Raw genomic sequence first — 72,089 nt, 5'->3', positions numbered from 1 at the left:
CCCCCCACAATTCAGGGTGAGTGGAGGAGCTCCCTCCCACTCCCACTCCACTTGGCCCTTCCTGACAGTCTCCCTTCCCCCCACCCCAAACTGTGACTGTCCCCAGACAATGACTTACCTCCATCAAGACGGCCCCGACAGTAGATCTCCCCACGCCAAATTGGTGTCCCACGGAGCGGTAGCTGTCGGGGGTTGCCAGCTTCCAGAGGGCAATGGCGACCCTCTTTTCCAGGGGGATGGCGGGCCGCAGGTGGGTGTCTTGCCGTTGCAGAGCAGGGGCGAGCCAGGTACACAGCTCCTGGAAAGTGGTCTTTCGCATCCGGAAGTTCCGTAGCCAGTCTTGGTCATCCCAGATCTCCATCACGAGCCGGTCCCACCAGTCAGAGCTGGTGTCAAGCCTCCAAACACGCCTGTCCACGAAAAAGTTCGGAGGCAAGGGCAGTGTGGCTGCCGGACGGGGGAACCCCTCGTCCCTCTGGTCTGGGTCCAGCTCGGGAAGGAGCCTCATGATTGTCTCACGAAGATGCAGCAACAGCTGCAGTATGGTGGTGTGGGGCCATTGCCTGCCCAGGGGCAGCTCTGGCTCCATGCCACAAATAAGGGTCTGCAAGCAGAAAAACCTCACAAGAAAAAAGCTTCTGGGGTGTCCCAGGAAGCTGAGCACTCCAAAGCAGCACTGCAATGCCTTGCAAAATTCCTCAAGGGACAGCAAAGGCAGCTGCAGGAGCAGAGCAACGGGTGTTCAGGAGTGTCCCTCTCACCACGCGTCTCTGCAAAGGGCAGGCAGGCAGCACCCGGAAGGAAATGCTGCCCCCATGCCCTGGCAGAAGCAGTTCCGGGTGGCTTTCAATTTCGAAAGAGCGTCCGGCAGTCTGAACGCTCTTTTTCGAAATAGCGGATCGATCTTTCGATCCGCGCATTGTAGTCTAGACGCGCTCTTTTGAAAGAGCCTCTTTCGAAAGATGCTTTCGAAAGAGGCTCTTTCGAAAGAAGCCTGCAGTCTAGACACAGCCTAGGTGAAACCACTGGATCCCATTGTTCATATTCCCTGAAATGGTCCTTACGCTACTTGATGAACAAACACAAATATTTATCAAGACAATTCAGTCCAAACAACATTCCCCTTAGACATGAACACTCAACCTGCTGGGGCAGGACCACAACCTAGGAGATCAACAGGTTTCAAAGGGTCACACAAGAACTCTTTTTTTGTGGCTACTGGTAGAGTGAATGGTCCCAAAGCTTTTTTCTTCTGTAACAAGGAATCATGAGCTGGAAAAGGTCCCAGGAAACACTCAGTATTGCTAATCCTGTGCATTTTAGAAATCAAGAGTCTTTTGTCCCTGGTCCCAAAATCCAATGGTTCCCATGGAGAGCCAGAGGCAGAAAACAGAGAGACATGGTAGAGCCCTCGCAGTTTCTTATTTGCAGAATCCCTGTGGACTATGAGCTCAAGCAATAAAGAGACAGAAATTTTAGTTGGCTTGAGAGCTGGATCAAGTAAATGATTATTACTCAAGGGTAAAATTAGATTTAAGTTATTTTACTGATTCTCATTTACACTCTAAGGCTGCTTTTACCACACTCTGGAAATGTAAGATGTCCTTATATGTAATTTGCACCCTCTCTAAGGCCCTTTTGTATTGCCAGAGAGAGAGGTATAAAGTGAGAATTGAGTCCCCAGTGTTGTGACAAGATCTTGGTCAAGATTTTCAGAGTCAGTATTGATGTAGGCCCAATTTTTTAAAGGCAGCTAGACACTTAGGCATCTAAATACCTTTTGAAAATAACTGTTAGGCTCCTAAATCAGTTTGCCAGTGCAACACTGTCTCATTATGCAACAATATCTTAGGGTATGTCTACACTACAGCATTATTTTGAACTGATTTATTTCAAATTAGTTAATTCGAAATAAGCTAATTCGAAATAACGCATCTAGACCCAAAAACTAATTCGAAATAGCATTTTGCTAATTCAAGTTAGCACGTCCTCACTGATTGGACGCTGGGTCACATTTAAGGCCAGCTTAAACCAGTTCCAGCAGGGCATCAGGTCAGTAGTTGCTTTGTGTGGCTGCTGTCTGAGGCTCGTGCTTAAAGGGACCCCCCTGGACAGCCGGTTCTCAGCTTTTGTGCTTGCTTGCCTACCTTGCCAAGGGACAGCAAAGTGTTTTCCTCTCTGCTTGCCTGTTTCGGTCATTCTCATTGGGGACACCGCTGCAGTTCGCACCATGGGAGCCCGAGCTGGCTCTGGGCATTCTGGTGCAATTTTTGGACTTGTTGCTGCAAGCCTGGCACCAATGGCTGAAGGCTGCCTGGCACCACCTGGTGCACGTCAGCCCCCTGCCCCTCCCCTTGGCCTCCCTGGGGGCCATAGAGGAGCTGCAGCAGCGCCCAGACGCCAGCGTGCCCCACTGCATCTGGCGTCTGGACACCAGCAGCAACTGGTGGAACTGCTTCGTCCTGGAGTGCTGGGGAGAACAACAATGGACCCAGAACTTCAGGATGAAGAAGGGCACCTTCCTGGAGCTCTGCGAGTGGCTCGCCCCTGCTCTGTGGCAACGGGACACTTGCATGAGGCCCGCCATCCCCCTCCACAAGCAGGTGGCCATCGCCCTGTGGAAGCTCTCCATGCCAGACAGCTACCAATCCATTGGGAACCAGTTTGGCGTGAGGAAATCCATTGTCGGAGCAGTGCTCATGCAGGTACAGCACTCACTGGCCACTGCAAGGGGGGCTGCAAGGAGGGGATGGGCTGCCACAAGGAAAACGGGGAGGGAGGAGGTGAAAGTGCGCTGCACGGGAGGGCTTGGTCTGTCCCTGCTGTACTACACACCGCCCGCGGTGGCCAGGATTGCAGCGGGGGTTGCCTCTGGGAGTGGGGCACGGGGCCAGGGAACGAACACTCCCAGCCACCCGGGCACCTCAGTGATTCTCAGTTTTCTGTGTCTCTCTGTAGGTGGTCAAGGCCATCAACCAGGTGCTGCTCCACAGGGTCGTCCACCTCACCGACCTCGACGTGGCCATCCAGGGGTTTGGCGCCCTGGGCTTCCCCAACTGCGGGGGGCGATCGACGGGACGCACATCCCCATCCATGCAGGCCGTGTCTGACCACTGGGACCAGTTCATGGACATTAAAGTGGGCTGGTCCGGCAAGGCACATGACGCACAGATGTCCCGCAATTCCTCCATGTGCCAGAGGCTGTATGCCGGGACCTTCTTCCCCGACCACCACATCAGGGTCGGGGACGTGGACATGTTTGTCTGCCTGGTGGGGGATGCGACCTACCTCCTACAGCCCTGGCTGATGACGCCATACACGGGGCACCTCAACCCCTCCCGGCAGACCTTCAATGCCAGGCTTACCAGGGCCTGCATTGTGGTGGAGGAGGCCTTCGGACACCTGAAAGCTCACTTCAGATGCCTCCTCACCCGCCTCGACCTCACTGAGCACAATATCCCTCCCGTGGTGGCACCATGTTGTGAGCTGCACAATTTATGCGAGAGAAAGGGGGAGGCTTTCCTGCCTGCCTGGATGGCTGAGGCAGAACACTTAGGTGGCCAGTATGCACAGCCCAACACCAATGCCGTTCTAGCCTTCACAGCCTCCTGCAGCAAGGAGTTCCACAGGTTGATTATTTGCTTTGTGAAGAATAACTTTCTGTTACTTGTTTGAAGCCTGCTACCCATTCCTCTCCTTTAGTGTCCTCTAGTCCTTCTATTATGGGAACTAATGGAGAACTTTTCTTTATGCACCCTCTCCACACCACTCATACTTTTAGAGACCTCTATCATATCCCCCTTCCGTCTCCTCTTCTCTAAGCTGAAAAGTCCCAGTCTCTTTAGCCTCTCTTCATATGGGACCTGTTCCAAACCCCTCATCATTGTAGTTACCCTCCCCTCTCCCAGCCTCTCTCTTCCCCTCTCCCACCTCCTTTTCCCAGTCTCCCCCAGTTTTGTTCAATAAAGAGAGATTCTATTTTTGAACACATGTGTCCTTTATTTTGTACATCAGGAAGGGGGGCTAGGGAAGGGTAAGTGGAAGGAGGTGAGGGAGCAATGGGGTATGCGCCCCTGATGGGGAGGACTGGGCTGGCTCTGCGGGCTTCTGGGGTGGAAGTTCTCCTGCAGCCCCCCGATTGTCCCCTCCCCCCGGATGGCAGCCTGAGGCAAGTGCAGCCGGGCTGATGGCCGAGTGCTGTGATGTTCTGAGTGTGGGCACTCAGGGCACTCCAAGCCAGGACTGCTTTGCAAGCGGGGCACCCCTGAGAACTGTCTGTCCGGGGTGGGGGTCGGGTCCCTTTAAGCACAGCCCTCGGCTAGCCTGAGACAGCAGCTCCACGCTCTAAGTGCTACTCTGATGCCCTGCCGGCACTGCTTCCGGCCATCCTTAACCTCTGTTCAGGGTCCACTCAATGTGGACATGCTAGTTTGAATTAGCAAAACGCTAATTCGAACTAGTTTTTAGGTCTAGATGCGCTAATTCGAATTAGCTTAGTTCGAATTAACTAATTCGAACTAAGTTAGTTCGAATTAGCGCTGTAGTGTAGACGTACCCTTATTCTTTCCTAAAGGTATGTCTACACTACCACCCTAGTTCGAACTAGGATGGTTAATGTAGGCAATGAGGTGTACCGGTAGTTCAGAATAGGAAGCCCAATCCGAACTACCTAGTTTGTGCCGCATGTAGCCGTGGGCACGGAGTCCAAACTAGCGGACATTTAAAAATGGCGGCGCCCGGCAACATGCAAATAAAGTCCGGGAAATTCAAATCCCGGGCTTCATTTGCAACTCCGGTTGCCTACATTAACCACCCTAGTTCGAACTAAGGTGGTAGTGTAGACATACCCTAATAGTCTCATACACCTTATCCTCATTATAGCCAATAGTTTCTTAACAAAACACTGTTAACTACATGATGCTGCTAAGAAACTAGTAAAAAGAGATTCATGTCTGAGCTTGGACACTGACCTCTACTTGTTTGAAGAAAGCTGCATTTTTTTCTCTTTATAGTAGTCTTAAGTGCCTTGGTATATTGAGCCCTATAGGTAACCACAGCAAAAACTGGACGTTGATATTTTGAAGTTAACACTTTTCCTTCCATATTTACATCAACATGTCAGACTAGATGCATTATTTAGTTGTGAAATCTGGGACTCCCTATGAAACATCTGATATGGACAGTCACAGAAGGCAGGAAAACAGATTAGATACAGGAAAATGCTTTGATCACCTTTGACAACTGCTATGAGTAAAGGGTGAATTTTAAGCACCAGAGAAATGATTCACCATCTTTTGAAATGAATCTTTTCAGTGGACAGATTAAGTAGGGTTCTTCTTTGTGTCCCTGTGTATCATACCCTGCTGTGCTTGCCACTCTAAATAAGCACTTGGGAGGCATGGCAGGAATAAATCCATGTCTTGTACTGTACAACAAAAAGCACATAGATTTATTTGGGTGTTGACAAACTTGCTCCATTTTCACCTTGTCTTTTCTATATCCTTTGTTGCTTTCTTCCAGTTTCTTTTCTCTGCCTTCTTTGTAATATTTTTGATTTTGACATGCTGATTGTTTTTTCCTCCTTCCCCTGCCCCCTTCTTGCACTTTAATGAACTGTTACTGTTCACGCTGGGGGACAGCTACTAGCATCACTCCCTGACCAAGAGGACAAGTTTGGGCTTGCAGACTGCTGGCTGAATTTACAGCTTATCTTTCACACATGGCTGCATCACAAACCTTAAAGGAAGCCAAGAGGAAAGTCAAGCAAGTTTCACATAGGTATATGTCAGTTTACCAAAAGGAGCCAAAGCATATTTGCTACAGGAGGCATGATGTGTCTGTGATCAAGCTATTCCTTCTGCCCCCACCGCAAATTCTGCACTGACTTTCCCCCGAACTAGTCTCCTGGACACATTGCTTTAGAATATCCGAGGTTGTAGCTAATCTTGGAGCTATGGGTACGAGTCCCAGCTTGTGTAAACATAATAGGACATGTCTTCACTTGCCACTTAAAGAGGAAAAAGTTCGTTTTTTGCACAAAGACTGCATCTGCACTTGCCAAGGAGTTTTTGCAGTGAAACTCAGAAGTTTCACTGCAAAATGACTTTCACCGCAAACAGAAAACCACCTCCACAAGAGGTGTACAGTACTGCTCTTACCAGTGTACTTTTGCACTGATATGCAAGTGAAGACACATTCTTGCTCTTTTAGAGAGATTTTAGCCTCTGCAGCAGGGGCAGGGAACCTCTTTTGCATCAGGGGCCACTGACCCACAGAAAAATCTGTCAGGGATGGCACACAAGTGAGAAGTAAAATAAATAAATAAATAAAACCCAAACCAAAAACAAACTCTTAGTGACGTGGCCCCGGACTGAGAGGGAGAAAGACACTCCCCCACATTCCCCTCACTGACAAGAGCCATGGGGGGCCCAGGCTAGTAGACTTTGTGTGCTTCAGCTCCGCAGTGGGATAGCGGGGGGCCTGGAGCACCAGCACAGGCTTCACAATAAATGGGGGGAGCCCTGAGCCTCAGGGACTGGAACCAGGCAAGTTAAGATCTGCATCCGGGTTCCCCACCCCTGCTCTGCAGGATAACCCACAGTGCCTACCTAGGTGATCACTCTAGTCAGCACTTCTGCTGCTCTGACAGCAGGTGAACAGACAGCTCCTCCCCCTGTAAAGCCACAGCAACTTTGAAATCTCCCCGTCCTATTTTCTTGGCAGGTGTTCACTTATCATCTGGCTAGGGGAAAATGCCTGCTCAATGGAGCAAATGACACCCTGCTTGGAGCAACCCGAGCTACTGCTGTCATTGGCAATGGAAGTGCTGCAAAAGTGAGTACTCTCAGATGCCTGTGAGTACACCCAGGGCTTTTCTTCTACTGATTCACTATCATTGATAAAACTGACCATGCATATTCACATTAGCTCTCCAAAAACTAGCATGCTAGTGTCTTATGGTAGCAAGGCAGCAGTTAGTGGTGACACAGGCTAGATGTCCAGAACACAAACGCACCCAAACCTCATGGGTACATATTCAGGGCAGCCAGCAAGTCCAGGAAGCCACTTGCTGCTGCCCATGCTCCTGCAGCCACACGTCTAGCTTTAGCACGCTAGCTTGATGAGAGCTAGTGCGAGTAAGTGTGCTTGAACTGGAAATTGCAGTGCCAGTTCCAAGTGTGCATTTCGGGGCTACATCTACAAGGATAGGTGACAATAATAAGGCATTGAATAAAAAAAAAGTAATAATATCTAGCTGTTTTATCATCAGACTTTGCTCATCAGATCTCAGAGCACTTTACAATAGAGTTCAGTGTCATTATCCTTGTATTACACATAAGCACAGCATTGCATAGTGAGATAGTGACAAGGAAATAGAATCCACATCTCCTGAGTCCCAGTCTAGAGCTCTGTCCATTCTATCCCATTGCTTCCCTACAACTCATACATGAAATAATTTGTTTGCAAACTTTACCGTATAATGGCATGCTCCAGTTACTGCCGTTAACTAGATAATACATAACAAAAGATTAAGTGAACACAATGGCCTCTTCCTCCCTCTGTAAATAATCACATTACATTCTTATGACTTTGAGTTTACTTGGAGTTCTTTTGTTGTTGGGATAATTAAAATCAAAGTGCATTGGCTCTTTACAAAAAGGCTACAGCAAAGACTTCAAAAGCATCAGCAAGATGTGAATTTCACTGCAGCTACCATTAATAAGTGCTGTTTGGACATACCTGTCTAAAATGATTATATGTGTTTGTTTTTAAATGGCTATCCAGGGTATATGGAGAACTTACTCTATTAGCATTCTGATAGATTAGAATTTTTAGAGGCAATAAAACTTCTAACACTATATAGAGATATTTTTGGCTTGAAAGTTCAGGCATAAAATGTGTTTGTTGGTTCAATAAGTGGAGTAATATTATTTACCTTGTCTACATTTATGTTCATATGGAGTTGCTTAAAGTGTTGCATTAATTTACAACAAATTTGGGAAGCAGCTAACAATTAATAGGAAAACACAAAAGTGTATATCAGACACACACACACAATTTCTTTTTAATGAAATTAGCAATTGCCTACATTAGCCTTCCAACTACAATATTGAGTGTGAATGAGACTGATGACTAAATCTTTCACGGATTGAAAGGCCAGCTAGAAGGGACCATTATGATCATCTGATCTGACTTCCCCACATAAAACAGGCCATATATTTTCACCAAGTAATTATCAAACCCATAACTGATACAAGAGACACATTCTCTTGTCAAAGTGAAAGGCACTGCCAAATCTCCATATGATGATTGTTGAAATACGGTGAACTCATTTGAGAGCTTTAAAAAAAAGTCTCTACACAATACTGACCACTCTGTCACAAAAGTCTGCTAGCCCTGTCCCCTTCTAGACTTACCACGCCTCTTCTTCTTGTCCTGACATGCAGAGGAGAGCAGTGGAAAAAGAGCAAGTATATCAGCTTTACATCATCCAGCTACTTCCTTTGGGGAATCCCCTTGTTACTCTGCTGTTTTGTGCTGTCTGTGGAGTTCAAAGGTTGTTAGGTCAGAGGGAAATCTCTCTCTCCATTTAGGAAGTTCAGTCATGAACCCTCTCCTGTAATTGGGCACCTAAATCTTATCAGCCCTAGATAAGGAAATATAAGACACTCCTATTAAAGCAAATGGCCCCCTACTTACATAGCTTGCTTACCTGATGAGGGCCCTAGCTACTGCGCTACAGCCTCCTTCTCTGGCCCAATACATATTGGCTGTGTCTACATTGGCCCCTATTCCGTAATAGGGATGCTAATGTAGCACTTTGGAATAGGCAAATCCACGGGGGATTTAAATATCCCCTGCGGCATTTGCATTAACATGGCTGCCGCTTTTTTCCGGCTTGTAGATAAGCCGGAGAAAAGCGCCAGTCTGGACGCGATCCTCCGGAAAATAAGCTCTTTTCCAGAGGATCTCTTATTCCTACTTTCAAGGAACAGTACTGAACAGTACAAACCTTTCAAGTAGGAATAAGAGATCCTCCGGAAAAGAGCTTATTTTCCGGAGGATCGCGTCCAGGCTGGCGCTTTTCTCTGGCTTATCTACAAGCCGGAAAAAAGCGGCAGCCATGTTAATGCAAATGCCGCAGGGGATATTTAAATCCCCCGCGGATTTGCCTATTCCAAAGTGCTACATTAGCATCCCTATTACGGAATAGGGGCCAATGTAGACACAGCCATTTAGTTTATATGAAGTGGAACAGTTTTAACAAAAGAGATTTAGCAAGACGCCCCCCCCCCAAATACCTTAGGGAATACAACGCTCACCTGGTAAGCGAGAGACCAGCATTCAAGGTTATACTCCAAATCAGGCAGAATGGGAATTCATACCTTAGTCTCTCCCATGCTTGGGGAGACCTCTAACCATTAGGCTATTAGGTTCCTGAGGCCACACATGTGTCTCAGCTGCCTCTTTTTGTTTGTTTGTTTGTTTGTTTGTTTTGCCTGTTGGGTGTTCTCAGAGCATGCCTACTAGATCAGGTCCCATGGGCTAGATAGGCAGGGCGAACACTTAGTTTGTAAACCCTACTGAGGCTTAGATGCGAGCAAGGTATCAGAATTTAAGTGGTTTTGCACATGTCCGCCATCATTGGTGGACACTTAAGTGTTTGAGGGTTTTTACTGACAGAACCTCAGGTACTGAGTGAATTTAGGCACCTATAGGGTTATGCAACAGTTGAACAGTTAGGAAGGCCAAATGTTAGATGGCAGTTAGATGGTTAAGTCCCTTTGTGGATCTTATCCTTACTTCTGCCAAGCTTCCATTCTCTTATTACTTATCCTCTCCTGTCCTAGACTCCATGAATTTTACTGTGGAGGTGATGTTCTTTCTTTGAGGAGTTAGGTTTCAGAAGTCACAGAACGGACTTAAATACCCCAGCTACTTTTGCTGACAGAGAGCCTGCATCCTTACCTTTTGATTTAAATTCAGCACCAGAGTGACAGTTATTCCTTTTAGTTGAAGATGTTAGTGTGTTCTTGTTGAAATTAGAATACAGAAGGTTACTGTTTAACCACCAATCTGGAAGATGGGGAAAAAATCTGTTATTCACTCAGCTCTAGTTACCAATGAAGAGCTCACAAGGGAGATACCTTGGGTGCATGCAGATTCACTTGAGGCTACTCCCTAGTGAAGCTAACAAGACTTCACTGGCACTGGGGAAAGGAGAGAGGCAGGACAGCATTCAGGACCAGTACAAACCTCAAATGAAGGTAAGGAAAGGAGTCAGTTGCACCAAGTGAACTCCTGTAAACTGCAGCTTTCTTCATCTATGTCAGCAGTTCTTAAACTGTGGGTCAGGACCCCAAAGTGGGACACAACCAGCATTCCCTGTAAACTGAGCACTTGGGCAGTCACCCAGGAAGTATTCAAATGCTGCCCACTGATTAGCTGAGCACCCACAGCTAGCAGCGTATGTTTATATGGGTGGTTCACATCCATATATGCCTTGGTGCACATACCAAAATTGATTCTGCACATTGATGGAAACAGTTAGAGGGACTATTGGTCATGATTCCATTTTAATGGGTCATCAGGGCTGGTATTTGACTTGTTGGGGCCCAGAGTTGAAGCTGAAGCCTGAGCCCCACTGCCCAAGCCTGAAGCCTTCAGACTGAAGCCTGGATAGTATGGTAAAGGTTTCAGCTTTTGCTCTGGGTACCAGGACTCAGATTACAGCTACTCCCCAAGTCCCAGGATTGAATCCTTTGGGGGTTCATTGTGGGCTCCCTGACCAGCCCAGGTAGGCTCAGGCTTCAGTCCCCTGTCCCAGTAATTGTTGTCTGAAGGGGGTTGTGGCACAATGAAGTTTGAAAACCCCTAGTCTATGTTACAGATTTACACTGGTACAGCTATGATATCTGTAAAACTGGGTGAGCCTCAGGACAAACAAGACCTGAGTGTTCCTGTTCAATTATAACATTTTTCTCATTGCCATTTGCTTACATCTTTGATGTCCCTATATCAATGGCTCCCCAATTTTTGTGGTTCATCAAACCATCTTTTTTTTAAAAAAGTGTATGTGAAGCTTCACTTGCAAATATCTCCTTGTTGTGCACATTTATTTTGGGCCTGAACAGGCTTAAAGACTGGATTCATTGTAAAAACAAGTTTTGAATTTGGCTGGTGGAGGTCTGCTTGAGGGAAATTAGAAGAGAAAAAAGTTTGGCTGGAAGATTCTGCACAAGAGGATATGGGGCACAAGGTTAAAGATAGTCAGGTTTTGTTTTTTTTTGCATGGAAAAATTTCAACACAAGTACTTAATGGGAACACACTCATTTCAATGAGGCCTTGTGTTACCAGATTTGCCCAATACTCTGGGCTATGCTCATTTATCAGGGTTACTCTTATGGGGTTGGGGGGAGGTTAACAATTCTATCGGTGTGCTGTTTGTGCTTACTCGTGCTCTCATATGGAGCAGAATTCTCCCTGCTGCCAATTCCCCCTCCTACTGGAGCTCTCCTGCAGGAACTAGGTTCCTCTGGATGGGGTTCTTACCGCCTTCGCAACACACACACAGACACTCATACCCACTAACAGAGCACGTCTGAGAGGACTGGGTAATCAGCACTCACAAGCTGACCCCCTCATATGTCCCTGGACTCAGCTGGCTGGGTTTAACAGCAATGCCACACTGCACCCTCATGTTCCTTTGGACTCAATGGGCTGGATTAAATAGCACTTTAAGTTGCCATCATCATATGCCCCCAGGGTCAGCACTTCCCTATCCCCACTTTCACACCACAATCATTCACTGGTAAATCACACAATGAGCAAACCCCACAGGACTTTGGGCACTATGGGGATCTTTAGCTTGGGTACAAAAAGTGTTGTTGCAGAGTGAATGGGGAAGCCAAAACAACACCCCTTGAGGAAGAGTGAGTGAAAGAGAAGGAAAGAGAGAGAAGCAACCCGCTTAACAATGAAAGTTATTTATTATATATATATAGGGAGCCAAACACACAAAACAGTTACAATATTAAATCTAACAATTACAATATTAAATCTAAATTGGAACTGATTACAAATGTTAGGGCTAGCTAACCATATAACAGTTTACATAGGGCAGGGTCAGGAGACTATGCTTAGAGAAGTAGTTGATGAGAGAGAGAGAGAGCGAGAGAGAGAGAGACCTCACCACTCCATGGAGCTTGCACTGATCAGGGTTCCCAGATGATGATGGTAGCTGGGGGTCCAGAGGGCAAGAGACAAGCAGAGCAGAGCCCCCAGCACGATCAGACAAGAGATGAAGAAGTCTCAATGGAACTGATGCAGTTTAAATCCAGGTATCAGAACAGTTTTTCTTGGGCAAAGGTAGGCGTTTTTATAGGGATAGGACAATAGTTCAAAGAGAAAGAGGCGAGACAATAGAGACTGATCACCCCTGGTTACGGCTGATGTTCCTTGAAGGAGCTCACAATGTAACTAGGCAGTTTCAGTATTTTTGATGTCAATAGGATCGTTACTAGAATTGGTCTGATAATGACTAATTTGGGTGTGAGCAGGCCTGGGTTCATTAGTATCTGGAGTAGAGATTTCCCATCAGGCAGTGCTTCTCTGCTTTTGGCCTCCCATAGTTCATTGCAGTTCTTGCCTTGGAAGAGCTGGTCTCCATTCTGTATGCTAATGAGTTTTATCTTCAATGCAGATGAGGCTGGGGTATTTCCTTAATTAGTTTAGATGTGTCTTCCCTGGCCTTTTCATTGCTTTGTCTGATTCTAGCAAAGGCTTAGGCGGGGAAGGGAGGGAGGATGGTTTTCCAGGCATGTCACTCCCTGGCTCCCAAGAGCACAGGGCTGGTAGGTAACACTTAGTCCAAAAAGGTTTCTCGGGTCCAGGATGGATTTACTAGTCAAAGCCAGTATGAATCCTACTTCATAACAGCCTGGTGGGTAGAGCTCACCTGGGCTGTTGGAAAGCCAGGATCAAGTCCCGGCTTGCTTGATGGAGCATAGGAACTTGAAAATGTCTCTTCCACATCCCAAGTCAGTGGCCTGATCACCAGCCTATTCAAAAGGTCTCAGGTTTTGCATTAGGACAAAACAGACCAATTGAGCTCAGGAAAACTTTTACAAGATAGGAAAACCATTTTCCAGTGTAATAAGGTTACATTGTCTCAAAGTGAGGGGTTGATGAGAGGAAAATCTTGTATGGAATAGGGCACCAGGTAGTTTCAGCTCCAACTCAGCTTTGTTCCAAGACTTCGTGTTCACCATTCCCTCTAAATTGGGGGGTTCTAACAGTGCCACTGCAGGCTCTGTCCTTCCTTAAGGTCTCCTCCTACTCCAGTTCTTTGACTCACCTCCTTCCTGGAGAAGAGAGTCTATAGCTTCCTTCACTGGAGCTGTACTATGATTTGTATAGGCTTCCACAGTGCCTTTATCCAGGTACCAGTCCCATTCCACAGGGCTTCCCTTTGTCAGGAGGACTAGTCATTGCTGCCCCTGCCCATTCTAAAGGCAGTTTAGGAGCACAGTTCAGCCACAGCAGGGCCACTTGATTGACAACTCCATCTCACTGTCTGAGGAAGTCAGGCAAGCCTGGTATTAAGCAAGATTTGGTGTCTGGCTATTCAACGCACATCCACAGATAGGATCTCTCTTGTGCCTGCCTTGTTCCCAGCTGTAACTTCTAGGCCTGACCACCCCTGCTCCAAGCGGTAGGCTTCACCATCCATGTTCCAAGTGCTATGACATTTATATTTTGTCTGATTAATTTTTAAGTCAGGTGAAACTTGGGGATACACAAGACGAATCAGACTCCTAAAAGGGTCTGGATAGATACAGAAATAGTTTGTGCTTGCTTGTCTAAATCAGTCAAAGGGCTTCAGCAGGGCTAAAGCTAAAGTAAGCTACTTGAGCTATGTCAATTGCGAAGGTTACGTTGAAATAGGTTATTTCAGCTTTGGGCTCTGTCTACGCAAGAGGAAGTCCGAGAAAGAGCACTCTTCCTCCGACTTCCCTTATTCCTTGTAAAATGAAGGTTACAGAAGTAAGAAGTCCTCTGGGTCAACATTATTTTGACATTATTTTGAAATAACTGCTTGTAGTATAGGCACAGACTATGTTATTTCAGAATAATGTCAGTTATTCGGAAATAACACTGCTGTATAGACGTACTCAAAGTGTTGACTTATTAACAACTGCTTTGTACAGCTACTATGAGAGTGAGAAAAGTTTGCTATAGTACAGATGTCATTTTACAATGATCAGATATGCAATAATTAAAAAATCAGGTGGCTGTTTCATATATTTCATGTTTGGAAGACCAATACATTGGGCCTACACCATACTCTGAGTAGTCCAGGTTGTGCACATTAGGCCTTTGAGCATGTTGAATGAGCAATTCATTTAAAGCTTGCACTGAGAATATGAGGGGCTTTTTAAAGCTGTCTGATTGACCAGCTGGCCTTTGCAGCTTTCTAGTTATTCAAGAAGAAAATGGTGCTACTATCCATTTTAAACACTGTCATTTCAGTGAATTACAGGCTGTGTTAGAGACCTATGCTACAGGCATATTTAGGGGTTTCATGCAATTATCAGAAGCTACGGTGCTTTGATAATCATTTTCACTTTTCACCTGCTCTACCAAAGCTGCTGTAAGAGATTAATTTTATGCCAAGACTGAATTCCCTAAGGTAGCAGAAGCATCTGATAGCACACCCAGCAGTTCATTCACACAATCCAGAAGGCTGTAAGGAAAACAGCACACTGCTGCAGCATAGTTATTTGGTTAACAACTGCAGTGCCAATGTGAGCAAGGGATAAGATTCTGTATCATGATTCCAGAAATGCAAGCCCTTCCTCTTTTTACATTTTACTTTAAAAATAAAAAAAATCTGATAGAGATGATCATAGCAACATAGACAGAGTGACACCTGACAATTCTGATTTGTTGCAAGATTCAGCTAAAGCTGTACTCCCATGATTTATGCTGCACATAACTATATGTCCTTTATGAAAGTTGTAAGTAAATTTAAGTGCCTTTATAAATGGCAGAGTAAGCCACAGTCCTTGGCTTAGATAATGGCATAGATAATTTTCTTTAAAATTCCCCAGGGTGGAGTGGTAGGGTAATGCAATGGTCTCTTACAGCAGGGCTAAACTCGAAATAAGCTACGCAACTTGAGCTACGCTAATTGCATAGCTTAAATCGAAATAGCTTATTTTGACTTTTGGCACTGTCTACACAGCAGTTATTTCGAGAGAGAGAGAGAGAGCACTCTTCCCTTGACTTCCCTTACTCCTTATACAATGAGGGTTACAGGAGTCGGAGTAAACAGTACTCCAGTTTAACGTTATTTTGACATGTCAAAATAACTGCTTGTGTGTAGACGTGGATTATGTTATTTCTGAGTAATGTCAGTTATTCCGAAATAATGCTGCTGTGTAGTCATAGCCTGATAGACCAAGATAAGCAATTTCCATTTGTGTTCCCTTTTCCCCCCATCCCAAATCTAAGAATACTCTGAGATTGGGTGGAATTGCTGGTGGAAAAGTCTTACCTGAAGAAGAGTTCAGTCCAACATATGAATTAAAACCATTAATTTTATCAATAAATTATGTACTGGTAGTGGACCAAAGACCCCACTAGATATGTTCCCCCAGTTTGACAGCATTCAATTGATAACTATTCTAAGCACAGGCTGTCAATTAGCTGTGTGCCCATCTTATTAGTAATTAAATCTAGATGTTTTAGTTTCATTATGAGAATGTCATCGGGGACTGCATCAAAAGACTCACTAAAAATCAAAATACATTTACAGCTTCTTCTCCACCATCCATTAGGCCAGAAGCCCTGTCAAAAAAAGAAAATTAGGCGATTTGGAATGATTTGTTCTTGACAGATCTAAGCTGGTTATTGCTTGCAACCCTATTATCCTCCAGGTGCTTACAAACAGATTGCTTAATATGTTCCAGTATCTTTCCAAGCATTTGAGTTAGGCTGACTGATCTACAGTTCCCCAGCTCCTCTTTGTTCTCCTTTTTAAAAGTCGGGTTTCTTTTCCTTAACAGGAACCTGTAATGGAAGAGAGGGAGTTGTTTTCTCCTATGTCTTTATGATATATGAAGGAGCTCTGAAAGGTTCCCCACACATTTGTTAGGTTGTAAGCTATCCAGGGCAGAGCCTGTCTTCATATTTCTACTATACCTAGTACTATAAGGCTTCAGTCCTGAGTGAGACATTGGGATGTTATAACATATATTGTGTTTATTTACTTGATATTAGATTCTTAAATAATGGAGAGACAAAGACTCATGAAAGACCATAGCTGGATGACGAACTACCTGACACCAAGCAAGTGAATTCTGAATCAGAAGGAGATTTTTATTCAGAGTGCTTAGAAATATTTATTTTGTTAATGCATTTAACATAGATGAATGAAAAACTCTTGAGTATATGACTGTTATTGTTAAAGATTCAAGACCCTGTGAAAGCAGGAAGTTCAAATGGTCTCATAATGAAGTGCAAGACCGATTCTGGATATTAGAGCTCTGTTTCAGTCACAGATTTCCTGCCTATTCTGGCAAATCACTTGATCCAAGTTTCTTCACAAACTTTAACAAAAAAGATAATGCTTCCCTCCCTCAAAAGAATCTTATGAGGTTTAATTGTGTTAAAGTTTATAAAATTATTTTTACTCTTCAAATGGAAGGCTCTACAAAAGTATTACTAAATTAATATAAGATTGTGTATTAAATATTTAATTTATATCAAAATACTTTGTTTACTCTGCCAGAGTATAGCATTTGTATTGTGCTACCTATATACTGTATAGCACCATCATGTTTAACCTTATCCTGCATAAAAAAGAATATATTTTCAGTGTCTGATCAGGAAAACTTAAATTAAATTGCATTATATTGACATATTAGGTTTTATTATTCAGTAATACTGATGACATGGCTATAAAGAGGAAAGGGCAATATAGGTTTCACAGTAAAAATAGAAAAGTTAATATGCTGCAGTTCGTGCTCTTATCAAGAAATGTAAAGTATCTTACAGAATGTTGCTTCTTTGAAGGATATGCAGTACAGTGGAGGAGTCAGAAATGAGTCAGTGTTGTTTTAATTTAGCATATGACTTTTAAAAGTCCATCCTGCGTGGTATGCTGGAATATTTGACATGCCTAGTAGATATTAAAGTGAGAGGTAAGTAATTAAGAGAAGAATTTTTTTATATGCACGCTCACAGATACAACAGTAAATTTGTCCTTGGGAACAGCTAGATTGATTCAGCTGGAATATCTAGAAAAGGAAATGTTGTTTCACTGGCTCCTTGCTCTTCTTAATTAATGTTTTAACCAGTAGTGCAAAACAATACTTCCTGGAGATGGTTTGACCTACTTCAGTACAGTGATAACTATTCCAATTAATTAGTTTCTTACAAAATTATTACAATAGTGCACATTAGTCAATACAAACTTTAGCGAAAGGCTAACAAACTTAGAAGCAAAATTACTATAACCTGAAAGTTATTTGAGGCCTTCTGATCTTGGAAACTGACTTGTTTTGAGATTTTTAATTTCTGTATTCTAGAAGAACAATGACCCATGAAAGCTCATGATGCTATTACCTTTGTTAGACTCTAAAGGTACATCTATACGGCAACATTATTTTGAAATAACTAGTGTAATTTTGAAATAACTTAGTCCGCATCTACACAGCAGGCAGTAAATATACTGTCAACCTGAAGGACTTCTTACTCCAATTCCTGTAACCCTCATTGTACAAGGAGTAAGGGAAGTTGGAGGAAGAGTGCTCTATTTCAAAATAAGTACTGTGTAGACGCTCCCAATTTTGAAATAAGCTACGCAATTGATGCAGATCAATTTGCGTCGCTTATTTTGAGTTAAGCCCTGCTGTGTAGACGTACCCTAAGGTGCCACAGGACTATTCATTGCTTTTAAAGTTACAGACTAACACAGCTACCCCTGTGTATCCTAGAAGAATTACTACACAATACTTCTACCACCAATATTTCCTACTTAGGTTAGGGATTCCATTCAAACTAAATGGACTGCTTTTCTGGGTCTACAATAGCAGCTATTGTTCTTCCACAAGCACTACCATTCCCACCATTTGAAACACATAATTGTCACCTTTATTTCTCTCTCTGCAGCCGACATACACACAACTGCCACGCTCTCCATTGAATGCACCAACTTATCCATTGCCTCTGGAGACTACTTCCATGGAATGCAGGATTGCAACATGTGGCTACTTTGACTGCACCTCTTCCCAAATATTAGGTTTCTGTGACAGAGGATATTTCACTGACTACCCTCAAGGGGTCAAATTTCACTTTCAAAGTAGGTTCCATTCTTTGGGTCAAATTCCACACTTGCTAATGGTTCATAAAATCCAGTCCAGAGAGCCTATGTTTGCGGATATTTGCTCCAGCATCTCACTTTCTGAATCACAGAACTTTCAGTGAAGAGTTTTCCTTATCAGACAGAACACATTTCAGGATGGTCAGACTAAATAAACCTATTTACTTGCAAAAGATGTTGGACAGCGGGTAATAGAATACTCGAGTAACTGCATGAATTTTTATTGGTTACTTGACTATTCTATAGTCCCCAGGGACGGGGCCAACAGCTAGTGTGCTCCGGCCCCACTCCCGGAGAGCCCCCTGCAACCCCACGCTGATATCTCTGTATCTGATACAGAGGCAACAGCGAAGGGTGACAGCAGCCCCTGTCCACGGGGGTCCGAGCTCCCTATGGAGAGAGGCTGCTCCAGCTCCCACAGAGCAGCCTCTGTCCACAGCGAGCCTGAGTCCACTATGGACAGAGACTGATGCCAGGGATCAGCCTCTGTCTGTGGGGAGCTCACACCTCCACAGACAGGAGCTGCTGCCATAAAGCAATCTCAGTTCATGGCAAGCCTGGGCCCACCACTGGCAGAGGCTGCTTCACAGCAGTAGCCCCTGCCTCTCCACCCCACACTACTGCCTCTGATAGAAGCCAGCTCCCTCCAGGACCAGCTCCTCCCCACTTGCTGCCTCTAATACAGACACAGCAAGTGGGCGGGAGCTGAGAGTAGCCAAGAATATTAACTGATAAACCTAGGTTATCGGTTAATCATATACTCTACTATTCGGTTACATCCCTATTACTTGCACTAGATGTTATCTATCAGAAAGCAGTCTTGAGATTTTAAAAGTGCTTTCAGTAAATTGAGAAAGCCATAGAGGAGTTGTCTAGCCTGAATTTGTGCAACACTACAGGTATATTGATATTCCATCCCATCAGCACAAGAGCTTTCATGTAAGGTTCAGTCAACAGCATTGTACATGTCCAGTGTATGAGTTTAGTTGCCAAGGATACTATGAGTGTGTATTTGATGGTGCCAACCATAGTTCCCTCTAAGGTGCACACCTGCGTGTCCATGCACTAATAATTCTAGGCCCGCCCACCTCCTTTACAGAGCTGTGCAGCAGTACTCGCCACTTTCCTGCTGGAAGAGGAAAGGCGTGATGGTGGGTTTGGTAGATGCCACAAGGCCCAGTTGGTGAGGCTATGTGGTGGGCAGTTGCCCCGTGTGTTGGGGCTGGAGCTGGGGTGCAATGAGGCTGTCCCTGCTGGGGCAAAATCACCATGGCCCCAGTTCCAAGTCTGGCAGACACCATGTGGCCCAGCTGATGGTGCTGGGTGGTGGGCGGCTGCTCCAGCATCTGGGGCTGGGGCTGCATGGTAGGCAGCATCTCCAGAAGCTGCGGCAGCATGGTGAGCGGCTGTGCCAGTGGCCGGTGAGGGAAGGGAGAGCAGCTGCTCTGGCAGATGGGTCCAGGAGTGTGTGGTGGAGAGCTGCTCCAGCGGCTGGATGCTTATTCATTTATTTCTTTATTTTCTCTTATTTTGTTTCACTGTTTTTCTAATCATGCCACAAGTTAAAAAAATAGAACGAAATCCTCTGAAAACAGTATTAGTGCGCTAAAATGTGTCATGCTGTTTGTAGTGGTAGAATTTTCTTTAAAAAATGGAGGGAGTGATATTCTGTGCTGAGCCACTGGGAGGCTTGGAGCTGATGCAGACAGTGGATAGTCCCTTCTTCTCACTGAATTTTCTTTCTTGCTATTTCTGTGCTTAGTTTGGTGTCTGGCAAACAATTTTAAAGTGCTAGCATAATTTAGAAAAAAAGTGTGCTTGTGTAGAAAAGCAAACTGCCAGCGCATGTCAACTTCTGCATAGCCATCTCTTTAGGCATCTATCTATTGCCTTATGTTATATCAATAATGTAGCATCTGTGACTCTGAAAAAAAAAATACTGACCCCACTGATGAAGTCAATAGCAAAACTCCCATTAACTTCAATGTGGTCTAGGTTTCATACCTGAGATGAAATGGCCTATAGATGGATGCGGCTTTGGGGATAGAGTGAGGGTTTATTGGAAATGGCTATTTCTACATATTTCATTATTTTTCTTCCTGTATATCTGGTGCTAATGTCAGGATTTTACATCTGTAGGGTGCTGCATCTCTAGATGTTGACTCCCAGCACCACTGCAGAGAGGGGAAAGGAGCACCCTCCCCTGGATGCCACTTGGCAGTGCCAATGGGTGTCCATGCTATTTGTGCAGCATTATGCAGTGTGGCCATGTGAAGGAGAAGGCTGTGCAAGGCACTGCCTGCACAGAGACACCCAGCAGCTCCAGATACAATGGTACAGAGGTGGCCCTGGAGAACCATAGCAATCAAGAGTCACACATCACACCATTGGATACCCTAGAACCATTTTGCATTCCAGTGGTACAAAGTTATCCTAAAGGCAGTGATGTCACTTCCCTATTTGGGTCTTACCCCAGTGTAAATAGGGGACACTCCATCTTGCTTAGAGCCAAGGAAATGTCTGTGTGTGGTCCCCCTACTTCCCCCCCCCCAAAAAAAAAACCTCCTGGGATAGGGGCTTTCTGGAGGAAAACTAGAGCAGTGCAACACTGTGCTTATTTTTGGCCTCCTATGACTTCTCTGGAACTGTGGGCAGTGCTGACTTAGAGCAGCCTTGAGGCAAATCTAACATACAACAGCAACTGGACTTGCTGCTGGCAACATGGAAAATAGAGAAGGCAAACAGGGGGCTTAGATACATCTTTCACTCTTTCAATATTCCTGAATTGATGCAGTGTGGCCATGCCATGGTATCCTAATAAAAGCTGAGAGATGTGTAGTTCAAACGTTTCTGCTGGATCTCATACTCCTGATATTGCTAGCAAACCATCCAACATCCTTTTGGGCTCTGTCTACATTGGCACCCCTTTCCGGAAAAGGGATGCTAATGAGACACTTCGGAATTGCAAATTCTGCACGGGATTTAAATATCCCCCACGGCATTTGCATGAACATGGCTGCCACTTTTTTCCAGCTCGGGGTTTTGCCGGAGAAAAGCGCCAGAGAAAAGCGCCAGTCTAGACGGGATCTTGAGGGAAATAAGCCCTTTTCCGGAAGATCCCTTATTCCTACAGGATCTTCCGGAAAAGGGCTTATTTTCCGCAAGATCCTGTCTAGACTGGCGCTTTTCTCCAGCAAAACCCCGAGCCGGAAAAAAGCAGCAGCCATGTTCATGCAAATGCCACGGGGGATATTTAAATCCCCCGCGGAATTTGCAATTCCAAAGTGTCTCATTAGCATCCCTTTTCCGGAAAGGGGTGCCAATGTAGAGACAGCCTTGGTGTTTTTAATTCTGACAGTAATCATAGGACTGGAAGGGAGCCCAAGAGATCATCTAATCCAGCTGGGGGAGGCTCTGGGAGAGGGCTATATACAGAGGAAGCTGGCTATTTAAAATTTTGCAGTATTAATTTTCTTTTTATTTGACTTCATATTAAATAAATACTTAAAGTTATATATATTTGTTAATAACTTGGGTGCCACAGTGACTCACATCCAAACAAGTGCACACGACCTCAATATTGGTGCACAAGACAAAACTCACTCTGCTCATGGATGGAAAATCTTAGAAGAAACACTGGTACCAACTCTGATTTGAATTAGTCTTCCAAAAATATTTCTAGTAAGCTTTACTATTAATGTTTTATACTCAGAGACATCTTTCACTTACAGAGATGGGAACCTTTTTTGGGTTGGGGGCCACTGACCCACAAAAAAAACCCCCAAACCCCTCACTGACATGGCCCCTGATTGAGAAGGATGAAGACACTCCCCACATTCCCCTCACACACCAGAGCCTATAGGGGCCCAAGCTAGTAGATTTTCTGCACTGCAGCGCCACGGGGAAAAGGCGGGGGTTAGGGGCTGGAGAACCAGTACAGATTCCCTAAAGTTTTGAGAGCTGAATCCAGGCAAGCCAGGGGCCACATCTGGCCCCAGGCCTTAGGTTCCCCATGCCTGACTTAGAGCAAGAAGAGATAATGACTCAAGTATCAAAGGTCCTGGTTCCATTGAAGATATTAGAAAACTGAGTAGCATTTTAAATAGGCTACATTATGTATATCTAATCTGATTCTGAATCCCTGGTCTCATACAAGTCTATAGATGCCTCTGCTTCTGTTTAATCACTTTGATTCATAGATGTTTAAGTCAGAAAGAATCAATATGCTTTTTCTAATGTGACCTTCTGTATAGCACAGGCCATAGACATAATTCACAGACTTTTGCCAAATTAGTAATTAATGTGCAGTTGTTTATGACTGATCGATAAAATCTAGCTTAAAAGCTGAGATAAGATAATCAATCAAGGTGAAAGTTTACTGTATCAGGATAAATGATGGAACTGTTAAATAGCACATAAATTTTTATCAGCCTTACAGGGGAGTGCAGATCACCACAAAGGGTCCTCTGATCTTGAGCTTGTTTTTCTCCAATAGCCTGTCAGAAAGAGTATCTGATTATAATGAAGTGTGGTGCAAGATTCTTGTTTCCCTGATGGTAATTTCTTTCGCTTGGGTATTCTTGATGAATCACTGCATATAGAGCAACAATGGGCAACTAATGAGTAGGCTGCATGCGTGGCCCTCCTTTATCTCAGAGGGCCACAAGGTGGAAATCGAATGTATTTTCTAACCATGACTCCCAAGAATAAGATTAAATACATTGCACTTGATTGTCCTTCTTTAATATGTCTTTTCAACACAAATCAAATTGCTGTCAAAAGTAACATCAAGAAGTGGAAGGAGCGCCCAGCTCTTACAAGTTATGTGTAATCAGCATGCACCTCATACATGTTCTTGCTTTAAATGTCTGTCACTTCTCATTTTGCCAAGGGCTTCTCTTCCTCTGCTCCATGTTCCACCCCGACTCCACCCCTGCCCAACCTCCCTTCCTCAAGCACCTGTCCCTTCCCCTCTTCTACCTCCCAGCATTTCCAGAGCACTGTGAATTGGCTGATTCGTGCCCTATCCCTGCTTCTCCCCTTCCTTCCCAGAGCTGGAACACAGTGAATCAGCTGATTCATGGGATTCAAGCTCTAGGAGGAAGGAGAAAGAAGGGAAGGGGCGTGCAAGATGCACAGGGAGAGAGAGCAGAGGGCAGTGCAAAGGCCAGACATAGAACCACAATGGGCCGCATGCAGGCCATGGTGGATGAATGAGAGCCATAAAACAAACTAAAAGCCACAGAGCCTAGCTTGGCCACTACAGCTTCACTCCTTACCACTCCCATGGGATACAAGAGTGGTGGCACCAAGGTCCCAGACTCATGACCCTCCAAAATGGAACATGACCATAAATTGTAATGTAAGGGGTGGGACTAGGGCATGCACTCAAGGGTGGAGTTTCGAGGCAGCGGGGGGAGCGGGACAGCCGCCGTGCGTACTGGGACTTAGACTCTGTGCATGCCTCTCACTTCTGGCCAGTGAAGGGAGGGGGCAGGGGTGTAAATCAAAGAAGCCAAGTACTTTCCCCTTGCTCCCTTATTCCAGGGGAACGGGAAGAAAAGCAAGCAGCGTCCTGCTGCTGCCTCCTCTCCCGCTCCCCACTCTCTTGAAACTTCACCCTTGCATGCACTGCAGGTAAATTTGGGCTGCTAAGGAGGAGGAGGCTGGAATAGGAACACCTGGACACTTGTGGTGCTAGAGTTATGGATATGCTTGCTTGAAACTAACTTCAATGCACGTCACATTGCATGCACTTCAGACTTCCTGTCTTCCGCTTTCTATCTGTGCAACAAGGACTATAGGAGGAAAGGAAGGGAAAGCCCTCTAGCAGCATGCAGGAGGCTTCTTCATTAATGCTCTAAAGGATCTCAAGTTTAGGAGACGTTTTGATTGAATATTTTAAAGTTTACTGTACCACCCTTACAGCAGACATCAATTACTTTACCATTTTCCCTTTGAATGTACAGTCGGCATTGAGCCTCTACATTCTAGAACAGCAGTTCTCAAACTTCATTGTATGGCGACTCCCTTCTGACAAAAGCACAATATAACCTTAATATTTGGGGGGACAGAAGCCTGAGCCTGCTCAACCCCCTCCATCCTGTGCAGAAGCCCAAGGGGTTTAGTCCCAGGCAGGGGGGCCTGTAACCTGACACCTTCCTCTCAGGGCTGAAACCCTTGGGCTTCAGCTTTAACCCTGGATGGTGGTGCTCGGGATTTGGCTTCAGCCCAGGACCCTAGCAAGTCTAAAGCCAGCCATGGTGACCCTTTTAAAGTGGGGTTGCCACCTACTTTGGTGTCCCGAACCACAGTTTGAGAATCCCTGTTTTAGAAAAATCTGAACAATCCCTCTCATTAGTTGCTGCAGCTCTCCCTAGTTTATCTTGATGCATTTGTGATGCCATCAGACTGATCTTTGAATAATATATTGCCTTTGTCTTCTACTGTCAGAGACCAGTTCTCATCTGTGCTCACTACACATAGCTAGGGCCCTACCAAATTCGCAGCCAGGCAAAGTGTGTCATGGACCATGAAATCTAGTGTCCTCCTGTGAAATGTGGCCTTTTCATGCTTTTACCCTATTCTATACAGATTTCATGGGGGAGACCAGCTTTTCTCAAATTGGAGGTTCTGACCAAAAAAAGGGAGATGCAGGGAGATCATAAGGCTATTTTAAGAGGGTCATGGTGTTGCCACCTATATTTCTACACTGCCTTCAGAGCTGGGCATCTGGAGAGAGGTGGTTATAATGTTGGTCAAATGCCCAGCTGAAGGCAGGACCCTGGAAAGATCAGTGTAGAAGGGTGGCAATACCTTACCCATTGTCGTCCTTACTTCTGTTCTGCTGCCTTCAGACCTGGATAACCAGAGTAGCAGATGCTAAGAGCCCAGCTCTACAGGCAGCAGCACAGAAGTAAGGGTGGCAACACCATACCATGACATCTGTTCTTTTGCACTGCTGCTGCCGCTGGTTGCTCTGCCTTCAGAACTCGATTCCTGGCCAGCAGCAGCCACTTTACAGCAGCTCAGCTCTGAAGGCAATGCTGCTACCTTCAGCTGTGCAGAAGTAAGTGTAGCAATACACAGTCCCCATACAATAAATTGGTGAGCCCTGCAAAATTCCTCTTTGGGTCAAGACCCCTACAATTACAAAGACATGAAATTTCAGATATAAATATCTGAAATAATGAAATTTACCATTTAAAAATTCTATGACTGTGAAATTGACCAGAATGGACCATGAATTTGGTAGAGCCTTATACATAGCCATTGATTAAAATGAGCTGTTATCCATTTCTTTCAATGGGCATAGTAGACTCTGAGGCATTCATGGCAGCATACAAACTGTTTGAAGTTGATCTCTGGGGACAGTCACATGCAAAATGCAACATCTCATTAGGATGAATTTTCCCAGGGCAAATAATTCTTCCGGACTTTTTTGAGAGGACAATTGGACATTTACTTCTGTGTCTCTTGAATGAAGGTGGCGGAAACCACTCCAGAGAGAATGACCCAGCACTCTATGAAGGATTTGTGTCCCACCTTTTGCCTCCTTAGGCAAGCATATGCTTATTTTAGCATTTAACCTTTCAAACAGCCTGGGTGAGATTGTGAGGAATTACCTCATATTTAAAGTTCTAAGTACTGTATTGTAAATTCCCCTCTTCACTAGCATGTATCTTCTGACTGAACTGCATAGTGGTTAGACTGGATGACCCTTGCAGTCCCTCCTAACCCTATGGTTCTATGACTATGTCAACCAGCTAACCTTGTCCTGTTCATAAACACACAGTTATCTGGACTGTTTTTAGAGACTGGAGGTTGCTACACAGTCTGGATCCTGACCTACAGCCTCTCCAAGTTTGAGAGTGTTTGAGTTCAGGCAGTTTGGGGTCCCCCACCCTGACCCGAGACCACACTTAGGATCCTAGGATTAGAAGAGACCACAAGGGTCATCTCATCTATGCCCTCCCCCCCACCCCACCACCAAGATGCAGGATTTGGGATGACTAAACCATCCAAATCAGATGGGCAACCCTTTTGAAAACCTCTAGTGAAGGAGCTAGTGGAGAGCAACCTGTGGTCCATGGGCCCTCAGAGTTCTATGTGAGGCCTGTGAGACATTTTGTTTACCATTGCCCACATGTAGGGTTGCCAGATTCCACTGGTTTCTGTCCATGTACTGGTACTACTAAAATGACACACACATAAAGCAAAGCCACCTGAAGTGAGGTATGTGGATTGCACACAACATTGACTGTGAGAACTGTCAAAGTGACGACATGGTTCAATTGGCACACCCCACAAATTCTAAGCACCCAAGTGCAATTAGCAAAACTACCCTATCCTAGGACACCACGTTGGTTACAACAATGATGCAGCCCACTGAGATAAAGGAGGACTACTGACAGGGGGCAGGGCAAATGGGGCAGATGGCCCTGGGCCCAGTGATTCAAAGCAACCCGGAGCCTCGAGCCCTTTACTGCACGTTCCAGGCAGCTCTTTTCTCTGCCTGGGAAAGCAGGGGTACTTCACAGTGTGCTCTAGTCAGCACTGGGGAGGGGAGGGTGCCCCAGTCTGGGCAGCACTGTGCGCTGGTTGCCCTCAGCCCCACTCCTTCCAGGAGTGCAGAGCCAGTCCCTCCACCTTGCCCAGGGGTCCAGTGTGGCTATTGGTTCCCTTGAGGGCCACTAATGTGGCCTACTCACTGATACATTGTCCATCACTGTTCTATGACTTTCTTAGACAATCTGTTCCATAGTTCTACTGTTCTTATAAGCAGCAAGTTTTTTCCTCAGATTTACGCTAAGGGTACGTCTACACTACAACGTTAATTCGAACTAACTTAGTTCGAATTAGTTAATTCAAACTAAGCTAATTCAAACTAACGGATACAGACTAAAAAACTAGTTCGAAATAGCGTTTTGCTAATTCGAACTAGCACGTCCACATTAAGTGGACCCTGAACCAGGCTTAAGGATGGCCGGAAGCAGTACCGGCAGGGCATCAGAGGAGGACTTAGAGCGTGGAGATGCTGTCTCAGGCTAGCCGAGGGCTGTGCTTAAAGGGTCCCAACCCCCACCCTGGACAGACAGTTCTCAGGGGTGCCCCGCTTGCAAAGCAGTCCTGGCTTGGATTGCCCGGAGTACCCACACTGGGCACATCACAGCACTCGGCCATCAGACCGGCTGCACTTGCCGTAGGCTGCCATCTGGGGAGAGGAGGCAATTGGGGGGCTGCAGGAGAGCTTCCACCCCAGAAGCCCGCAGAGCCAGCCCAGTCCTCCCCATCAGGGGCGCATACCCCATTCCTCCCTCACCTCCTTCCACTTACCCTTCCCTAGCCCCTCTTCTTGATGTACAAAATAAAGGACAATTGTGTTCAAAAATTGAATTTGTCTTTATTGAACAAAACTGGGGGAGACTGGGAAAAGGAGGTGGGAGAGGGGAAGAGAGAGGCTGGGAGAGGGGAGGGCAACTACAATGATCAGGGGTTGGGAACAGGTCCCATATGAAGAGAAGCTAAAGAGACTGGGACTTTTCAGCTTAGAAAAGAGGAGACGGAGGGGGGACAGGATAGAGGTCTCTAAAAGCAGGAGTTGGGTGGAGAGGGTGCATACAGAAAAGTTCTTCATTAGTTCCCATAAAGAAGGACTAGAGGACACCAAAGGAAAGGAATTGGTAGCAGGCTTCAAACTAGTAACAGAAAGTTGTTCTTCACAAAGCAAAGAGTCAACCTGTGGAACTCCTTGCTGCAGGAGGCTGTGAAGGCTAGAACTAGAGCAGAGTTTTAAAGGAAGTGAGATCAAGTCATGGAGGTTGGGTCCATGGAGTGGTGTCCTTGCCCAAGGTTTGTGGAAGGCTGGAGAGGGATGGCACGAGACAAATGGCTTGGTCACTGTCTTCGGTCCATCCCCTCCAAGGTCCCTAGGGTTGGCCGCTGTCGGCAGACAGGCTACTGGGCTAGATGGACCTTTGGTCTGACCCAGTACGGCCATTGTAAGCTCAGGGCTCAGGGTCGGGGGTCTCAGTGGTCCACATTGATTTTCATGCACACCTGCTCCTGAGTGGCCAGGCTGGCAGCTCTCCTGCCCTAGCTGGCCACTTTCCTGTGCCTAGTGCGGAGGTCGTGGACGAGGTCCACGATGTCCGCACTAGCCCAGGCGGGTGCCCGCCTCTTGCGGTCCCGGGCAAGCTCCCGGGAGCCACCAGCCTGGTCCCGGGAAGAGGGGGAAGGCTGGGGGGCATCGGGTGGGTGGCTCGATCCGTGCCTGGTGCAGGGTCTGCTGGCTGGGTGCTGGCAGGCTTGCACCTGGCACGGGCACTGTAGCCAGCCCGTGCCCCTTTAAGGGATCCGGGGCCGGGAGGGGGGCAATAGAGTTTCCCAGGTGTTGGCCAGAGTGGCCACCAGGGAAACCTGGGGAGGGCTAGCCTCCCACTAGTTCGAATTAAGGGTCTACACAGCCCTTAATTCGAACTAATTAGTTCGAACTAGGCTTAATCCTAGTGGAATGAGGATTACCTAGTTCAAACTAAGCGCTCCGTTAGTTCGAATTAAATTCGAACTAACGGAGCGCTAGTGTAGCGCCTATGAAAGTTAGTTTGAACTAACTTTGTAGTGTAGACATACCCTAAATGAGCTATGCTGAAGTTTGACCCCATTGTCTCTTGTCCTACTCTCTGTTGCAAGACAAAACTTTTCTCCATTTTTGTTATGGCAGCCTTTCAAGTATTTATGTACTGCCCCTTATCTTCTTCTTTTCTAAACTAAACATGAGGGGCTCGTCTACACTGGCCCCTTTTCCGGAAGGGGCATGTAAATTTCATGAGTCGTAGTAGGGAAATGCGCGGGGGATTTAAATATCCCCCGCGGCATTTAAATAAAAATGTCCGCCGCTTTTTTCCGGCTTTTAAAAAAGCCGGAAAAGAGCGTCTACACTGGCCCCGATCCTCCGGAAAAAGTGCCCTTTTCCGGAGGCTCTTATTCCTACTTCAAAGGGCACTTTTTCCGGAGGATCGGGGCCAGTGTAGACGCTCTTTTCCGGCTTTTTTAAAAGCCGGAAAAAAGCGGCGGACATTTTTATTTAAATGCCGCGGGGGATATTTAAATCCCCCGCGCATTTCCCTACTACGACTCATGAAATTTACATGCCCCTTCCGGAAAAGGGACCAGTGTAGACGTAGCCATGCAGTCCCTTCAGCCTCGGCTTGTGTGGCTTGTATTCCATCCCTTTGATCATCTTTGCTGCTTGTCTTTGGATCCTTACTAGTTTCTCTACATCTTTTCCTTGCATTGGTGACCAAAATTGGACACAGTACTCCAGCTAAGGCCTGTTAGGCCCTAACCAGCACCAAATTGAGTGTTTTTTATCACTTTCGGTGACTTGCATATGATGCCTCTCTTAATGCAATCCAAACCTTGTATCTTTTTTTTTCAACAGTATTGCATTGCAGTATTGCATGGACTAAGGTTACCATACACCACAACTCTCAGATCCTTCTCTGCAGTGCTACTGCCAAGCCAATTAGCCCTATTTTGTATTTATGCATTTAGTTTTTCTTTCCTGCCTGTAGCACCTTATCTTTGTCTTTGTTGAAAGTCAGTTAGTAGTCTACAATCTAGTTCTCCAATTTATCCAGATCTCTCTGAATTTTAGCTCTATCCTCCAGAGTGTTAGCAACCCCCTGCCCTCCAGCTTGGGTCTCCTCTGGAAACTTGATCTTATCAAACTGTGCTATGCTGTTGTACAGTATATTTGATAAGATCAGCTAGTAACACTGAAGCGGTATATTTTTTTAGAAGCAGGCTAACCGGCCTCTGAAAAGGCGGGGGAAGGATTTGAAGCCGTGCCCTGCTTCCCAGCAGCTCAGAAATGCAGCTCAGAAATGGGCCAGGAGTCTGGCAGTGACGCAAAAAGCGAGTCCCTGGTGACTTGAATTCCGCTGGCCGGGGAAGCGGCCGAACAATCCTCCACAGCAGGCAGCTGGGCAGGGGAAAGCCAAGTGCCGCCCCCCTACTGTGATCTCCCCGGCCCCATCTGTTGCCCGCCCGAGCGGCCCATTGACGCCTGACAAAGAGCCGCCTCCGCGCCGCCCCGCAGCAGCATCCCAGGTACCAAGGTGGGCGGGGGAGGCGCGGGGGAGGAGGCGGGGAAGGAGGGAGCGAAAAGCTGCCGCCGGAGAGAACGCGCCGACTCTAGCGCCAAGTCGCTGGCTGCCGAGCGGCGCCGCTGATTGGCGGGGCCCGCCGCGGGAGCCCCCCCGCCGGCCGCGCCTGATTGGCCGGATTGTAAAAATGTGTCTCAGGGCGCCAGAATAGAAGCTTTAGCGCCGAAGTGGCATCTCCGGCCGGGCAGCGGCGGCGGCAGCGGCTGGGCACCGGGCTCTCTCCTCTCCCCTCCCGTCGCTGCCCCGATGCACCCGCCGCCTCGCGGCTGCTCCGGAGTGCGTGGCGCGGTGTGCGAGAGCCGGGCAGGGCTGCGCCCCAGAGGTAAGCGCTGTGGAGCCCGGGGCGGGGGGCGGCCCCCCAATACAGCCCCCGCCACGTTAGGCATGTTCCGCTCTCCCCCCTGCCGCTACATGCTGGGGGGGGGGGATTTTGTGAGGGGGGGGGAGGCTGCTCTGCGCCTCCAGCTGCGTCAGCAGGTACAAGTTTCCCTCCTTCCCCCGCCTTTCATGCCGGTGGACTTGGCGGGAGGGGGGAGGTCAGTGCCAGGGGCAGCCAGGCACACCTCCCGCCCCGCCTGCTGCTGCAGAGTGCGCGGGGCTCTGGCGAGCTCTGCCCGCCTGGGGCTGGCCGCCCCTCTGCTGTCCCATTCATTCAAAGCCGCGATTCCTCCAGGTTCTTTGCGCCAAAACTAACTGCCCCGAAGGAGACCCCGAGCGCTGCTGACTCAGTCGCCACCAGCTTCCCCCCCCGAGCTGCGTGAGCTCGCTCAGCCGCCTTCTCTCCCCCCGCACCGCAGCCAAGTCCCAACGGGGTTCATTTTACAGCAAATCTCACAGAAAGGCTGATTCCTGGGGCTAAGGCTGTGAGATCTTGACAGTCACAGCAGGGCAACTGCAGGTTCACTTTTGGGGGATGGGAGGGAAGCTCTAGATTCGCCTCTGAAAATCGGGGAGGATTTGTTTTAACGAGATAATATCAAACTTCACTTGTGTAACTCTGTAACTTACAGATGGAGATAAGTTGCTTAACACTAAAAGACTTGATAAGTCCAAGACACACAGGAATTGATCTGGCAGATGAAGATGGGGAAAATGCACAAAAGGTGAGTAAATGGACAGTAGGGCAACACAAATACAGAATTTTGTTGCAAAATGTTTTCTCCCTTGAACTGTACTTTTCCAGGTGTATGGCCTGTGGTAAGTTCTGAGCACATCACAAAATTGTACTGGCATTGTTAGAGATGAATATAACTACTGGTCTGTAACTATTTAAGAATTTAAAACTATTCTTAACAGGACGAGTGTCTAATTCCCATGTACATTTGAAATAAAGTCCAAAGTAGTATGTTTGCCCTCTTGAACACTAAGGCTGTGTCTAGACTACATGCCTCTGTCGCCAGAGGCATGTAGATTAGACACATAGGCAAAGGCAAATGAAGCCGCGATTTAAATGATCGCGGCTTCATTTACATTTACATGGCTGCCGCGCTGAGCCGACAAACAGCTGATCAGCTGTTTGTCCGCTCAGCGCGCTAGTCTGGACGTTCCCCTGCCAACATCAAAGCCCTTTGTCGGCAGCCCCGTTATTCCTCGTGGGATGAGGTTTACCGGGGCTGCCGACAAAGGGCTTTGATGTCAGCAGGGGAGCGTCCAGACTAGCGCGCTGAGCGGACAAACAGCTGATCAGCTGTTTGTCGGCTCAGCGCGGCAGCCATGTAAATGTAAATGAAGCCGCGATCATTTAAATTGCGGCTTCATTTGACTTTGCCAAACAAACAAATCTACATGGCTCCGTCGACGGAGCCATGTAGTTTAGACGTACCCTAAGACTAAAATATAATATTGTAATAGTCTTCCCTCTCCCTGCCATTTTAATTTCCTTCTTTCCCAGCTCAGTTGTCCCTGCCAACTTGTCAAGTTGATAATATGGGAATGGAAAACGGGACATCCGGGCTTTTACATTTTAATTGAAGACCCTTCCCCCTATCCCTTTTCTCCTTTCAAGGAAATAGTCAAGAATTAAGTCAGAATTAATTAAAGAGGATATTAACATCACGTTTGCCACCTGAGGAAAGGATTACAAAATATGGAGTACACTGAGGGTACATGTACACTGCACGCTTATTTCGGAATAAGCTATTCCAGAAGAAATACTCTGAAATAGCTTATTTTGAAATAGCGCCTCTAAACTATAGGGAAGCCTTGAAATTAGTTGGAGTCAGGCTCCCCTAATGTGGATGCCCTACCTTGATTTAGAGCCCCAGGAAGTACGGGGGAGTAAGTACTTTGAATGGCCCTGGGAAGGAATTATTTCAAAATAGCAAGCAGTGGTGTGTCCACACTACAGCTATTTTAAAATAGAAAATTCAGAAGAGGCGTTATTCCTCGTGGAATGAGGTTTACAGAAGCTGGAATAAGCTGTCCATTATTTTGAATTTTTTTCGAAATAACAATTGCTGTGTAGACACTTACATTGTTATTTCAAAATAACGGCCGTTATTCCAAAATAATGCTGCTGTATAGACACACCCTGAGACACAGTCACATGTGGTTGTGAAAGGATGCAGAAAGTACAGGCTTAGATTAAGCAAGGTAAGACCCAGACAAAATAGTTTGAAACAGGTCCAAGGTGAGTAATGAGGCAGATGCGTTTGAAGATGTGCTTCCCATTTAGTCAGAAGCACATCATTTAAAAATCCCCTTCTGAGGGCATTTCTGCAAGCTTCCTGATGGCTTACTAGAAACTATAGAACGTACATGTTAGGAATTGGTTGTGTGCATTAAGGTTAAAAATCTATGCATTTGCATGTTTTAAAAGAAACTTTAAGGATTAGCAATGCTACTGTTCATCATTCCAGATGGATAGGACAGCTGCATCACAGCAATGGCTAGCATTTGAATAGATCTTAGCTGACAACTTGTCCACTTCACCTTGGTACTCTTAACTTTAATGGAACATTATACTATGTGCACAAAGCTAGCAGACTTCTCATCTGACAGTATAGTCTCATACTGAGACTTAATTGTACAAAAGATACTCCAGTAAAACAAATATAAAGCTATGTGATAGTTATCAAAATAAATGAACAAAACAGGAATAATGTCTCGATATAGCCACTTCACTTTATTTAATAATATGCAAAATTCAAAAATCTTCAGTAAATCCCCAGTAGGTGCAACATAGTGAAACTCTACCCAATTTTTTCACCTCCACTTTAAAAATTAGCAATAGCTATGTGCTACAGTCTTGTGAACTAATACATTAACACACCTAGTCCTGTGAAACTTGCTCATTTCCTATTCCTCTGACAATTTTAATTCCTATTTACATAACAAAAATAGTCCACTTGTCCCACATTCCCCTTGTACTTTCAACCCACCTTCTCTCCTTTGAGGAAGAAGCACCTCAGAATCTCTTCTTTTTGCCTCTTTACCCATACTTTGAATGCATATGGGTAACAGGGCAAATTTGGGTTCTAAGCCTCACAAGGAGCATATGAGACTGGGAGAATGGAAAAAATAAAAAGGGTTTTTTAAGATAAACTGGGAGAGGTGAGTTAGTGAAGAGGAAAAGATTTCAAGAGTAAGTAGAAGGCACATGTTCTGCACCCATTTACAGTGTCAGCCATTACTTATTGCTGCTCAGTGGAATGTTCGTATATCTGTGTGAATGAATGAGAGCTCAGAAGAATTACTTTCAAATAATGTGGTTGCTAGTTGTAAGTATCTGCTTTTGCTATAACTCCATTAGCACCATCCATAATGGAAAAACAACTTTTATATAAAGGTTTTTCCCATTTTAGATTGTGTTGAATCCTTGCCAAATTTGAAATTACAAGAATATATTAAGTGGATTAATTATCCTGAACATGTGTACCAAGAAGCATCAAGGTCCCTACCTTGAATCCTTTTTGTCAGAGATTATTACATCACGGCACTTACCTAAAATTAAAAAAAATTTACATCCTTGTAGATAACCCAATTGGACATTTTAAAATTTTAGTTAATCATTCTGAATGATCTGAGCACATTGCCTTTTTTTGCTCTTGGGATGTCTATCCTCATCCCTAAATAGCAAACTATGGCAGGCTCTCGATTAGGAGCAATGACATCTGGCTAAATCTTTAGCTTTAAAATCCATTTTCGGTATTCCAATGAAATTGGATAAATTAGTGCAGTAATTTAAACAAAATTCCATGATGTTTCTTTGTCAATTATCTATAATTCTTGAGTCACTGAGAATTGAACAGAGCAATAGCTTTTAGTTAAAATTCATATGAAATATTTGCCTTTAGGTAATTGTTCCATCTTGTACACTTTTCTGTGAATGTAAGCCTTGCAGCGCCAACAATGAAAATGAAACTACTATTATAATGCTATCTACCCAAAAGCTTTATTGTGTATGTTTGGTTATGTTTTCAAAAATCATTTTGCAGGGATTTTAAAAACACCAGTAGTGTGAAGTGCAAGAATTTATGTTCCATTCAGGATAAACCCCACGAACACTACTTGACCGAGTAACTATTACAGGGTTTCATTTCTAGTCCTTACAGTTTAAGAAAACTTAACTGTGGTACCAAATGCTTGGCTTATTATAAGAACAGCAACTTGTAAAATATGATATTAATTTCTGGTTATCATTTTACTTTTGTAATCTTACCGCTCACTTCATCTGAGATACTTACAACCAGTATTTCATATTGCTAGCTCAAAAAATTGAGTCATTTGAAAATTGAGTCCATTTGAAAGCCAGAAACTGCCATTTTTAATCCACGTAAAGCATGAGAGAGAAGTTATTACATGGTAATCAGAATGATTCAATGCCTGACGTGATCTCTCGGTGCTAGAAAAAATGTGGTAGCACTTTAGTACCAACAGCTTTCTCCAGGTACTGGCCAGGCCAGGATCAATGCATAAAATGCATAGCTAGATTCGGCTTACTTTACACTGAGTCACCGCAGCATCTACACTGCGGGAGGCTGACAGGAGCTCACGCTCCCTTTGGCTTCCTTACACGTCACAGAATGAGGAATACAGGGCGCTGGTGGGGGCTGCCCTCAGTATTCAGTGTGGGGGTCTACGCTTGACCCGCTAAACTGAATGCTAGAAGATCGACCTCCGAAGGGTTGATCTTCTCCATAGTGTATACAAGCCCTAACAAAAGAAAAATCCAGTGGTAGCTGGCAGGTTCGGTAAACAGATTAGATCCATTGACTTTACATTAACTGTGCTTGTTGTCTGGTCCACTGGGAATACTCTGTTATAGTAAAGGTAACCCAAGTATGGCAGTCATGTTTTTCTCATTCTCTTCATCTTGCTAGTGTAAGGTGAGAAACCTGTTCAACTAATGAAGTGAGAAAGTACCTATTGTTCAAAAGCAGCTTTTTGCACTAATTAAGGAATAACACTGATGCCTACTTTACTCAGTCGATCTAAATTAGCTGGAAGTTGGTCTGTAACACAACTTTTGTGGTGGGGCAAAGGGACAAAAGGGTAGTCGCTGTCTCAGTCCTGTATAAGAATATATGGTCAGAGGTAGGGAACCTAAGGCCCAGGGCCGGATGCAGCCCGCAGCTTGCTAGGATCCAGCCTTTGAGGCTCAGGGCCCCTCCCCCGGCATTGGGGAGCCCACACTGGTGCTCCAGGCCCCAACCCCACTTCACTGTGGGGTTGGAGCACACAAAATCTACTTGGTTGGGGCAAGGAGGGAATTCTAGTTCTTTCCTGACTTTGAGAAGGAGTCCTATTTAGATTTCCCCCTTCTAGTAGAAGCAGCAGATACTTTAGCAGACACTTTGCTTCAGTTAGGGAAATTTTCCATCTGGTTTGCGTAACGTACAATGAAATGTCAATAAAAATGGCTTTCCACTATGGAGATTCCATATTAGAATGCTGTGGGGTTTTTTTCTCTAAGTGCATTGTAACTAGTGAATTATTTAAGATTCAGTCCAAATTCAGCGGGAAGGCATATAGTTCCAGGGGATAAAATGGATTAATAATTTGGACCAGTTGGTTAACGATTATGACACAGTTGGTTTATATGAAAAGGCAGACCAGAGTAGTCTGTCAGACAATGGATTTGATTGATTGGCTTCATCTTAAGCAATTCATGGTGGTCTCTTATCTGCATTGTACTCTCTACACTGATGGTATACACTTTGCTGCATCTCATGCTAATAATAGCCGTGCTAAATATAATAGTGGGATTGTCAGAGCATGGCGGCACTCATTACCTTCATATGAACAATGGCATTGACTTGTGGACTGTGTAGCTCCTCTTCGGCCCTAAGCAATTCTCACTTTTTTTAATAGGAAAACATATTTGAGCAATCCAGAATGACCCCAAAGACCCCAATGAAAAATGAACCAATTGATTTATCAAAGCAAAAGGGCTACACCCCAGAAAGAAATCCAATTACACCTGTTAAGCTTGTTGACAGACCTCTGACAGATCCATGGACTCCCACAGCTAACCTGAAGATGCTTATTAGTGCTGCTAGCCCTGATATGAGGGACAGAGAAAAGAAGAAAGAGCTCTTCAGACCAATTGAGAACAGTGAGCAGAATGATACTTTTCCTGATTCTGTACAGGTAAGAGACTTAAGCTAGAAAGCCTGGACATAATTGACACACAATACCTTCTACTGTTGTAGGCTGATTAGTTAATATGCTATGTTAAATTTTAGTTGTTTTCATCTCCAAAAAGATAACAGAAATAATTACTAGATTTGGTGAAGCAGTGTGATCTACTGCATACAGGACTGGACTGGAACTGAGGAGTCTTAGGTTCTATTCCAAGCTAGAGATGTAATAGTGTAGTCGATTAACCGAATAACCGATAAGCAAAAGCTTATAGGTTAGTGCTGTAGACTAAACTCATTTCCTTCCCTCCCTGTCCCCTCCATTAATTTTTTAGCAAGTTGGCCAGCAGCTCGGCTCAGTCCTGGCTCACACTGGGTCCAAGACTTACTCACTGCAGCTCTGCATTTAGGCTATGTCTACACTCGCGTCTTCTTGCGCGAGTAATATGCAAATGAGGATAAGCGTTGAATATCGCCGAGCCTCATTTGCATAACTAATGAGCCACCATTTTTGCGGAAGAGGTTCTTGCGCAAGACGGAGCTGTCTACGCTGCCCCTTCTTGCGCAAGAAAAACCTTCTTGCGCAATGCCGTTACACCTATTACTTGAGAGGAAGAACGGCATTGCGCAAGAGGGTTTTTCTTGCGCAAGAAGGGGCAGTGTAGACAGCTCCGTCTTGCGCAAGAACCTCTTCCGCAAAAATGGCGGCTCCTTAGCATGAGGCTCGGCAATGCTCAACGCTTAGCCTCATTTGCATATTACTCGCACAAGAAGACGCGAGTGTAGACATAGCCTTAAAGTGTATTAGGACCCTGGCCGGCAGGCAACTCAGCTTAGTTCCAGCTCACACAAGGTCCGGGAGCTAAGATTCCATCCTAGACAGGGACTACTGCCACTCTGCACTGCTGCCTCTTTATCAGAAGTAGCAACACAGGGTGACAGGCAGCCAGTCTGCAAGGAGAGCTGTTTTTTAAACTGGCTCCCCTCGCGGACCAGCTCACACCTGGCACCCCATGGTGCTTCCTCTGATACAGAGGCAGCAGCGCACAGTGGCAGGGGGCTCCTCGGGAGTAAGGCCAGAGATCACTGGCTGCTGGGCCTGCCCTCAGGGACTATAGAATAGTTGACTAACCAATAAGAATTCATGAGGTTACTCAATTATTCAATTAACTGATATTTAACATCCCTATTCCAAGCCTCTACCATTGGCCTGCTGGATGAATTGGGAAAGTCATTTCACCTCTGTGCCTCATTTAGCCCATCTGGAAAATGGGGAGATAATAAAGCACTTTGAAAGCTACTTCTGAAAAGCAATATATAAGTATTATTATCATCAAGCATGTCTAAAAATAGTTATTGATTAACTAGTACAGTAAAGTTTGTTTAAAATAGAGTTTAATTCAGCTGTTGTGCACACAATTGCTCTAAGCATTCTGAACTTTTTCAGTATATTATTTGGCTCAAGTTGATAGACCATATTTCATTTTTTGTTAAATTTACCTTCATGAACTAAGTCTTGTTTGGGGGGAGGGATAGCTTAGTGGTTTGAGCATTGGCCTGCTAAACCCAGAGTTATGAGTTCAATCCTTGTGGAGGCCATTTGGGGCAAAAATTTGTCAGGGATGGTACTTGGTCCTGCTGTGAAGGCAGGGGACTGGACTCAATGACCTTACAAGGTCCCTTCCAGTTCTAGGAGATAGGCAATCTCCATTAATTTATTTTATAAAATAGAAACATTAGGTGAAAATTACCAGTTAGAAACCAAGTGCCTTTATTTCCAAACATAATCTGTTTCAAGAAAGTTCAGTACTCATGCTCCAACAAAATGTGGTTGTACCAGACTGTATAAAGCCCCTTGGGCATATGTATTTTTTTGTAATAGTAGTTTGAGCTTAAATGTTAGAATGTGAAATATTCCTAAGTATGCTATTGTCATGCCCATTGAAGATCTGCAGTAAAGGGATTACATTTATTTTCAACAGGATGATATGGTAGATGATGGCACAATGGATGAATTTGAAAAGCAGAGACCCAGCAGAAAACAGAAAAGCTTAGGACTCTTATGCCAAAAGTTTCTCGCTCGCTACCCCAGTTACCCTTTGTCAGCAGAAAAATCAACCATCTCTTTGGATGAAGTGGCTTCTAGTCTTGGTATGTATGCTTGAAATAAGTGCTGCAAGAACTGGACAACTTCAGTCTTTTAAGATATATTTACCACATAAAGGCACTTAAAGTAGATCCCATTTAAAAGAACTGACCTGTTTACAGAATACATTTGCCTGTTTTTTGCAGGTGCTGGATGTGCCCTTGTTGTTAGATTAAGCAAGAGTTGCAGGTGCTCAGTACTTAAGAATATTTCTATTACTGCATTCTTACATAATACCATTTTTTAAAAAGTTGCAAATCACTCTTTGAATGGTCTCATGATGAATTATTCCTGCTGCCTAATATGTACACCTAGATTTTTATTTTCATGTCAATTGAACTCTTAGCAATAACCAATAGGATTTATAAAGTACAAATCAAACTGTGGTGAATTTGTGGATAGAACTACAGATTGGTGGATGAGGGAAATCAGTAGGTTTTATGTCTGGATTTCAATAAATCACCTGATAGAGTATCTTCCAGAATCTAAATAGCCAAATTATCTGATCTCACGAAGCTGAACACATGTAGCCGTCCATTCCTAACTGGAAATGAAATTACTTGTGGGGTTTTTTTTTCCTTTTTAGATGAATATTTCATTGGTGACTTTAAAAGAGTTTGTTTAAAGGTGCTAGTGGGGTTTGTGTCTTACTGAAAATAGTGGTTTGTTTTCCCCTTTGGTTTTATTTCCTATACCACTGCTGTATTGTAGATTTTGCCAGCAATAGATGAAGCTCTATTCACATAGCTCCTGGCTATGAAAAATCCATTTGCTAGTCATAGCTGTACACAAGGGCTACATGATTGACTGGCATGATTTTCCGCAAATGCTTTTAACGGAAAAGTTTTCCATTAAAAGCATTTGTGGAAAAGAGTGTCTAGATTGGCACGGACGCTTTTCCGCAAAAGCACTTTTTGCGGAAAAGTGTCTGTGCCAATCTATACGCGCTTTTGCGCAAAAAAGCCCCGATTGCCATTTTCGCGATTGGGGCTTTTTTGTGCAAAACAAATCTGAGCTGTCTACACTGGCCCTTTTGCGCAAAAGCTTTTGCGCAAAAGGACTTTTGCCCGAACGGGAGGAGCATAGTATTTCCACAAGAAGCACTGATTTCTTACATGAGATAGTCAGTGTTCTTGCGGAAATTCAAGCGGCTAGTGTAGACAGCTGGCAAGTTTTTCCACAAAAGCAACTGCTTTTGCGGAAAAACTTGCCAGTTTAGACACAGCCTAGGTTTCCCAGGTTCTGCTCGGGGCCTGTGGCAGCCTTCATTAATAGGGTCCCCAGTAGTTACAGCTGCACTTCTCTGCTGAACCCACAAGAGAAGACAGATGTGCAAACACCGTCTCCCCCTCTCTGGGTTAAATTGCCTGGGGAAGAGTCTCTCCCACTATGATGGAGTCAAGCCTACTGGCTTTAGTTTAGATGTCTCTCCGTTTTCTCCATTCCTGCTTATCTACCAGTTCTTCAGAATCTAATATCTTTCCACCTCTCCTTCTAAATAAATCTTATTGTAAGGATCTGGTCCTACATTCCTTGTTCACCCAAAATTCCCACTGATGTCCATAAAAACGATAAAGAAATGTTAAGAAATTCAGGATCAGACTGCAGATGGAGACTAAATTTAATCTCAAAACATTTCAGGGTACATAGAGTCACTGAGAATTTACCAACTTAATCTTGTTTCTTCTAATCAGCTTCTTTAATGTAGATTCTTTTGTGAGAATACTGACAATTGGGTCGGAAGAGTAGGGGGACAATGCTCCTCGTTAAACATGTACAGTAAACTTCCGATAATCCGGCACCTTTAGGACCCAGGGGGTGCCCGATTATCAGATTTGCTGGATTATCGGAAGGGGGGGCTATAAGGGGCTTAGGGTGGGGGGGTGCCACCCCAGGCCCCTCATAGCCCCCCCTTCCGATAGTCCGGCTCTGCCCCAGGCATCCCTGATTCAGCCGCTGCTGGTCAGTTTCAGCAGCGGCTGAATCGGAGACGCCTGGGGCAGAGCAGCTAGAGTGCTGCCCGGTTGGTCCAGTAGCGCCGACCCTTAGCACGGCGAGACCAACCCGGCAGCCTCCCAGCTGCTCTTGGGGACGCCTGGGGCAGAGCAGCTGGGGTGCTGCTGGGTTGGTCCTGCAGCGCCACTCCTCAGCGCTACTGGACTAACCCAGCAGCACCCTAGCTGCTCTGCCCCAGGTGTCCCCAAGTCAGCCGCTGCTGAAACTGATCAGTGGCTGACTCCAGGAAGCCCGAGGCAGAGCTGCTCTGCCTCGGGCTTCCTGGAGTCAGCCGCTGGTCAGTTTCAGCAGCGGCTAAATCCAGGACAGCTGGGGTGCTGCCGGATTGGGTCCTGCAGCCCCGAGGGCCTCCAGCTGCTCTGCCCCCGGCTTCCCTGATTCAGCCGCTGGTCAGTTTTAGCAGCCGCTGAATCGGGGAAGCTGGGGGCAGAGCAGCTCCAATGGTCCGGCTGCCCGGAGCACTTCCGGGTTCCTGATGGTGCCGGACCATCAGTAGTGCCGGACCAACAGATGCCAGACCATCGGAGTTTTACTGTATCTTGATTTTGGTTTTGGGCTCCAGTGTTTGGGGGAGTGATGTGGGGTTGCTAACTATTGTACAAATAATCTTGATGATGTGCCGTCGTGTTCTTTCCCATCAACATACTACCAGTATGCTGGAGTTCCATGCGGAGAATCATGTAGAAGAGGGTTTATGGGGCTGGTGCTCTAAGGAGCTGTTCTCGTAAAATATGACTATGTATGGATAGCACTCAACATGTTAGTAGCACATTTCACTCAATCTCCATGCACTTTAAAATACTAACAAAGTGAAAGTCCTAGTACCTGCATGAGACTGGTAAATATTACCTGTATTTTACACAACATACAGATAGAGGCCCTGTCTGCATTAGGGAAATCTTTCAAAACTTCCCACCATTACCAGTGCTTGTTCTGCTCTTCTGCTGATAGCAATATAGCAGAAGACTGTTGGTCCCATTGAAGACTAAATGCCCAGTTCTCCATTGTTTCACAACTTGTGAAATATTTGACAATGCCTGTAATTTCCACAGTGCTACATAAGTGCAAGTCAGTGGATAACCAGGCCCAGTGACTATGCTCCTATTGATTTCTGTAGGTGCAAACTCTGTGCTTTGCCCAGGGAAATGATGAAAGAGGGAACTTGCTGTGAGTAGACTTGTTCAGTGAACGCATATAGGGAAAAAAAGGAAGAGTGAGTACAAGTATGTTTAAAAACAGGAATGCTTTTAAGGCTGTCTTTCTTCCCTAAAACAGGAGTTGAGCGTAGGCGCATCTATGATATAGTGAACGTTCTGGAATCATTGAACCTTGTTAGCCGGGTGGCCAAGAATCAGTATTGTTGGCACGGACGACACAGCCTGAGTCAAACTCTGAAAAATCTTCAGGAAATAGGAGCGCTCCAGAAGTATGAAGAACAAATGGCTTACTTCCAGCATAAAGAGCAGGACCTTGAATATAAATTTGGAGAATGTAAAAAGGAGACCTTTCCAGATTCCCAGGAAAGACCGTTACTTGAATTTTCGGAGGCAGATTGCCACTCCGGTAAGCTGCCTACTGGTTGTTGTGTACAGATGCAGTCATAGGGTTTAACATACAGTATGGCTTTTTATTTATTTAATTTGATTAATTTTTAAAACTAAAATACACAATATTGCTTGTGAAAGGTACTGAATTCAACTTTGGAGATGAGTCTCCTCTTTATATATATATAAAATTAAGTACAGCACAGATGGCAACAATTTCAGTCTTTCGCCTCACATGCAATGGCCTGTCCATGGCAGGCCTCATGGAACATGTTAACTAGTCATGCTAAACAATTTGTTCCAGCTTGTATGTAGCTGTGACACTCTAAGTTTCCAACAACCAAAGAAGAGCTCTGGGTAATCTTGAAGGTTTGTTTCTCACTAACAGTAGTTGGTCAAATTAAAAGACATTACCTCACCCAACTTCTCTCTAGCATGGGTGGTGGGTGAAGGTAGGCTGAGGGAGGCAAGCCCCCAGCCCTGCCCCTTCTGCCAAGGCACCGCCCCTCGCAGGAGTCAAGCCCCGCCCCACACCATGCGGAGGTGGGACAGCATGCTGCGCAGTCTCCTTCTCCCTTCCCCTCCCAGCACAGGGAGGGTGGGTGGGCACAGACCCAGGCTCCCTGGACCCATAGCATCAGGGAGGGAGGACAGGTGCTGTGGGGCAGCAAACTCCACCCGAAATATACCCACAGTAGGCTTTTTGGGGCGGAGTGTGGGCAGGGCCAGGCTGGTGGTTTGGGAAGGCAATGCCCTCCCCCATCTAGCATCCCAGCCACTCATGCGCTCTAGTTTCCCTAACAGCCTTTTGTGAAAGAATTTGTTGAACAGATTGTTTCTGTCTCTCTCCCCTCATCCCTCCTTATTTTCTGGTAAATAGTAAAAGTGCTGTGTCCTTTTTTTTTTAACTGAGGGCCAGCTCTTCCTCTCTGTTACACAAGACAAATGTTGGTATAAATTCCCTGGCATTCAACAGTTGTACTGGCTCAGTACATTTAAAACCAATTCTTTATGCTTTAATGGTTATTATCTTTTGAAGACAGCTGAAATGCTGTTGTCCATCTGCCTTAAATAATTATTTGATGCCTACAAAAAGACTTCTGCTTTCTAATAAGGAAACACTTTACCCTTATTGTACATGAGAAACCATCTTAATACTTTCCCGTCTTGTCTTGAATTTTATTTGTAATGTAGCATCTGCAAACAGCAGAAAGGACAAGTCATTGCGGATTATGAGCCAAAAGTTTGTCATGCTGTTCCTTGTCTCCAAAACCAAGATAGTCACTCTTGACATAGCAGCAAAAATACTGATAGAAGAAAGTCAGGATGCAGCAGATCACAGCAAGTTTAAAAGTAAGTCTTATTGTTAAGAAATGGATTAATCATCCAGTCAGCAGAGAAAATGGAGACACATTCAGGCTGACATCTGAGGGTATGTCTAGACTACATACCTCTGTCGGCAGAGGCATGTAGATTAGGCTACCCGACATAGTCAATGACATGGATCTGCCATGTTGTGCCGGATCAGCTGATCGTCGGCACAGCGTGGCAGCCATGTTCATTTTAATGAAGTGGGGAATATTTAAATCCTCGCTTCATTGACTATGTCGGGTAGCCTAATCTACATGCCTCTGCTGATAGCGGCATGTAGTCTAGACATACCCTGAGATCTCAAGCACAGATGATTCTTTCCATGCTGTTTAAGAGGTTTTTTTTAACTACAGTAATTCCTCACTTAACACGTGCCTGCTTAACACGTTTTCGTGATAGCACAATTTTTTTTTTTTTAGGGAATATTTTTCAAACAATACGACCCCGTCCCCGCAATAACACGCTTTCCCCTAGGGCCAGCCAGTGGCCAGCAGCTGCGCGAGGCTTCCCCTGCCTCCCTGCAAAGCGGCAGAAGTTTGCCGCTCACTGCGCATTTCCCCGGCGACCTCCTCTGGCCAGATGCTTTGCGTGCAGCCAGAGGGGGTAACCGGGGAACTCTACGGTGAGTGGCAAACCTCTGCAACTTTGCACGGAGGCAGGGGAAGCCTCGCACAGATGCCCGGGACTTCCTCTGCCTCCTTACAAAGTGACCGAGGTTTGCCGCTCGCCGTGCAGTTCCCCGATGACCCCCTCTGGCCAGATGCCTTGTGTCCGGTCAGAGGGGGTCACCGAGGAACTGCGCGGTGATCGGCAAACCTCCACTGCTTTATAAGGAGGCAGAGGAATCCCCGTGCAGCTGCTGGTGACAGGCCAGCTGGGGAAACCCAGCCGCCGGCTGCAAGCCCCCTCCCCTGTCCTTCCCTTCTCCAGAGCCAAACACCTCCCCTCCCTGCTATAACCCAGTCCCCTCTCTCCCCCAACCTTATGTCCCAGTCCCAGCTGCTAACAAGTGCAGGCTGAAGCTGTGAGCGCACGTGCGTTTGAAACGCAACCCCCACCTTTTCCATTATTTTCAATGGGAAAATTGACCCCGCATAACACATTTTCACTTTGCACGATCATTTTCTGAAACGTATCTACTGTGTTAAATGAGGAATTACTGTATATAAAATGCAGAATCTGAATCATAATAAATGCCTATGCCCTAAATATTTAGATATATTGGGGGAGAGAAGAAGAGTTCAGTTGTACAACCTTGTGTTTTATGGGCGTTGTCATCTAGCTACATCATCATTCAGTTCATTGGAGTTGTAGAGTAAAAACAAAAAAATGGATTGATATGAGTATTCTCAGATGATGCTGCTTTCAAGGTGGGATGAAATATTTTTATCATGCAGTTCTGCTCTTGCTAGGAAATGCATCCATTGGACAGAAGTGACTTGTGCATAAACTGACATACTTCCTTGTAACCTATTCCCAAAAGCTACCTTGGCATTATGGCACAAATTAATTAGCTTATACAGCAATGGTCCCCAAACGTTTTCTTTTGTGCCCCCTCCTTACCTATATTGGAACCCGTCCACAGCCCTAGGAGCGGAACTATGGCTGGAAGCAGAGCTGTGGAGGAGACTGGGGCTGGGGGCCATGGCCTGGAGAGGAACATAGGAGATGGGGGCTGAGGCAGGGGCCAGAGCTGTGACTGAGGACAGATTGGGGGTGGGTGCTATTCCCTCCTTGCCCCATGGGGGCTGGCTTGAGATCCCGGAGAGGGGTGAGCCACCAAACATATTTCCAGGCTTCTGGAGTTTGGGGACCATTTTTGTACAGCATATTTACTGTATATTTCTTTACACTTTTGTTTACCTTTCAGCAAAGGTACGAAGGCTGTATGATATTGCCAACGTTCTGACCAGCCTAGGACTCATAAAGAAAGTACATGTCACAGAAGAAAGGGGTCGAAAACCAGCCTTCAAATGGATTGGGCCTGTGGAATTCAATGGAAATAGTGGTAATTTGTGTGGCTTGGTGTTTGGGAGAGGGAGGGAGGTCTGTGTGTTTTTTCTGGAACTTTCTTCTTTTTAATAGGCAGCAGGTTTAAAACAAACAGGAAGTTTATACATAAATTTGGGGGGAGGGGAAGGTTTCACGAGGCATAAAGGAGCGGTCGACAAAGGCTTCCCTTGTCGCTCGATCCGCGTCTAGACTCCTGTTCTGTACCAGATCAGCTGATTGTCAGCACAGCGCAGTGGTCATTTTTATTTTAATGAAGCAGGGATTATTTAAATCCCCACCTCATTGACTATGTCGGGTAAGCTAGTTTACATGGCTCTGTCGACAGAGCCATGTAGTCTAGACATACCCTGGTAGACAATCCTTACATTACTTTATTTTAGGGCTGACCAGTTTTATGATCATGGAGAAATAAGTGAACATTAATGCTACTTTTGCCTCATCTTCCCTTTTGCTCTTTGTAGCTGCTCCTAGTAGAGCATGGATACAGCCCAGGATCTTGAACTGATATGCAGTGCTGGAGTGATTATGGGAAAGGGTGCCCTTATCTTCTCCACTAGCTTTAACATAGTTTTGTGGTGTTAGACAAGTACAGTGTTTAGAGGGTTTTCTTCTGCTGTGTTCATAGTAAAGTTCCGTGAACATTCTATGGTGTCATGGTAGAAGCTGCAGTGACAACAGGTGTCCTTCAGGGGATAACTTTACAAAACCCCATTTCTTTAGATGAACCAAGAACTGATGCTCCTACATGTGCTGCTTTACCAGAACTGAAAAGAGGAGCATGTGCCCAACATCAAACCCATGTGAATGGAAAACAGAGGCTTTCACGGCACTCTTCATTTAACACTGTTCAGCCTTGTGAAGGGATCAAAAGGAAGTTCAGCTCTGAACCCAACAGCCCACATAGGGAGAGGCAAGGTAAATACCAAGAGGAGTTGCTCTTTCCTAACCCATTGTATCTGTAGCAGTCACTTTCAGCCTGGGAGCGATGTTCCTATTTTTCAGTAAATTTTCTGTTCTTTGCATACTGGAAGCATGGTGTTATTTCTTCTGTGGGAATTTGGCAGACAGATTAAGATTCTTGAATTAAAAAGATAACAGATTTTTACTGAATGGTTTCTAGTAACATGGAGTTCACTGTAAGACTCCAGTTTATAGCACTTTCACACTTTAGAATTCTAAAGTTATAAAGCAAAAGTTCTTCCAGAATTCTCTATGAATTGTCCTAAGCCTGCTTAGTGCTGAGTGTTTCTTGCATGGAACTGATGGTGGTGCTCAAACTGAAGAGTAAATATTATAAAAACATTCCTTGGCAGAAAAACTGGATTCCGCTCTTTGTATTATCAATATAAAAATGTGCTTAGAAAATCTCTGTAATTAATTCAATGTCCCTTTGTTCTTTCAGCTTGCTTTGTAGGTTCAGATGAATACTGCTCTAAAATGATAAATCTAGCAGCTGTCTGCAGACAGAAGATGGAAAAGGATGCAGAGTAAGTTGGGTCTTAAAACTTAGTCTGCTCAGTTCCCTGCCCTATTCATTTTAATTTAAGGTCAAATTTTATCCAGAGGTTGGAGATGCACAATTTCCAGTGACTTTCATTAGAGGACAGAAATTGGCTTTCGGGGTAACTTTTGTTCTCCATGTGCATGTAAAAGAGTCAGGCTAATATGCTTCACATTTTAATAGAGAAATGAAACAACTATTGATATTTTCAAAGAAGTTGAGGGGATTCAGGAACATCTTGCGATACAATTAATGGTCCAGATATGTGTAAATCCCCTGGAGTGCTTTGAAAATTTCATGAAACATATTTATTGGAAGCTTATAGATACGAGCTCTAGTTATCCTGAGTAGGGTTCTAGGGCTATGTCTACACTATGGTTTTTTTTTGCTGACGGGGTAATGCAAATGAAGTGATCATTAGCATTTTCTCATGCTTCATTTACATAATCTCTTCCAATGCTTTTTGTGCAAGAGGTTTTTGCACAAAAACTAGCAGTGTAGACGGATCTGTTTTGTGCAAAAAAAACCTTTTGTGCAAGATCTGTATGCCTGCTCGTTTTTGCGCAAAACCTCTTCTGCAAAAGGTATTGGCAGAGAATATGCAAATAACAGCATGACAAATGCTAATGAGCGGTACATTTGCATTGTCTCTGCCGACAAAAGGCTGCAGTGTAGACATAGCCTCAGAGATAATGGGATTCTTCCCATTAAAAAAAAAAGAAAATATTTGTAAAAAAAAATGATCAATCTTTTAGGGGTTTTTGACCAACCCTCCATGCAAGTTAACATTGCTTTAGCTCATTAATTTGAAGCCAGAATATGCTAATGAGAGCATCTGTCTCCATCCCATCTAAAAAGGAGAGAGTTAGACCCCACAGAGAGTCTTCTGTAGAGAGAAGGGGTAAGCATGCTGCGGAATTGGTCTGTTCCACTGTCAAATCCAAACACTCTCTGATAACATAGGTGAGAATAGCATGGAGTCTGTATTTTGCGGATACATGTTGTATGTCCCTGTTAGCACTTATTGAAAGAATCCACACTTAACCCCAGAGAACCTCACAATTTTGTTTATAAGGATAGTTTATGGGGATGTCATTCTGAACTGCATGCCTTTCTCTTTTTCTTGCATCTTTTAGGAGTAAAAATTGTGCCACTGAAACAAGCTTACATTCATCAAGGAATCCAGCCTTAATCTCTCCGTTCTCTGTCCTTCCAGATTCTGGGGACTCTGATTATTGTCTTAACCCCATACCTCATCCAGTGTTTCCCATTGCTCATTCAGATATGTCACACCTCTCTCTGTCAAATGGTGTGAACAGCCAAGTTTTGCAGACTCCCACTCTAGCAGTCTCAAAAATAGAGAACGGGAAACCCGCTCTACTCCCCAACCAGCCTTTTGTTTGCTTCCCTTCTGCGTCTGTCTTCATGCTGTGTGGCAGCCCTCAGGAACATCTGTCGAGAGAGAACCTTCCTAATGTAGGAGAAAAATGCAACAGAAGCCCTAAGGGGCAGGCCTCACCCCTGAAGCCACAAGCTGCTGTATTTTCAGTTAATTGTCACAAGCGTAGTTCCCAGAAGTGTGCATCTCCCTCCACGCCTGCAGCCAGCTCTGAGCCAGTTGCTAAAAGGAAGACCCTGGAGCAGAGTGATGCCCCCCTCTCATTGGTGCTACCCAAGGTAGGGAAGTGCATTTAATTGACACCCACCTTTGTTGCTAAAGCTGAGAGCAGGGGAAAGATGCTCATGTTACTTGAAATAGTCTCTTCTGTACAGATACCTATTTAGAGAGAGACAAATCCTACCTCACATGCACAAGTATAATGGGGAAGGGGAGAAATACATTTGGTGAAGCGTTAATTGGAAGATGTCTCTGGTTAAAAAGTGACTGATTACCTCATGATGAGGCACAGATCAGTCCCTTCCATAAAAATACCTGCAAGAGAAGAAGAAATCAGAGGGTTCTTCTACACATTATCCTGTCACTGGGGCTACCTCCCAACGTGGCAGTTCCACAGGAGACACTGTTACTCCTCATCAGCTTTTACACCACTAGGGTTCACCCAGGCAGCATTGCTCATTCTACAGAGCCATGGGAAGGTGATATGCCTCTTCCCCTCTTCCTTGTCTCACCTCCCTCTCTATCCTCCCAGTCCAACTTCTGCTCTCTGCAGGATGAGTGGGTTAGGAGAGGATGGGGCTTTGGAAGCCAATGAGTCAATTTCTGCAAAGAGAGGAGGTTCACATACAGTGTCTAGTTCAGATGCTGAATTGGGAGCCCAGGCCATTGTCTGATTGTGGGCTGTCTGGGGCAACTACAAGGCATCTACAACCCTTGTCAAGATTTTCTTTCAAAATTAAAAAAAAAGCCCTAAACACTTAAGATGAAAGTCAGCCTTGTGTAGATGACTGTCACTACAACACTCCTTGTGGTGGCCCTCTGCCCCAGAGTGAATTCACTCTTTAGTTAAGGAAGGCACGTGAATGGTAGCCCATGTACTATTTTAATGTAGACTTTTCCTTCCTAATTCTGTTTTTGCTCAGAAGCCTATTGAGTCACCTGATGTAGCATATCCCTTGGGAAGCAGCTGCGCCTCTAATGTACATCTAGGAGCTTTTCATCTTGATTTAGGAACTCCTGCTGGTGAGACTGCAGAAGAGGATACAACTAAACCTTTAGAGCCTCCCCAGGAAAAGCAATCTCCGAACAGAGACCATGAAGATCCCTCACAGGGAAAAGAGCACATATCTCAAGAAAATAACCAACAAACCTTCTTTCCACAGTATCTCTATGTGCAGCCAGCTGCAGGTAAGGACTATATAGATACACAGGGATACATTATGACTAAATGATGAGGCATAAATTTAAAAATTCAGGCATATTAAGTGGGGGTGTTAAATCCAGATTTGGGCACCTAAGCAAAAGTTATCTGAATTTCAGAAAACCTGTTCACTCTCAAATCCTACTACAGTCACTGGGAGCTGTTTGTAACTCTGAAAACCAGTATGCTTTTATGTAGGTATGTTCATATGGATTACAGTGAATAACAGGGCCTCACATATTTCCACAGCAACACACATTGCTTATCACAATAGACCTGTTCTTTGGGACCTCATCTGTCTTTTTTTTTTTTTTTTTTTTTTTTTTTTTAATGTTTTTGCCTTTATGGATGTAGAGAAAACCTTGAAAAGGAGAACGTAGGTTTTGTCTATTCCTAAAACAGACTGACCCATCTACGTCACTAAGGGCTGTGAAAATTTTCCCCCTGTGATGTAGTTAGAGCAACCTAACCTTCCTGTAGACATGACAGTGACAGAAAAACCTCACTTGCGTAGCTGCAGCTATGCCCCATAGCACTTATGGACCCAGCCTTAGTATTTGGTGTCTTAATAGCCTGAAATTAGCTCTACAAGGTGTAACTCAACTCAAGCAGGGCTTTGTAGATTTCAGTCCTGGAATCTATTTTTCCAGGATCTCATGCACCTCAGCATTGCTGCTGCAGAATTTGTCTGATGGCTGTTGATAGGCATGTGAGTTCTTATTTTCTGGCTCCCTGCCCTGCCAGGATCAGTATGCAGGTAGCACATGGGGTAGTTAATTCAGTGTGTGCTTTGGTCTATAGAGCTAGGCAGCCAGAACTGAAGTCCATCTTGTAGCCAAGAATGTGGGGAGCTAGAAGTTGAGGCTGGTGAGTCAAGTAGCCTGAAGAACACTGCAGCAGCTGAGGCCCAGGGAGTTGAGTTGCTCTCTTAAAGCCAGTTACAAGATGTTCCCATTCAAGGCACCTGTGTAGGGTGAAGGGAAGAAGTTTTTATGGCTGCTGTGGAATGGAGTGGTTGCTCCCTTGGAGTTTAGTCCTATTGTGCCACTGAGTCAAAGCCACTATTTGCAGGTGCAGTGCTACATGGATACAGATTCACAGCAATTTACAGTCTGGGAGCCTTAGTTTGAAAATGTTGATGAAGGTGTTCAGAAGATCTGATAAATTGGGGACCAATTCAACACCCAGTGAAGACAATTAAAATCTTTCCCTTGACTGCAGTTAGTTTTGATTGGGCTTTTAACAAGTGGATTTTTATAATGTTATTTCTTTAAAGTAGGGCTGTCAAACGATTACAAAAATTAATCATAAGATTTTTAAAAATTGTGCTTAATTGTAGTTTTCATCACATTGTTAAAATAATAGAATACAATGCATTTAAATATTTTGAAGGTTTTCTAAATATTTTCAATTACATTGACTTTAGTTACTACACAGAATACAAAATATGCAGTACTCTACACTTGTATTACATATATTTACACTGTAAAAAAGAAACAAAATAAATAGTATTTTTCAATTCACCTCATATAAGTACTGTAGTGCAATCTTTTTATCATGAAAATGCCTTGCAGGATGGGGAATTACAGGTAGGGTACCGTAAATGAAGACAAACTTGTTTGTCTTAACCATTGAGGTGAACAAAAACAATGACTTAGTGGACTTGCAGGCTCTAAAGTTTTACATTGTTTTATTTTTGAGTGCAGTTCTGCGACAAAAACAATTCTTTTGTAAGTTGCACTTTTACAATAAAGAGATTACACGGTAGCATTTCTTTGAGATGAATTGAAAAATCATATTTCTTTTGTGTATCTTTATTTGTAATCAGAAATAATATAAAGTGAGCACTATACACTTTGTATTCCGTGTTACAACTAAATTCAATATATTTGAAAATGTAGAATATCCAGAATATTTAAATTGGTATTTTATTATTATTTAACAATGTGATGAAAATGGTAATTTTTAATCGAGTTAATTTGGTTTGAGTTAATCACTTGAATTAACTGCAGTTAATTGACAGCTCTCCTTTAAAGCCATGTATAAGTTTTATTTTTAAAAAAGAGTTGAGTAAATTATTTCTAAATTAGTGGAGAAACAAGTACCAAGTGTATGTATACAGGCTGCCACTTATGGTTCTTATTTATACATCAGCAAATGGTGGTTGGTGCTTTACAGATGCTTGCAATCTAAATAGAGAAAAATATAAAAGAGAGATGAGAGGAAAGGTGGGGATATAAACAACGCAGAGCGATTTGAGTAGATCTCTCAGACATGTAGTTTATTTACCTTTATGTTTTGCTTTTTCCTAGACAGCTTTACTTTTTCCCTGCTTCTCCCTTTTATTAAATAACATGTATGGTTAATGTCCATTAGCAAACTGCATTAATTCCTTAATTTGCTCTCTCTTTGGTTTAGGATTAAGTGGTTTTAACTTCCTGTTTTCTGCAAACCAAATCCCTGGTGCTGTTGGTCTGTCTGCAAGCCAGTTACCATCTCTTAGTGTTCCCTGTGTGGTAGTGCCATCAACAGCCTTGGCACCCCTCCCTCTTATCTGTTCTCCAGCAATCACCGGTCCGCTTTCTTCTGCTCCTGCTGGCTCTCTTCCAAATGCTGCAGCCACAAATATCAGTATGCCCACCTTCACATCAACAACGCCCGTCTTTATTGGCACCACAGCAATGGTTACTCCAAAGACCTCCAAAATACCTTCAGTGGATTCACAACAGCCGTCTTCTGCTGTACATCTGAGCCCTGTGCTTGGAAAGTCTTGCAGCATGGTTAAACTGGAATCCCCAGTTTGTACAGGGCACCCAGTCACCCTTCTGAAACTACAACAGGTGAGGAATTTATTACAGGGAGGCTATACAAAAGTGTCATCCTGCAGCAGGGGTGGGCAAACTAGAGGCCTGAGGGCTGCATCAGGTTATGGCTCTTGAGGGTGAGGCCACAGGAGACCAGGAGGAGACCGAGCATGCTTCCGAGTGGGGGAGGGGCTGCTGCATAGGGCCAGGGTTCCAATCCCAGAAACAGCATGGTGCATGCTCACCTGTGCAGTGTGGTGCTGCTCCATGCCAGAAGACGATGGAATTGTGAGTTGGGATTGGACAAGCCCATAACTCCATTTCCTGGCAGGAGGTCCAAGAGCAGATAAAAAAAGTCTGCTGGGCCAGATGTTGGCCCACCCCTGTCCTGGGACCAAGTGGCTGAGACTGAATGAGAGAGATTTGGTTTTGCAGTTATTGACTCAGCTGGAGAGGTGTGTCTGTCGCAGAGGGAGAGGATAACATTATGGTGCAGTGTCTACCCTTGCAGTGACATATTTTTAAAAAACTAACAAACAAACCTCTGACAGGTTGAAGTATAATATTAAACATGTGTATCTGCAAGTTTGCTAGCACCATAAACTGAAGTAGAAAAAATGATTACTCTCTCCCAAATCAGTCTATGCTTTCCCCAATGCTTTGATTCTCTGGTAAATTGTTGAGATTTTGGGGGGAGAGAAAGGGAAAGGTTTGGTTCAGAAGTTGCAGCCACAGTTTGTTAAAGTTGTGGTTTTAGGCATACAACCTATCTTCCAAAGCAGAGCAGCAGTACAGAAGAGATGATATGTGTTCTGTTTGGCTCTCCAACACAAGCATGACTGTGAAGAAGCCAGGTAAAATTTGAGTGGCCTGGTCATACCTTCTGCCGTGATGTCTGTGAGTGGCATTGCAACCTAGTACACAAGGTCATGCTAATTCAGGTCACTCAAATTTGAGGCAACTATAAACATTTCTGGTATATTTAAAAGTTGCAGTTTCTGCAATAAAATTGCTACCAGCAATTTTCTTACAGCCTTCTGATAGGCATTACCACTAAAAAGCTGAATTGTGTAAAGTAAATAAATAGGATAGGGCAGAGCAGCGTAGGAGGATTCTCAGTTTTAACTCAGACATCTGGCTGAAAAGTTGTAAAAAAAAAAAAAAAAAAAAGTATAAATCCTCCACGCTTCACCCCCAAATCATTTACTTTAATATCTAAATAATACCACTTCCTAATGATAGTGTCTGATTAGAGCGCTGGGTGAAAGTATTATATACGATGGATAAGGACAGGACTCTCAATTTTAAAAACAAAATTAACACAATGTGAGTTTTTTCTTGTGTCAAAGAAATCATTAATACCAATTCAGAATAGGGAGGAAATTGGCTATGTTTAGTACTACACATGAGATCAAACGACATTGCTATCTGTTTCTCTTACCCACTACACTTTGTCTTTGCTTTAGTCTTACTCTTTTAAAAAAATATTATCAGGGAATGATACGGGGAATGAGTGATCAATTAAAAATAAAATTGTGGTTTTGGATGTTTGCAAACTTATGAAAAAATAACAGAATTCAAAAATCAATCACAGTATAATCACTAAAAAGAGTGTTAGTTTGCATATTCAAGGAAAGTCATTGTGTTATAAAACTCGTGCTAAAGTTTTCAAACAGATGTCTAATGCTAGGCATCTAAATCCACACTGAGCCCTTGACAGTGAGGTACGACAGGCACTTAAAACTGAATTTGTCTATGTTCGGATGTTTAAATATGGATTTAGGACCCTAATTTTAGACACCTGGCTTGAAATCTTTATTCGTGTATCTAAGAAATAGCGTGTGTTTTCTCACTTTTGGATAAGACATTTCTGAATTGCTTTGTTTCACTTGTATAACTAGCCATCATCAACCCCACTTACTCCGAAGAGCATTCGTCCTACACATCATGAGGCATTTTTCAAAACTCCCAGCAGCCTTGGAGATCCTATTGCATGGAAAAAAAAGGAAGGCAACCAGACCAGAAATACCAGTTCTGTTCAGAGGAGACTAGAAATCTCAAGTAGCGGCACTGACTAATCCAACTCATTGCAAGGGTGTGGTCATATTCTAATATGACTTAGCTGTGGCTTTTGTTAACAACTACGATTTCATAACAAGAGGAGGATGTTAAAATGTCACCCCTGTTGGCATACTTCCCTTCCACACTAATTCTTTAGCTTTCTCCTTCATCAATCATCCCTATCACTGAAGTATCTTTATTTAATTGCTCATTTAATATTTGTTAGGATTCAGACTTTGAGCATGGTGCAGCAATGCAAGCACCAAACTGTATTTGTGGTTTTAATATGAAAAATACTATATTGCTGTGACAAGATGTAAACAGACTTATTGGAGTCTCATGGAACTTTCTTTCTTTCTTTCTTTCTTTCTTTCTTTCTTTAAGTAAGCTGTCCAGCACTTATCTAGGGTGAGTGTTTTTTACATGTCCTCTACTTACCCTGAGTAAATCTGTGGTAAAAAAATGAAAACCTCCTGCAGCTGTAAAAGCAGCTGCTGCCTGTGTTTCAGTCTATCAAATTCTGCCTCAGCAATGCAGTTTCTTGTTATTTATTTTGTATATTGGAATGGGATTTAGTGCAAAATGTTTGCAGCCTCAAAACAACAGATTTTCTCAGGGTATGACTACTTGAATATTGATTGGTGGTTGTACAGTTTGCCCTGCACTTGTTTTACAAAAGCCTAATGAACTTACAGAATGGATGAATGTATACATATGAAAATATTAAGACCAAAATAACTGTGAATCTTAACTTTTTTTTGGTAGTTGTATTAATGAACTGTATTAGTCCTTGTCTTGTGTCTTTTTCTGGGCAAAAAGTACAAATTAATTAACAAATTGAATCTGGTTCCTAAATAACACAATCTGACAAATTAATCTGGGAATAGTGAATCTCTGAATGTGTGTGCTAGGATTTCTTCTCCATTGAAATATATGGTCTAGAATCTCTCTAAATCCAGATAGAACTTAGCAATTAATCACAGGATTTTAGATTTTATTTCCAAAAATACTCATGTGCATAATTGTTGACCAATGACAGTAGGCAATTTTGGTAACTCTCATTAGAAATTATAATTATTCACTAAATTTTAATACGGCTGGAGATTATGAACAAAGACAGTCCCCATGAATGGTGTATTTGAATACACATGAAAAGTGGGAAGCTTTGTATTTAGGCACCTGTGTGGAAAAATTGTAGAAAGAAGATATCAGTGAGCGGGAGTCATGAATTTGGGAAGATAGGGGTGGTAGTTAGCTTCATGCCTGCAGATAAAGTGGGAATAAAGAAAGGTACATGTCACACTTATTAGCATTCAGAGTCCTCAAACAGTGGGTGGATGGTGTTTGAGCACAATTAATATAAACGGAAATAATGTAATGGTTAGTACTGATTTTAGATGTTTTCACAATCTGCAGTTGCATTTCTTCTTTTTTAATATTATCATGTTACTTTGAAATTTTATTAAATCTGTGGGTAGCCACATCAGCTCTTCTTTCATGTAGTGAAAATATGTGTTTATTGATATTGCTCTCTTGAGAGCAGACAGTCTAATGTGCTATTTCTCTAGCCTTGGGAGAGAAGGATTTCTTGGGGGAAAGGGAAGGGTTTATAAAGAAATGTGTCCTTACCAAATGGAACTTAAGAATGAATTTTAGTGGAGTGGTAAGTGGGAGTACAGTGGCCTTATATTAGAAGTAGACCAATGAGAGCCTTATGAGGAGGGAGTATTTTAATCCTTCTTTTAAAACAACCAACAATTTGACAGTAGAATGACACAGAAAATTTCAGGTGTGGGAAAGAGAACCCTTACAACTGTTAAATTTTAAAAGTTTTATGTTTTACACTACAGTTTTGCAAGTTTACATGATTGTATTTGAATCACTTTTTCTTGTACTCCCAATTATAAATTACTTTGCAAAGTAAAATGAAGTCTGTAGCTAACATTAATATTGCCAAGCATACATTGTAGCTACTGATGCTGTGATTTTTTTTCTCAGCTAGTACAAGTCAGTATCTGTTCAGGCTTGAAACAGACTGATGTTGTTCCAGATTGTATGGAGAATCTACACTAGTCACGCAATCTGTTTTCTCCTTTATCTGTGAGCAGCGTGTTAGTGAAATGGCAGTATGGAGGAAGGAGGAGGATTTGATTAAAATATGAAGCCTTTTTACTCCACAGTTAAATCATCATTGCAAACCCATCTCACTTTGTCAGTAAGGCTGTTCTGTTTCATGACTGACCTAACTATACTTGAAACTACAGGGACAGAAAATCTTCATTTTCCAATACCTGCTTCATTAAAACACTGGGCCTGATTCTGATCTCAGTGGGTCTCCAGTATGAATCAGGGGTAACTCTACTGAAGTCAGTAAAGCGAGACCAATTATAGGGAGAGCAGAATCAGGCCTACTTCGCTTTTGTAACATACAGGGCATGCAAGGGTTGCGGTGGGGCTTGACATTGTCCCATTTACGTCAAGGGCAAAACTCACACCTAGGTAAACAGAAGCATGAGTGAAACCACTGCAAAAGTGTAAAATAATAGATCAAACCATGTTACCTGCAGAAGAACTTGCAGCGGTTAGGCTGCTGCACTAGATATGGGGTACTTCTGATAGTCAAGAGGCAATGGCAGTCTACACTTCCTATCACTGGGTTCAGTCAAACAAATCAGCAAAACTGCTAAGGAAAAGCAGGATTTGAATTTGCACTGAAGAAAGTGCACATGCATGATGTTGTGCAGGGTTTGTGAAACTTTTATGTTCTGGTACAAGTGTTGGGGGCATGTGTGTATAATTTATATACTTGAATCTACCTACCAGGTTTACATTTCTCAATTTCTTTTGTAAAAGGTGCTATTTCTGTATTTAAAAAGCTGTATTTTTAATGTAAAGCTGCTTCCTGTTTGTATCATTGCACTGCTAGCTTTTATATAGATATTAATTTTATTGCTGCTTGTAGCTGTTCTTCACTGGTTAGATATCACTTCCTCCTTTTTCTTGTATCTAGCAATGTTCTTTGTAGCTACCTGTCTGTAACTGTACTACAAGCACACTGTTGTTGGGTTGAATTTTTTTTAATACCTGTTAGAAACATTGTAAACTTTACAAAATAAAAAATGAACTAAGAGAAGGTGAAATTGTGGAGAAGGCTTGTTTTGGGTTTGTTTTTTGTTGCTGTTGGGTTTTTTATTTTGGCGGGGAGTTGGTTGTTTGGTTGTTTGCTTTATCTAAAATGTATCTAGATTGCCCATCGCTTCACTATTTGAACACCAAATAAGTTAACTGAGATCCTCAGAGTCTTCCAGGTTCAGCAACTTTCCTTATCGTGGGTAAGCTTCTCACTCCTTTGGCCCCAATACACTGAGGCTACATCTACGCTCCAGGGTTTTTGAACAAAAACAGCTGTTTTTGCGCAGAAACCCATGGAGCGTCCACACCTCAAGCGTGTTTTTGTGCAAGTAAATTTACAGTAAATCAACAGAACAGAGGGGGTTTTGCAGTGTAGGTATTCCTCTTTCTACGAGGAATAACTTCTTTTTGCGCAAGAGTGCTTTTTGCGCAAAAAGAGCCAATCGAAAAAAAGCACAGGTGCTCTGGTGCCTATTCTGTGAATAGTAATCAGAGCTTTCTTTCAAGAGAGCGTCCATGCATGTGGACAGTCTCTTGCACAAAAGCGCATCACTTTTGCAATGCGCTTTTGTAGAGGGGACATGCTGTTGCGCAAGTAGTTTTTGCAGAAGATCTCTTCCGCAAAAATCTTCTTGCGCAAGAAGCCTGCAGTGTAGACATAGCCCAAGTAAAACCATAGGAACAGTGCATAAGGGCTCTAAGGGTATGTCTACACTACAGGCTTCTTGCGCAAGAGCACGTCCACACCTCAAAGCACATCGCAAAAGCCACGTGCTTTTGCACAAGAGAGTGTCCACACTGCATGGACACTCTTGCGCAAGAAAGCTCTGATGGCCATTCACAGAATGGCCATCAGAGCACCTGTGGTTTTTTGGATACGGGTTTCTTGTGCAAGGGGTTTCCTCTGGAGCATCCATACTTGCCTTCTCGCACAATAGCTGTAGAACTAAAAGCAGTTATGCCTCAGAAAAGGAGGTTTACCTACTGCAGAAAAAGCCCTCTGTTCTGCCGTTTAACTGCCCATTTAATTGCGCAAGAGCTCATTTGAGGTGTGGACGCTCCGCAGGTTTTTGCGGAAGAACGTCTGTTTTTGCACAAAAACCTTGTACTGTAGACGTAGCCTAAAAGTCCCAGTACAGAAATTGAAGGAAACAACCACAGGCTGTTCTTCAAAGATCCCCTCATAAGGCATATATGTTTAGGGGCTATGGGCCTGAAGGTAGTGTCAGGGAAAGGCCACAGCATTTGCTGAAAAGATTCTGGGCAGTGCTGGTGCCATAGTTAAACAACAAACTGTTTTGAGGTTATGTCTAAATTATGCGGGAGGCTGTTCTGGCTCTCAGGCTATGTCTAGACTATAGGCTTCTTGCGCAAGAAGCTTTTTGCGGACGATCTCTTCCGCAAAAACTTCTTGCAATAGAGGGCGTCCACACTGCAAAAGCACATCGAAAAAGCAATTCACTTTTGCTCAGGAGAGCATCCAGACTGCCTGGATGCTCTCTTGCAAGTAAGCAGTGATTGCTATGAACAGAATGGCTACCAGGGCACATGTGCTTTTTCCTCTTCCCTCTTCTTGCACAAAAATCCCCTCTTGCCCATTCACACACACCTTTTTGCAAAATAACTTTTTCGCAAAAAGCAGTTATTCCTCATAGAATGAGGAATACTTACATGGGGGGAAAACCCTCTGTTCTTTTGTTTTACTTGCATAAAAATGCGCTTGAGGCGTGGATGCTTAGCGAGCTTTTGCACAAAAACAACTGTTTTTGGACCAAAATTCTGTAGTGTAGACCTAGCCTCAGAGCAGCCCAGAGTTGGAGGGCACAAGAGTGGCTTAAGCCATCAGCTTCAAATTTTGATCTGTGCCTCAGAAATTTAGTCTCATCCCATGTGTTCTTTGCTGCCAATGATGCCTTGATTTAGAGTACTATTAAAAAATAAACTTACAAAGGGACATGTTTCCAACATTCTCAGATGCATGATCAGATGGAGGATTCAGCCTTCTTTCCTGCTACAGCACTCTACAGACAAGGGTGCTCTGTCTCCTGATTTCAGAAGTGTTATCCTGGGTACTGCTGTAAGCTCTCCAGTATAGTGGCTCTAAGTTGATGGGAGAGAGCTTTCCAGCGTCCACGTGGTGGTAGCCATTTTTGTGGGAGAAGCTTTCCCACCAATAAAGCACTGTGTACACCAGTGCTCAAGTTGGTGTAAGTATGTCACTTAGGCATGGCTAATTCACACCTCAGAGCAATAAACATCAGCTTAAGAAGCAATATATCCATGGTCTTACACTGTGTAGGACTCTGGAAACTGGTTTATTCCTACCTCAATCACTGGTCTGCTGAATGACCGGGAGCAAGTTTTTTTTTCTTCTCTCTGTGCCTCAGCTTCTATATCTGTAAAATGGGGATGATGAAACCAGTCAACTGAATGTTATAAAGTGCTTTGAAATCTACTCATAAAACATGCCATGTAAGAGCTAGGTATTATGATATAGCATCAGGAGTTCTCTTGGGCTATTCTCTTCTACTTTTGTGCCAAGTGTGAGCTGTTCTTAAGTAAAAGAAGAGGGTTGTGGGTTTTTTCTAATTTCCATCTTTACAAACTCATAGTCCAATTCTGTGGCTACGGAGGTTTTACTTCACTTTTGTATCTTGACTCTGGGCTGCTCCAGGGACAGAAACAAGCCCTACTATATGTTAGAGCAGTCTCTGAATCACTGCAGAACTGCATTACTAGCCTGCTCTCACCACTCCAGCCCCTTGCTCCCAACAGTGCCGGTAGAAATGGGCAGGGGGGAGGTAGTATAGGGTGACTGACAGTAGCCCTATACTGTAACTATGCTAAGGGAATTCCTCCCCCAACCAGCTGTGCGGTTGCTATTTGCAGCCAGAACAGCATGTAAGGGCCACCTCCCGAGTGAAAATGTCCCCTGGTCTGAGATTCAAGCTGAGTTTTTTCCATCTAGTGCCTCTCCTCCCCTAAATATTCATTTTCTAGTGTAAATTGGTCCCTCTGTTTCCAAGTGGCTCCAGCACAACCCATGCAAGATGGAAGAAGGGGTTTACCCCGAGGTCACCCCAGTCCTCAGATTATGCAGTGGTGCAAGGCATTCCACAGTAGCCATTCCTGCAATTTGCAAGTCCCACCTGACCCTGGGGAGCAAGTCGTCAAAAAAGGAAGTGGTGAGGCACCCAAGGACATGGGCTGCTCCTTCCAACCAACATTAGCCTGAACAGTGAAGCCCATGCAGGTGAGTGGGCCCTGGCTTTCTAATGCATGGTGCAGATTGTGCATCCCACCTCGTCAGAGCATGCAACGCATTCGTATGCAACTAATCTGGAATGTAGAAAATGAACATTTAGCGAAATGACAGATTGTGCATTCATGATTATTTACATTGTCCCAACCCATCCCACTAGCAACCATGTAATATTCTTGCCCTTGTTCTCCACGAGATGGCACTAGCGTCTATGTGACAGCTATAGTTATAAAACTATGCCCACACATTTTATTTTATTCAGCCAAATGCATATAGCGCATTATTTTCAAAGGGAGTGGACTGCTAATTGCTAAAAACGTAACTGTCCAGCCCAAATAATTAGTACTAACATTGCATTCCTACATGCACTAGGTATGAACAAACCAGTCACATTAATCCAGCAGGGAGTCCTCTCCTTGCTCCTGAATTTAGTGTTCACAGTCTAATGTTTCTTTTCAGTTTTCTCATACTCTGCTGTCTGTTTTCGTTGCCATGCAACTGCCATCATCTTGTTGTGCATGCTTATTAGCCATTAACTGTCTTTTTTTTTTTTTTTAATGAGAACATGGCAGTGGCCCTAAATGCCGCTTTCTCACAAAGAGCTACATGAACAGAGAAGGTTGTGGATTGCTTCTCTGTGTCAAATTGGTGAATCACAACATGGCTTAATAGGCATGTGTAAGCAAACAATACAAAGGATGATACATTAGCATTCACCCAGAGAGTCACCTAAAACCACTACAGACATGTTACTCGCAAAGAAGCTTCATGTGTGATGGGACAGTCAGTCACTGCATTCTCTTCTTCCATAATAAGTCACTCAGTCAAGCAGCAATTCTGCAATATATTTTTAATCTGCAGGAATGTGGAAAACTTGCTACATTTGTTAATTCAGTTAAAAATCTTTTCTCTTAATGATTAGTTTTCCATTTTTTCAATTGCAAAAGAACAAGCTGACTGCTTGATCTGCAGCAGGGTCTTGCTATCATTAATGTCAATGGGAATTTTGCCATTGATTTCAGTTGGTGCAAAATTGGGACTCCAGCATTTATGGGCATGTGACTAGTAGCCTACATTGGGAACAAATGTTTGTAGTATGCAATAAAGCTGTGAATTACGACTGACTGTACAAAGCAAAAATTACTACTAGTGCTCCCTGTGGATTCAATAACGTATTTTTTTCCTGTGTCCTTACCAGTTTTAATTTTTCTTTTTAATTGAAAAAGATTAAAAGTTTAACAAGATTGCATGTGTTGTGAGGAGCATTAATGCTGGTCCAGCTCCACTACAAGGAACTGAGTTTTAGTTTTTGTATGAAAATGCAGAACTGTGCTTTTAACTCTGTTTTCCGAGTTGAAGAAGAAGTTAGAGCAGGAAGGGTAAATATTCCCTGGTTTAGCTCTTTTAATGGAAACATTTAAAACAGCATCTTTGTGAATAAAAGTCCAGAGGGCCCCACGTCTGGGCTGCGCAGCGCAGAGCAGACTGAAAGTAATACTGTTATGGTGAAAGGTGTTGTTGGCTGCCATCCTATGCATCTGAGCTATAGGCCACCACAGCCTGGACTAAAACTTATGTGCAAGCCACCCTTCATTCAGCCTAAATGGAAGAAAGAATTAATTCCTGCTATGGCAGAGGTCCTTCAACTGTGAGACATGCCCCCATAGGGAGATGCAGAGGAACGTTCGGGGGACACACTGAGGTCAGGGCCAGCCCCAATGAGGTACAGGGAGAGCACCACCCACTCTGCTCCTAACCCCAGGCCTCTAGCTGGGACCCCAGCTGCCGGCTTCATCCCCCACCTAAGGCTCCATTCCCAGCCCTCTCCCTGTCCCCTACAGTGGCCTAGCCTCAGCTCCCCTCACCCCCCTCATCCATATGAACTTCCTCTTGCAGTCCCTGGCTCTGATGAGTGGGGGGTACAGAGAGGGATAAAGGGGAGCACAAGGTAACAACTTTGGGGACCACTGCTTATGGATTAAGATAGCTGAAGCCAGTCAAGGCATTGGGCCACCTAGGAAAGCTGGCACACGAAGTAACTGAGGAGGAATCAGAGGATGTCTCTGGGCAGATTGCAGAGGCTGGGACTGAAACTTTGCTTGTTTGCAGATATGTTTGTGTGGGTGGCAGAGGGAGCAAAGCAACCAGAAAGCCTAAGAGGCGAGTGTGAGCACAGCCTGGCAGGCGAACAGAGTGGGACAGCTCCTTGAGGTGCAGGACTGATGGAAAGGCAGACTTGGGGATCTCTGAGCAAGGAAACTGCAGGATAGTGCCTGTTCCAACATTGTTTAGTGACACGGGACTCTCTCTGAAAACAAACAGGATTACACCAACTTAGAAAATAAATTTCTTGTCCTAACAGAACAATGCAGCAAGGCCCCAAATATTTGCTAACATTTGAGCTAAAGAGACAATAGATATTAAAAAAAAAAAACCTGGTAGAACGGTATTTTCATTGAAAAATGTATCAAAATTAAAAGAAAAGAAACAGAACTACAATACTACAAACACAATGGGCTAAATTCAGCCCTGGTGAAACTCTATTGTGAAATGTGAGCTGGTGCAAGGCTCTGGTGGCATTATATATGAAGGGCCTGATTGTCTTCTCATCTACAGCGGCGTAACTCCTCTCCCTTTGGCTTACCATCCAAGTGCCTGATGCAAGGCCTGTTGAAGTTGATGGAATGAATCCCATTGATTTTGATGTGCATTGAAGCAGGCCCCCAAAAGCCTCAGATATGATCCTGCTCCCAACAGGAGTCGATGGGAGTTCCGTGGGGGATTGAGTTGCTAGTTTGGTCTCACTGAGCCAGGTCCTCAGAAACATCCTTCTGGGCAGGACCATCCTTAAGATTTATGGTGGCCTAAGCCGGACAGGTGGGAGGAGAGGAGGCAATGGGGCAGGTGACTGCTTTGCGGGAGGAGGGGCTGTCCTCAGGGCTGTGGAAGCCGGAGCAGAGCAGTGAGGCACGGGAATTGGAGAGGGTGCTGTAGCATCCCCACTGCCACCAGTCCCCAACCAGGATCCTGGTCCCTCGCACTGTCCAGGTCCCTCCCTCCCAGAGACATGGCCCTGCTCCTGGTCCCAGCAAAGAGAAACAGGTGAACAACAGCTGGACACAGTCCATGGAGGCTCTGGGACATGATGTTGGCTGCTAGAACTCGTGCTGCCCTTACATTGCAGTCCTGTCTTGGCGACTGTGACCCTAAGCACAGGCAGCACATAACCACCTAGGGCATCATTACATTTGGGGCACCAGCTGTGTATTCTGCATATGCCTAAGGAAGGTCCTGCTTCTGTGCCTGACATTGCCAAAGTGGGCTTCGAGCCACTTTGACTTTCCTCTCCTCTTCTCGCTCCCATGCTGGGATTGTTGGCTTTTCCTGGAGTGTAACTTATTTAGATCACTTACATTGGCTGGTAATGGCAACTAAGGGGCATCCAGGAACTGGTCAGACATCATGGCTTCCTGGCTATGTCCCCATCCCAACGACCAGCAAATAAAAGAGATCGAAACCACTTCCCCAGTCCTCCGCCACCAGGCGAACCCTCAGCCACATATGAGCCAGACCAGAATCTTTACGTTACTGTCTCACTGACGAAGTCCATTAGGGTGTAATGCACCTTCAATGAAGTACCAGTCAGAAGTGGAGGGGCATTGGGATTTTTAAAATGCTGATGCTAGTCTTTAGGATGGAATGGAGGCAGATCTAATGTGGTAACTCCTGACCTCCTTATGTCCCAACCATAAAGCTATCCCCTCACTGTTTCTCAAAGCCTGGTAGGGGGAGTATAAACAGATACTTGGTTATAGCTGTCGCCTCACCAATCACTCTGGAATGGCTATTGCCTCAGTCATTCATGATCATATTTTGATTTCTCTTTCAAATTAAACAGGTTATGTGGAACTTGGTTTTAGCATTTGTTAAATGGAAGCTTGATGACTGTACTACTGTTTAGATGGTCAATCAGGAAAAAGTCCTGCACAGACTGTGGCTACCATCCTCAGTTCAATGTCATACTGGATATATGAGGTTGGTTTGCATACATGTCAAATGCCAATGATGTCTTAATACCACACTGTTCCACTATAGTTATATGTCACCTTGTCAAAATACTATTGGATTATTTCTTGTACACGTCTACTTGTGCTCAAGTGTCTTTGTAACCCTGAGTCTAACTGTACAGGGCGTCAGAAAGAAAAAAATATAAGATCTCAGCAGCCTGGGACTCACTTCTGATTTCTGTCTTATGTGCCTAAAAGCTCATGATTCGGGGTTTCAGCCAGTCACTTGCAGGGGTCAGATTTACTGCCCCTTCCTGAATATTTATATATAACATCTCCACCCTCTGCAGCGTCAAGGAAGTCCACATCTGGAGATGGGATGTGACTCAGATGGGCCAGGGCTCTGAGAGGGCTCCAAGTACATTCTCTCTTTCAGATGCTTGGCTGGCTGGGTCTTGCTCCCATGGTCAGGATCCAACTACGGTTCCCTTTCCCTCTCCCCAGGTCAGATTAGCAGTGATCTTGGGAGTGGAGGATGTCCTCCTATGTAGCGTGTGCCAGGGTTATATGGGTATTGCTCAGTCACTTCCCTGACATTGTGCAGGCCTTGGACATGGATGCACCTCAGACTCTCCTATTCTCTGCCTGTGGCACATAACAGTCTAGTCTCTTGTGGGCTGTAAGACTTTGGGTAATATCACTTGCTGAGTTTAGTGTGTGAATGCTGGTGTTGGTGGTTAGCTTAGCTGATCTGACGGCTCCTTTTGGCCTTAAACTCTATAACATGATAGATTTAAAAACCTCCAAAAGCACCAAAAGAGCTTTTCTATATGTGATGTCTTGTCTTCAAAGTTTGGCAGCTCAGGACTGTCTGGTGCTTTGTCTTCCCTTGGGAAACTGAGTAGTCACTTTCCAAATGTATAAAGCCTCCATTTAGGAGTAACAGTTAATTCGAGGGAAGGGTTTTGTATCGGACTACCGAGCCTATACACGGCAAGTTAAATCGGGCGACCAGCATTTTTAAATGACGACCGACCGCAAATATGCTAATCAAGCGCGGGATATTTAAATCCCACGCTTCATTAGCAACTTTGGTATGCTTCATTTGCCTCCCTAGTCCGAATTAGGGGGCAAGTGTAGACATATCCTTAGGGTTTGCATAGCTAGGAGACTTAGTGGGACTGCAGACTGCAGGTAAGGCAGTTAAAGGTACTGTAATTTTCTACAACAGAATGCAACCAATACATCCATTGCAATGGGAATATTTTGGACATGATTAGCACCATAGGGCTATGGTCCAAAGCCAGTGAAGTCAATGGGAATCTTTCCATTGACTTCAATGGGTTTTGGATCAAGCCCTAGATGAAGGGGAAGAGTTTGGGGATTGTAAACATGACGTGTGGCTATAAAGATTTGCCTCCACGAAACTGAATTGATTAGCAGAAGAATAGATACTTCTTGTTTGCTTCCCATCTTGTTCACTCTTCATCTCTTATTGGAAGAGTGGCATTACCATGCCATATTCTTTTTATTGTGTCACAGCCTCAACTGATAGCCCAACAATGTGTGGTTTAATGACCCTATTGCCCTCTACTGGTTTTGTTAACTGGTAACGATTATTTGATGCTATAAGCATATGAGTGTGCTTGAAATGCAAAGTGGCTAATAAATGTGGCATATACACAGAAACTTTTTTGGCCAAGAATAATTTCAAATCAGGACCTGCTTGCATGGTGCAAACAAGATGACATAGCTCCGATGAATATGAAAAGACACTGGAGATGGATTGGGCACATGCTCAGAAAAGATGGAAGCTCCATCACAAAGATTGCTGTGCACTGAACCCCTGAAGGGAAGCGGAAACAAGAATGACCCCAGACAACATGGCTCCTGACCGTTGAAGTAGAAATGAAGAGCATGAATTACACTTGGGGCACTATTGAGAGGCTGGCCAGAGACAGACAGAAGTGGAGGACTTTTGTTGCTGCCCTATACACCAGTGGACATGAAGAGCAATGATGATGATACACAGAAACTGAAATCTTGTGAAGGATTTGAATTTACAGGATGAATGAAGGGGATTCATTCGCCTCCCATTTTCATCAGTGTAACTTATTATTGTGGCGGGATCACTCTCAGCTTACATGGGTGTGAGAGCTGAATCAGACCCAGGCTTTCTTAGTTGGAAGCCATCCTTTGGATCTTGTGTACACTAAAGATTTTATCAGTATCCAAGCAGGCTAGTTATCATGGTTGTAAAAGCACTGTCATCTGAACTACATTAGAAAAACACAACAAGGAAACATTGACACTTTAAAGACCAACTCATTTATTAGGGTATGAGGGCATAAGCTTTCATGAGCTACAACTCACTTCCTCAGGTACTAAAAAGAAAACAGAAAAGGAAGGGATACTGAGATCTACATTAGGGCACCCATATGGCTCCTGGGTTGTAAACATGGCTTAGGAGTGAAAACACTCGGGTCCAGATTCTCTTCTTACACCAGTTTTACATTAGTGTAACCCTAATCATTCGAATGGAGTTACAACAGACCAGTGACAGTGTGAGGAGCTTCTGGCTACTTTGATTTATTCCAACTCTGCTCCCAATATACTATGACACCTGGGAGGGGAAAGGAGGGGGAAATCACTCTGTAGCCATCTATACAATAGTTACAATAATTAACTTATCATGCTTTTCTATCTCACAAGTCTTCTGACATTTATTAATGCTGTGAAGGACCTAGAGACCTTCAGCTGAGATGTGTGCATACAGTTAATGAAAAGTATGACTCCCATTCCTTTAATATATTAGCACTCAATCTGAACTTGCCTGACTTACCAGTTCCTTTCCTCCTGTTACCTGCAAGTAGCAGACGAAGTTATGAAAGCATGACAGTTTCAACCAACCTGCAATAAAATAAAAATCGACTTTATTTCAGCACATATCTGGGAATCTTGGAATAACCTTATCATACTGGTTGACCATTCGTGTATCATCGATTTTTAATGTAAGTTTCCTCTTGAAACGTAGGAGGTTGAAATCAGATGAATTGGAACTCATTAGTTCTAACAGATACCTGCAAAATAAGATGCATTAGATACAAGATTACTGAAAGAAAGTGAGGAAGCAAAAGCTCTTGCCGCCTTCCCAATGTACAAAAGTTAGGAAGGAAATTCATTTCAGGCTCAGTCACGGAGTTTATTTTTAACACTGAGAACCCAGCCAGAATAGAGGAGCTATGGAATATGGCAAGTATCCTCTCTCAGGCCAAAAAACAAAAAGCCTACAATAGCAGTGGGGCTATTCAAGTGGCTTCTGCTTCCTAATAGCCTCCATAGCCTGACAGATAGACTCAAACAGAGTCTAAACCTTTTCAGTCTCTTTCTACAGAAGTCTATCATGCCTCTAATTGTTCTCCTCGCTTATGTCTGAAGCCACTTTCTTTCTCTTTCAGAGCCTTTTTGAGCTCAGGTGACCTGAACTGACCCCATCAAAGCACTATTGGGCTCTCAAACCTTTCAAGTCTACCTAGGCCCCTAGATGAGCAAAGCTACACTGATTTATGGGTTTGCACAAAAACCTGGTGAACTTTGCAGTCTAATGTGATAGCAGGTCACTTGCCATTTCCCCAGTTTCACTTTGAATCAGAGAAGGTGGGGGGAAAACTGATCATTGACTGAAAGGGAAAGAGAGGATGAAGTGACAAGAGGTGCAAGTCAAAAACAAAGACGATATCCATGCAAATCCATGTGCATGGAATACCTGGGATCCTGCTGCTCTAGGTAAAAACCAGAACACAAATACAAGTTGAGCCTCTCTACTCCAGCACCCTCGGGACCTGACCAGTTCTGAACAAGAGAATTTGCTGAACCACAGGAGGTTAATATTGTCTAGCAGCATTACCAACACTTCCACTGTTTACTAGACTGTTAGACAACATTTAGAATTAAATTAGAGCTAAATAACAGCACAGAACACTGAGAGCTAGGACTGTAAACAAACTTTATGAGACTGCAGGAAACTTGTCCACCCCGATAAAAAGTGGACATTCAGCTAACTAAAATCATTCCAGACAACGGGGCTACGTCTAGACTGGCATGATTTTCCGGAAATGCTTTTAACAGAAAAGTTTTCCGTTAAAAGCATTTTCGGAAAAGAGCGTTTAGATTGGCACGGACGCTTTTCCGCAAAAGCACTTTTTGCGGAAAAGCATCCATGCCAATCTAAACGCGCTTTTGCGCAAAAAAGCCCCGATCGCCATTTTAGCCATTGGGGCTTTTTTGCACAAAACAAATCTCAGCTGTCTACACTGGCCCTCTTGCACAAATGATTTGCGCAAGAGGGCTTTTGCCCGAATGGGAGCAGCATAGTATTTCCGCAAGAACACTGACAATCTTACATGAGATCGTCAGTGTTCTTGCGGAAATTCAAGCGGCCAGTGTAGACAGCTGGCAAGTTTTTCCACAAAAGCAGCTGATTTTGCAGAAAAACTGGCCAGTCTAGACACAGCCCAGATGTTTCTGGATGGGAGAGTTCTGGATTAGAGAGGGTCAACCTGTAGCAGTTCCAGGAAACCAGCTCTCCAGTGGAGGGAAGGGTTAAATATCTGAAGAAGCTAAAGCTCTAAATTTTGGTGTGAAGTATAGAGTTGCATCATAAGGCAATGAGATACCCAGATAGTCTAGTGCAGTGATGTGACTGGTATAAATGATTAGACACATTGGACACCTATAGTGGGGCTGATCCCCAGAAGGTATAAATTGTCCTAACTCCATTGTTTTTCGTGGAGTTATGAGAATTTTCTCCAGAAGAGGAACTGTCCCGGAATTCTTGAAGTCCAGGTGACTACGGCACTAATGGGAATGGGTAGCGTAGGTACAGGAAGTGTTCACTATCACTCCCCTGCCGCCTTTCCCTTTATTGGACACAGTTTGTAGCTGTGTCCAGAGCCACCCTAGGAGTGAGGCTGCAGAGGCCCGCATCAGCAGTAGTGATGTCAGCAGCAAGAGACTTGTTGACAGGGCTCCATCTTGACTCCTTGCCTCTCGGTTAATATTCCCATGGGCATCACTGAGAGGTTGCAATGGGTAAGGCTGGTCGAATCAAGCCTCACTTAAAATCACTTCGCAGGAGCGAAGCCACAGTGAAATTCCATTGTACACAAAGCATTTCAGGCTGTAGCAACTCACTGATATGGGGGTTCCCGCATTCCTTACACAGTTTTGACACAGGCAAAACTCTCAGTGACTTCAGTGGGAACTCCAGATTTAGCTGATGGGGAAACAATGTGAGCTGGAGGGCACACTTTATTTTAAGAGGCTTTCACTTTATTTTAAATACTTGATTTTGCCAAGAAGAACTGAACTGGGATAATAATTTCTATGTTGCATTGTCCAAATATAAGTGACTAATTTAAAGTGACCAAAATCGACATATTTAATATGTGAAGACCTTCATGTAGCCATATTCGCCCATGAATACATGGCTGAATCACATTGTCAAAAGGACATTGGTTTGCTTTGTGCAGAGGTAGATTCTGAGATAGAGGGAGAATCTTAAAATGATTATTTAATCCAACAGGCAGATAATGAGTCTAAATGAATAATTATACCTCAATAATGAGGAAAAGACTGTGTGTGGGCCTGAATCTTCTTTAACATGTTACTTGAAAAATGACTGTATGTTCACATACAGCTATGTGGATTTACACTGAATTCCAGATTAAGACCATGACTTGCTGGGAAAAAGGACTGTTTAATGCCTCTCCCTGGCCAAAGGTAGACGAGATAAAATGGTTTGTCATAACTGGTTGACTACTTTTGTCTCCAAGTAATACTTGAAAACTAAAGACAACAGTGGTCGAATAGGAATCCAACAAAATAACAGCATCTTTCCTCCCCAATGATTTCATTATTTTATACACTGGATATATACAGCATCACTGAAATGCTACTACCTCTGGAATGGAGGACAGCAGCCAAGTGAACAACTAGTGGACAGCAAATGGCTTATTACAGGGAGTGTACAAGGGAAGTCTGAGCTAGTAACATTGATTCTTATGAATATTGTCACAGGACATTTAGGGTAGGTCTAGACTACAGGCTTTTGTCGACAGAGGCTTTGTCGACAGATACAAAGAGTGTCTAGACTACAGCTAGCTGCTTTGTCGACATGAGAGTATAGACACAAAGGACAGTGTAGATGCAATAACGCCTTCTGTCGACAGAACTCTGTCATAAAAAGGCGTTATTCCTCGTAGAACGAGGTTT

The 72,089-nt window shown here is 44.2% G+C and overlaps 1 protein-coding gene across 3 annotated transcripts; it reads left to right on the top strand.

The window, feature by feature from the left end:
* The first annotated feature begins 30,272 nt into the window (after positions 1-30,272).
* E2F7 (E2F transcription factor 7) lies at positions 30,273-58,594 on the top strand. 3 transcript variants are annotated; one of them, XM_014571216.2, is made up of 13 exons: positions 30,273-30,503; positions 31,570-31,662; positions 36,872-37,150; positions 39,123-39,291; positions 42,578-42,865; positions 44,041-44,199; positions 46,088-46,225; positions 46,951-47,145; positions 47,633-47,717; positions 48,868-49,408; positions 50,273-50,537; positions 52,969-53,390; positions 55,256-58,594. In XM_014571216.2, exons 2-13 carry the CDS (start codon positions 31,570-31,572, stop codon positions 55,430-55,432), a joined length of 2,811 nt encoding a protein of 936 aa, XP_014426702.2. In that variant the 5' UTR covers positions 30,273-30,503; the 3' UTR covers positions 55,433-58,594. The 3 variants fall into 3 exon arrangements, with proteins under 3 accessions (XP_014426702.2, XP_075788343.1, XP_075788330.1); XM_075932228.1 differs by lacking the exon at positions 30,273-30,503 and adding an exon at positions 30,547-30,881 and having other exon boundaries at positions 46,993-47,145; XM_075932215.1 differs by lacking the exon at positions 30,273-30,503 and adding an exon at positions 30,547-30,881 and having other exon boundaries at positions 55,256-58,593.
* The last annotated feature ends 13,495 nt before the right edge of the window (positions 58,595-72,089 follow it).

This window comes from Pelodiscus sinensis, chromosome 1, assembly GCF_049634645.1.
Source record: "Pelodiscus sinensis isolate JC-2024 chromosome 1, ASM4963464v1, whole genome shotgun sequence".
NCBI lineage: Eukaryota > Metazoa > Chordata > Testudines > Trionychidae > Pelodiscus > Pelodiscus sinensis.
Note: the sequence above shows the minus strand (reverse complement) of the source record. Positions and strands in the feature narration are given on the sequence as shown.

Coding starts and splice junctions, on each gene's coding strand:
- E2F7 (XM_014571216.2), top strand. CDS start 31,570: ATGGAGATAAGTTGCTTAACACTAAAAGACTTGATAAGTCCAAGACAC. Junction 50,538..52,968: donor CTATGTGCAGCCAGCTGCAG/GTAAGGACTATA, acceptor TCTTTGGTTTAG/GATTAAGTGGTTTTAACTTC. Junction 53,391..55,255: donor CCCTTCTGAAACTACAACAG/GTGAGGAATTTA, acceptor TTGTATAACTAG/CCATCATCAACCCCACTTAC.